Genomic DNA, 71595 nt, shown 5'->3' with positions numbered 1-71595 from the left:
CTTGTACATAGCATAGAATACTGAACTTTGAAGAGTTAAAAATCTCTTTGAGATCAAGAGAAGTGCCTCTTTAAAATTCCTTCTTCGTCTTCTAGTGCCTCGCAAAAATAAAAACATAATTCTCCTTATTCTCTTTTCAGCTATTCCTTATAGTTGCCAGGAGGTGGAAACATAGCTACACCAACCTACAAGAGAAGCATCATGTTGACGTGTAATTGTACAGCATGCTGCCTGCTGAAGAGTAGTGCTAAAAATATCTGCAGTCTGAATTGGCTCAGTGGAGCCCAAAACATAGGATCATACAATGCCCTTCCTGGATCCCCCCCACCTTTCCCTTCCCCCAGCTTGTGAGACATCTATACTGCTTGTTACTGCTTCTCAGCATCAAGGATGCCCTTTAAGCAGCTGGTTCTGTCAGATGTGACATACACGTTTATTTCAACAAGCATTCAAAATCAGGCTGCCTTTGATGGAAAGGCTCACAAAGCAGCAGCAATTGCAGTCCTTCAGAGCTGATAAACAATCAGATACCCAGCAAAGCGATGAGGAGATAAATGATTGCTTATTTATATAGAAGATACGTGTCTGCTTTGACATTCAAAAACATTATACACATGCCCAAGTATGAAAAACATGGCAGAGGTCAGAAGCACTCATCAGACAAGCTTTAATAACCACAGAAACAGATACAGATGTAACCATCTTTGCTTTGTCATTTGGTATCACACGTTAAGTCCTAAGAGAGAGCCCCTTATACAAAAGGCAAATTTACATAAACACTTGGAAAAGGGAAGAGGGACGCAACACTGTTAAAAGACTGTAGACAAAACAGCCTTCCAAAACATCCCACGTTAGGATAAAACATTGTGTCCGGTTGTGGTTTCTGATTGTAGAACAGTGAGTTTGACAATGACTTCATTTCTGCTTCCTGTGCATCCTGCCACTTAAGCTTATGCTGCTGAGAGTTGAATAAGGGCCACAAAGCTTTCTCAGAGCAAATTGAAGAGCACGGGTGATAGACTAGAAATACGTCAGAAGACCAGAAGTTAGTTGGGATCATTTCACCTTCCTGCCTGGGGAGTTTTAGCCCGCTAACCTCTATGGAATTATTACAATGGGAAAGGGGGAGTTATTAAATATATGGGTCATGCCAGAAATCCACCTGTGAGACTCATGATTTTATAAAATCAATCATAAACTCTATCTTCAGAAAAGATATAGATAGTCAGACAGACAGATAGATAATCTTCTTACCTTTGACATACACAATTATCCATGATATCATGACCACAGTCCGCATCTTCTCCAGCTCAGAATCCACCCTCAGAGCTTTGCTCTGTTCCAGGTAACCCTCTGTCCTCTCTGTGGTATTGACAATGCTCACACCTGATATAATGATGATCAACATGCAAATAAAAGTCTGCAGAACTGCATCTTTCCTTACCTAAAACTTAGTGGCAAAAAGGTGACTAAAGGTGTAATTTTTATTATATTTTTAGAAAAAATATGTTGGAGAAAACTTTAAGGCAGCAAAAGATGAATACAATCCCTATATCTTAACAAAGCTGGGAGAACAGCTTGGAAGAAATATGAGCTGTTTTTTTAGCCTGTCCCTGATCAGAACAGACCTATGAAGCTCCAGTAGCTCACCACCACCACAGCCACCAGATGAGAACCTCAGCTAGTTAGGCCAAATAGACATTGCCTTCTGCTGGAGGCTTGGAGCTGAAGTCACTTGGCACATACAATCAATTAAAACCTGTATAAAAATGATTGCACAGAGACACTGCCACTGTATGTTTCAGGTCTCCCAGTCTTGCTGCACAGTATTTTTTCTCTTCTAAGTAATGAAGCAAGAGAAAAACAATTCACTTCAATCAAGAACAAAACAATTCACAGTGGTGGCTGCTGCACCTCAGCCCTCACTCCCTCTAAGCACCAATCCTCCTGGAGGTCTACATACATTACAACGAATTCAAGAGGAGACAAGACTAGACTGTTTGCATACACAAAAGTCTCCATTTAAGAAAATACATAGATCTCCATTTTAGAGAAAATAATGTTTCCACCTGTGAATGTACCTATGGCTATAAACCCAGAACAGACACTAGGAGAACTGGGGCAGAACTGTATCTAACCTGAGACTAATATACATTTTTGCACTTTTTCCACCCAATTCCTTTCAGCTCTGGTAACAGAGCTCAGAGTAGAAATCCCATGGGAAACTATTCCCATTAGCTCAGAGAAATCCACAGCCAATCTAAAACAAATCCCCAACATTTTTCACATATCAATCTTGCATTTAACATGCATAGATGAAGAAAAAGAGGAGCATGAAACTTATTCCACATATCACAGTGTGACAGCAATCATTTTTAGTTTCACACCCTAGGAGGAGAGGATACACCTTCATGAACACAGTTTTTATCAGCAGAAATTTCACTTCGGAGACAATCATGTGATCTCCCAAATGCCTCTGCAAGAAAGCTCCTGGACACACAGAGCTTACCTGTTACATTCACTCTAATAAAGTGGCCCGCAGCAGTTAGGACAGCATTCTTTATTTTGGCCCTGCATTGACAGTGGCCACTGTCTGACTGGTTGACTCTCTGAATTTTCAGAACCAGAGAGGACGTGACTTTTGCCTCGGGGCCTGAGTTTTGTGAGAGGTGCAAGTTTTCCATCTCCTTTCCAAACGCAGTCTTGTTTTGCTTCTTCGCTTTTTTATACCAGTGAGCCTCTATTTGATTCTGTTGACGCCTGATGAGGCAATTCAAATTCAGGGTCTCTCCTTCTTCCAGGTATTTCATGGTAGATGGATAAATGATTTCCAGCATACTGTGTTCTGTGGTGGAAGAGAGCAGACATTAACTGAAGCGACCTTTGTGCCAGGCCAGTTCCCCCTCTCCTCACAAGACTCCTCCATTTGTTTATGCACTGTGAAATCAGGGGCTATCTTGTGCTCCAGATGTGCACAGAGCACTCAGGATAACAGGTACCACAATGAAACCAATTCTTTTTCTCTCATGTGAGAGGAAGAAAAATCTGTTTCCTATCACAGATCTTGCAAAGGCATCGTGCAAACAGAATATTCTCTATAAACTTTGCTGTTTTCATAAAAAATTGAAATTGAGACGAGTATCCTTTATTCAAAAAAAGAAAGCGAAAGCATCAGGGGAGAGGGATATTTGGGGGGGGGGGGGGCAGGGAAGGGAGTGTTTGTTTTTTTCTCTTCAACTTGAAAGTTCTTGCTTTCATCAAACATTGAACTATTCCATGGAAAGATAATATAAAAATACCAATTGGCTCAAAATACTGCTCTTTTGGGATCAGGTTTCACCTCCTAGCTCCCTGGGCAAAATTCAGCATGGAGAAAACAAAAGGCTGAAAAACATCATGCAGATCATGGCCGGCTGGAAGCTTATTGCAATAGATATTCTTTCTTTCCCATACCCCAGGCAGCATCTCTCAGCCATACCAAGTAACTCCTAAGCAGGATTAAAAAAAAACCACCAACAGCACACTTATCCTTGACAGGGCTCCTCCTTACCTAACATTGGCAGCCAGAGCTGCCATTTGGAACACCAAAACGGAGCTGCTGCCTCCAGCCATAGTAAGGAACTCTACCATCAGAGTCATCTTCTGCACTAAAAAAGGAAAGAGAAGGAAAAAACAAACCATAAGCAGTTATCCATGAGTTCTTCTCATGGTACAGAGGAGAGCTAGTATCCCTTAGATTGGTACTGCAAGCCTGCCCTAGCACTTACAGAGCAGTCAAAAGTGCACAGACCTTCCCCTGAAGGGACAAGCTTGTAAATGACAAAGTAACCCTCTGCATTTACATAAGACAGAGACATGAAAGCACATATCTCCTTTACAAACAAACAAACAAACAAACAAAACCCCAGCAAACAACAAGACAACAGACGCCACAAACCAGAACACCCACACACTTACTATCTGTAAACTCAAGTTGCAAGCAACGGGCTTATTGAGGCTCAGGGGGCACTAGCTAAAACAGCTGGAAGTTAGAACTCCGACCATGATCACATAATTATTGCTGCTGTCTACAGTGAACTGAACAATTGTCAACAAATTCCTAAAAGCTAGCAAAATTCCTTTGTAGTTGTTTCTTCTCCTCAAGAGGGCACCTGCATCAAATTATTTGTCTAGCACAGGCGACAGCCTGGCTCCCAGCAAACTGTCTCAGGACATTAAAATGAATGTACAGAACAGGCTACTGGCATCTCTTTTTCAATTATGAAAAAATAAAATCAATTATTTTTACTAACGTTACTGTATTTGTGCTCTGAGTTGGATAATTTTGATGTTGGCATCAGGAAAAAGTAAAGAAATTCTGAAAAAAAAAAAAAATGCTTACTACAACATCCTCCTCTTTCCGACTAGTGTTAAGAGGCAGGAGAGCTTCTTTCTTTACCTCAGAATATAGATTTTCTTTTTCCCTAAAAAAACAAAGCTGTCTTTTAGAAATGTCTCAAAGTGCCAGACCAGCAAGTGCAGCTTGTCATGCTGCTGGGAAGGAGGAAAATCTTTGGTTTGCTTGGCCTCCATTTTCCAAATAGGTAGGTGCCTTGAAAGATTCTGAGATTCAATAATTAACCAAAAATGAAAAGCTTTGGTTTTGCTTGCTTGGGGATTTCCCCCCCTGCTCATCTACCACCTTAGACCAAGACATGGAAAAAAGCCATGGCAGAACTTGTTCCACAATGTCCAGTGCTTGTAACCTGCGTATTTGTGTCATTTAAATCAGTTCTTTTGCGTATGCTCTGATTTTCTTGTTGGTAGGGGGGAGACAACAAAGTGATGGGAGTCAAATAGACAACCAAGCATTTATCTGCACTTTTCTCAACAGGCATCTTTGCTGAGTAACATGGGAATATACTGAGGGTGCAAAGGAACAACCCTGAGCACACCCACCATGTTACTTCATGTTCCCAGGGCTCAGTGTTGGGGCCAGTTCTCTTTAACATCTTTATCAATCATCTGAACGAGGGGATTGAGTGCACCCTCAGTAAGTTCGCAGACGACACCAAGTTGGGTGGGAGTGTCGACCTGCTGGAGGGTAGAAAGGCTTTGCAGAGGGATCTGGACAGGCTGGATCAATGGGCTGAGACAAACAGGATGAGGTCCAATAAGGCCAAGTGCCAGGTCCTGCCGTTGGTCTCACAACAACCCCATGCAGCGCTACAGGCTCAGGGAAGAGTGGCTGGAGAGCTGCCCAACAGAAAAGGACCTGGGGGTGTTGGTCGACTGTGGGCTGAACATGAGCCAGCAGTGTGCCCAGGTGGCCAAGAAGGCCAACAGCATCCTGGCCTGTATCAGGAACAGTGTGGTGAGTAGGACTCAAGAGGTGATCGTCCCACTGTGCTCGGCACTGGTGAGGCCCCACCTCAAGTACTCTGTCCAGTTTGGGGCCCCTTACCACAAAAAAAAGACATTGAAGTGCTGGAGCAGGTCCAGAGAAGGGCAATGAAGCTGGTGAGGGGTTTGGAGAATAAGTCTTAAGGAGAGGCTATGGGAGCTCGGGTTGTTTAACCTAGAGAAAAAGAGGCTGAGGGGAGACCTTATCGCTCTCTACCACTACCTGAAAGGAGGTTGTAGAGAGGCGGGGGTCGGTCTCTTCTCCCAAGTCACAGGCAATAGGACAAGAGGAAATGGCCTCAAGTTGCACCAGGGGAGGTTCAGATTGGATATTTGGAAAACTTTTTACACTGAAAGGGTTATTAGGCATTGGAATGGGCTGAGGCACCATCCCTGGAGATATTTAAAAGACAGGTAGACATAGTGCTTAGAGATATGGTTTAGTGATAGCTTTAGTCAGTGTTAGGTTGATGGTTGGACTCAATGATCTGAAAGGTCCCTTCCAACCTAGGCAATTCTATGATTGAAATAGGGCTTAAGAAAGAAAAAATCCTCTATTTCAACCATACAAAAAAAAAACCCGACAAGAAAACCCAAACAAAAAACCAAGTAGCAAAGTTCTACTTGCTGAGTAAATCTCAATAGGTGCCCATTTGTTTTAAGGCAAGTGAGAGCTCCTCAGATGTCTCAGTGTTAGTAAATCCATCAGATTCGATACAACAGTTAATAAATTTTCATTACAAGATTACAAGGCAAGGATGTATCCAGCCTAGAAAAAACATAGATCACAAGATCAGACAATATATTCTCCAGTGTCCTCATGTACCCTGTGTATTTCCTGCTTTAGGAACCTACCCCCGCGTGAAAAAAAAAAAAGATACTTTCAGCTCTTGCATGTGTTTATATTATATCAAAAGATAAAACCAGTGATAGATTTTAGGTATTGAAATCCTGATATTTTCATCCTACTTTTTTTAACTTAAAAAAAAAAAAAAAAAGGCAACATGAGATAAATACATACACCCTAAAAAATTTGTCCTGAAGCTTCTTTGGATTATGACCTTCATGATAGTGAAAGAAAAAATTTCAAATAAGGTAAATTCCAGGATTTGTCTTGGCAGTATACAAATCATATTTAGATAGGAAGAGAGAAAGTAAAGTTCAGTTTCACCTAAATCATCTGTTACAAATGAAAAAAGTATTTTCATGAGGAAAAACATATACAGGAGATAACCAAGTCAGATTAAGCAGTTCACAGCAAGTGATCTTTAACTAGAAAACACCATATTTCGTATTTGTAACAGAGGTTCCAAAAAAACATTTCAGAGGATGTGTCAAGTTTTCCTAGAACCAAATCCTGGCAGCTCCACCTCCAGCTTTCAGCTCTGTAAATGAGATGGTGGGAAAGCCTGGTCCTCAACAGATCTGTGAAGAAGGATGTATCCTCTAGGCGGTCTGGAACTGCTCTTTCACCACCTTAGACACAAGTGCACCAGGAACAGGCATGACACAGCTGTGCACCAGATGCTCTGGATTTCTAATAATCCTGCTTGTAATCTGTACTAGGTACTTGTCTTTGCCATGATGATATGGCAGGATTGCATTTTGGATGCCTTGGTCTACAACTCAGTGATGACCAAAAGGCGCCCTTTTACCCTCCCTCTTTACCTCGGCTTAAGACCTAGTTTGCTTTTGTAGAATACCACTTCATCATTATACATCTTATAGATTGGCTTCTATAAATGACAAATAGGCTGTCATTTCTACTTTCTTATATCTAGAATAAACAAAAACCAAACAAACAAAAACCCAAAACATCAAAAGCTAAGAGTTCTACGCTGAATGAAAACATAAGGCTTTTCTCCATAGTGATCATTATTTTTATTAATCATGCAGTGAAGCAACTTAGGACTAATTTTGAAGAGAACACAAAGAGCTTTTGTACCTCAAGATATATGTATTCTGTAACTGTAAAAAGAATAGGTCCAGGTACCAATTAGTGAAAAGATGCACCTTCTTTTTTTGTTTTTAGTAATCAAAATAATAAAAATAATAACCTCTATCAAACAACACAAAAGCAAGCAAACCTTGAAAAATCAACACCACACTGTTATCTAAGCTGATTAAATATGTAACTTCACAGTATTACAGTGAATCAACAGAGTAACATAGTCAAGTGATCAAACCCTTAAACTAATATAACGGATTATCACCACTCACAAAGTTAACCCTAGGAGAATTTAAGACAATGACAACATCCTTCAGTTTCAATTCCCTTACTTAATATAAATGCCTACCTGATTTAAGTGTCCATTAGCTACTTTTTCCTTACACCTTACTGTCACTAATTACAGTGGGTTGTTATTCCATCATCCTGTTCTTCAAAAGGATACAGTGGGCTCTAAAAAGCATGCTAGTGAAATCACATAGCAGCAGATTAAAATACAACCATTAACACAAGAGAATCTGGCTCAGTGACAACTTGTGGTTTAAGTTCAGGAAATCATTAAATGACTCTGTTGGGCATCTCTCATGTGCACAGACAAATGAAAAAATCCAAGAGACTGAACAGTACAAATTCCACCCCACACACCACAAAGGTGAAAGAAAAAGCAAAAGACAGTAGAATAAACTACTTCTGCTTAACTGCCTGAGATCTTGTCATTGGCTACACGGACTCAAATTCTGTGGAACTTACTGCCACACACACAATTTTCATTCAGGCTTATGCTGGCTTCCCCAGTGACATAAATCTTTAAAGTCTTCCTCCTCTGGATAACCCATCCAAGGAAACAGCTCAATATAACTTCAGCTTTGTTGGTGGATAGCAGAATTTTTCTTTTTCCTTCTCTGGTCTTTGCATCTTGAGAAGGCATGTGCCACTTGCTCCGACTCTGAACCCAGTTCAGCATTTCAGAATCTCTTTGGTTTTTTAGGCCCAGATATAGTCACGACATTCAGGATGGTCTTCCAGACAGGCAATAAACTAAGATGTAGGTGGGTGTTTCCTAGAAAGTTTTGGTGTTGTCTCCCAGCTGAAATCAGGGAGAGAAGCTCTGCTGTCACCAAAAGCGGTTTTACTCTTACAACCAAAACAATCTTATTTCCATGTATGCATTTTATGACAATTTATTCTCTCCTTAGTACGCAGGCATGTATTTCTGGTAGGATCCATGTTGGGATCCATGTCTGGCTTGTTTGGAGGGGATTTTAAATGAACAAATTATAAGCTCACAACTAACTTCTACACCATATTAAAATAATTCATTTTTATATTAGTTTTTGTTTCCTTACATTAAAGTAATCTTGGGTTCAAATAGTGTCTAGATTTATATTCCTCTCAAAGTTTCTAATAATGATTTTCAATACACAGAAAAAGGGCTGCGTTCTGCATTTCTGCAGTGCCAGGCAGAGCAGTAGCCATTTCCTTTTTGTGATAACAGATAACAAGCCTTTCAAAGCCACAGAGTGACAAGAACTAATAAAGAGGAGGCATTATCCACCCCCACGTTTCTATTAACAGTTTTATATAGCATCATATAAGCCTCATCAGAGCAGAACACAATAGTTCCCCCAACACAAAAGCAAATATACAGTGACTGAGAAGATGAAAACTTCTACAGGAAGTTTGTATTTCTCTTTGCCTTCAAGGCTACATTCAGACTTTCCATTATGATCACTGATCTCAGAAAGACAGGTAAATGAATGCTATTTCAATTTAAATCCTTCTTGTAGCAAGAGAGGATGCACCCAGTAAGAAATCTGAAGAAAAAGTGAGGCCCTTGGCATACAGAAGAGTCAAAATATTCTACTGGATTCTGTGAAGCAACATCACTTATATTTGTTAAGGCTAATGCACCTTACCCCTGCAGACCTCAGTACAGCCTGAGCTTAGGGTAAGGAAATGTCAGAATAGTAATCTTTACTGACAAAGCAAAATTAAATACTCAATAATATAGAGGTTAATACAGAAATTAGGGACACTTCCTGGGTAGATAACAGATTTGGGGGGTGGGACATAATACGGCACGAGATGGGACACAGGCAGCAGGAAGAAGAATGGAACATGGGAAGAGAAAGATTCACACTTGCTGCTGTCAAAGCCTTAGGCCTGGATACTTCCTGTCTCACGGAGCTGTATTTTTGAAGGAAGAGTATATGCTTTCCACAGTGATTGTATAAGCATCTCTTCTTCATGCTCCTTGAAGAAAATATTGAAGTAGACATAGCACTTCTTAATTATACATTTCAAAAACTTAAAGAAAAAGGAACACTGTCTACTGTCAGACTCAGAAATCCATCTCCAGAGAGCAAGAAATGCACATGCAACTGAGATCTAAGTAACATATTCTGTTTTTTCATAGATCAGAAAAAAAGAACAGTTTTATAAGGAATATACCCTAGAAAAAAAGAAAGCTCCATGTGCTGAGTGGAAAAAGCCAGACTAGTAGATTTACAACATTATGTTTTATGTCTCAGCATCTTGCACGTCCAAAGAATACTGAATGATACAGCAATTAAAAGGCAGAACTGAAGAAATATATGCCCAGAAAATTCCCAACAGAAGGAGCTGGAAAGAAAAGTCTTCCCACAGTGTGAGTGTGAGAGGGAAGACAAGAATTCCAAAGACGTTGCCATTTGAAAAGCATTAATCAAACCAGCATGAAATCAAACCAACTTCAGTTGCTGTTACCCAAACAGTCCTTCAGACAGGCCGATTGCTGTGCATGCATACAGCCATTTACTATGAACAAACAAATAGCTCCACTGAAAAGTCTATTTAGCTCACCTCATTCTTCGTTTTTAAGACCTTCATATTTTTGCTTCAACAGAAATTTCCAGGCATTAACACTGATTTCAGCCTGACATGACAGAAAAAGAAGCTGCACAGACACACCTCTCAGTAGAAAAATCTGCAGTTAAAAGCCCAAATTCATGACCAATACAGAATATCTGTTGAATAGCTAAAGAAGAAAGCATTGTTTATAGTTTATATTCTCCAGTAAAAAGGTCACTAGGGAAGACAATTCAATATTTAAAGCACGAAGAGCAAAGCCTGGGGGAAGATGTCTGCCACTATAATTCCTCACTGACAGGTCCAGGGGATAACAGAATACCTTTCTTTGCTGCAAACACAAGGACAGCAAATGATTTTTTTCTTTCCCTTGCCCATTTTGAAGGAAGACGTAAACCCAAAACGCTCAAAGGAGGGGTATTCTCCCCTTCCTCTGCAAGTCTGCAACCAGCAAGATTGCAATGTCATTCCTGTTTGCTTCCCCTTTTTTTTCCCTGACACTCTTTAAGGTATCAGGAGCATGTGGTCACTAGAAGAGAAAGAATTAATTAGCACTTGGCTGTGTGCAGGATGACTGATGAATATTCATTTGGTAGCTGAAACGGACTTTGCCTCATGATTAAGGAGGCCTTCAGTGAACCAAATATTCCTATTACCAAATCACATGGTGCTTTATATAATACTTGCCAAACTGGAGTGGAAAAACCGTTACTGGCAAAATAAGGGGCAAAGGGAAAGGGCTGTACTGATTTTGAACAGCTTAAATACAAGAACAAATAAAATATGCCTTTGCATTACTCTACTGAAGGAGACCTTAAAACAGTCCAAGGCTCTGATTCACAATCCCTGCCAGCGTAGCTGTGGAAGGAAAGACTTAGCTGAAGAGGCCGCTGCCCCCTCGGATGGGAACAGCAACTTCTTCAGGGAATGTATCTCTACCTGAGAGAGGTTGCAAATGACGGTCTTCAGCAATCGCACCTCACAGCCTTGCATATTAACATAAATTGACAGTGATGTTGCCTCTTGTTAATACACTGGGTTGCGGTGGCTTAGATCAGGCGTACCACCTTTCCAGAACTCAGCTGCAGGGGCATAATTTTCTGCAGGGAGTAGGGGACAGCTTTACAATTGTCCCAGCTGGAGTCAGCAGAGGACACGAATAAGCCTGCATTCTCCCAACACGCTGCATTTGAAAATGAATTTTTATGAACTAGTTTGTCGTGAATTCAAGAAAAGGATGGCACTGCAAGGACACTAGCGAGCTTGTGGTCAGCAAGCATACCGTAAGCAATATAGGTAAACAAGCACTATTTAGAAACCCTCATTATATCAGTTTTTAAGGGATGTACATGCTCCCAGGCCAGAAAGTTCAGCTGTGATTGGTATAGTCACCATCATCAAAATTTAAGAGAGGGAATATTTTTACAGCAAAATATCCACATAAACCTTTGTTCAACAGTACAATGCTGGCAGTGATACATATCATTTGAGCACTTTCTTTTCAGAACCAAATATATGAAATATATTCATTCAAATTTAGGGTTGGACTCCTTGCACAACTGTGTTAATAACAAAAGGCACCTTTTAGTCAACTGACCTTTCTAACTTCACAGTTGTGTTACAAACATTAAAGATCTGCCGCACCAATTTTCATTAACAGCTTCTACTCCTCCCATCCAGTGGAATGGCCATGAAAGAGGTTTCTTCACCATTTCTTAACACAACCTTGGTGAATTTAAAAAAGCAAAACAAAACTGCTTATTAAAAAAATAGAAGCAATCCAGAGACTAGCGACATCTTTTTTCCTCTCTCTCTTTTTAAAAAACAAACAAACAAACAAACAAACTCGGGAATAAATCTGCATAAACTCATCAGATGTGAATAAGTAAGATAAATAAGGGCCATCATCCTGGCAAATGGTACACACTGTCTTCATGTCTGTGTCCAAAACAGGGCTGGGAAGTGACCTGGGCCACATACTTCCTGGGAAAGAGTGAGACTTTAGCAAATACCACTTACTGAAACTACGCCCTGGCATGATACCAACTGCACCAGGTTTGGCTCCCTCGACTCTGTAGCACACTGGCAGCACTGTGAGACTCTGAAACAAGCCACACGTAACCCCCAGTTTCAGGCTACTAGAACACGTGCAGCACAGATCTCATCTTATTTCAGATGCTAAGTAGGAAAAATACCATTACCTTTACTGTCCCCATTGCCCATTTTCCAGCAGAGGACACATTCACCGTTCCTTGAAGTTAGGTGGCTCTTCAGGTTGTTATGTCTTCATGTATGGACAAGGATACTGAGGCACTTTCTGTTACTGCTATGTGCTCAAGTCAACTTCTTGGAAGGCTTTCCAGAGGATCAAAATAAGGTGCCTCAGACAGACAATATCAAAACATATCTAGAGTCAGTGCTATTATTCCAGGTGGCTTCCTGGAAGCATTAGAAAGTGAGAAGTTTTTGCTTTGGGGGAAGAAGGCTAGGACTTATCAAAACCTCTGAATTTACTAATGCCAGAGATCCTAGCAAGTACCAAATTTAAGAACACAGCTGCTTCTCTCAATTTACCAACATGCTGAGGAAACCGTATGATCACTTACAACTACTAGAAAATGCTTATTTCTGATAATTTTTTGGTAACACAGGTAAGTATCACAAAATTTCTTCTAGGCAAAAATGAGAAAAGCTTTGGCATAAGGAATGACTGAAAATATTTTGTAAATGTTAACCCACAGGAGAATGCAATGGGGACAGGAACAAAGGTCCTTATATGACTACATCCAGGGTATAGATGAAAAGGAACACACCTTGGAGAAAGCAGACCCTTCTCTGAATCTAGTCCTTGTGCTAACAGAACCACACCACGTAAGTCACTGTGGCCAACTCCTGCAATACAAGAGTACCGTGAATTCAGAGGTTTTCCCAGGTTTTAACACTTTTCCCAAAGTGTTAAAAGGTAAAATATCTCTTTGTGTGGTTGGTTTTTTTTTTAGTTAGGCTCCTTATTATTGTAGCTGTATGAATATGCTTGAGAACCCTCTTCCAAAAGGCTGAAGAACCAGAAGAGGAGATATTGCAAGGTGCCTTTACTCTGATCCATTCTTAAATAATTTTCGTTCTACTGGTGGAAGGATAGAAGAATTTTCATTTTTTTTGGCCACAGGGGCTTGCCAGCATTGGATACATTAGTACACCTTCCATACAATTTACACCTCAGCTCCACACATGCAAAGATCAGCTCTAAGAAATGCAGGGTCCTGTTCTTTAGCACACATGGAGATACATCCTCCATGCACCTTGTCATCAGCATCCCATTCAATCTCCTGTCATGGCCCTAGCCCTAACCACCAGCCTCAACTCAATGAACCTTCTCCTCAACCAGTCATACTTACTCATGTTTCATTATTCACCACACCACAAGCTTAAGTAGTCTGTTGACTGCTAGACCTTTCTCCCTCAAGTTTCTTTTCAAAGCCTTTTGAAACTGCTGCACAGCCTTATTCTTGAAAAATCTTATCTGGACCCAAAATGACCTCAAGTGACTATCACTGTGGCACCACAACTTAAAAAGTACATCTTGCTTCAAATGCTGTGTTGTTTCCTTGGATGCTGACCTGAGGTCCTTGTATGTGTTCCCATCTGCACTGTGCTTAGCTGCAAAACTGAGTCACTGTGATTCCCCTTCTCTGTGTCCCTCCTCATCCAGTCTTTGTCTTACTTGTCTGAAAGATTGCAAGCAGAGGACAGGGCAGGGTCTGACTTCTCTGGTGCTTACAACATTGGGGCTCACTTACTTAGGGTTTTAGATTGTACGTTATACAAAGAGGAACAACTCCTAGTCACAACAGGCTTGAAATCCACTTAAAGTAAGTGGATTACAGCAAGCTTTTATAACATCAATGACTGTTCTGATGCAGCACATTTAGGTTATGCTTATTTCTATTACCTTTCCTTTGAATTAAACAGTTGGAGCAGACAGCCAAGGAAAACATAGGTATTATTTCTAATAATCCAATTCCACAGCAAGTTAATGAGGGAAATAAGTAATTTTAAAGCTTTCTAAAATTGAATGAGATTTTTTAACAAGAACTTCACAGGGTCAATTCATTAAGTATCTTTGTATACTAAGACTCAGATTTGGAGGCTTCCCCTCACATTAGAAACATCATCAGTTCAGTTTGCGTCTATAAGCATATCCTGCAGTTGCTTATGGCCAGCGGATAAGATATGCCCTTGTGGTGGGTTGACCTCAACCAATACCGAAACACCCACCCTGACTCCTGCTCATTCCTCTCCTGCAGAATGGCAAAAAAACAGAAGGAAGGCAAGAAGATTCATGGATTGAGATAATGACAGTTGGACAGGTAAAGCAAAGATGGGCATGCAAGCAAAGCAAAAAGAGGAATTCATTCACTACTTCCCATTGGCAGGCACGATCTTCAGCTACTTCATGGAAAACAGCACCTCAACATGCACAATAGTCGCTTGGGAAGACCGCCATAACAACAAAATGTTGCCCTTCCTCCTCCTTTCACCAAGCTTTTAATGCTGAGCATGACATCAAATGGTATGGAATATCCCTTTGTTCAGTTCGGGTCAGCTGTCTTGGCTCTGTCGCCTCCCAGCCAGTTTGCCAGACCTCGCCATATTGATATCCCAGCCACCTTCCTCCCTCTCTTCCAGGGAGACTTTACTCACGTGCGTTGCTTGATTGTAGTGCATGTTTCACATGTGTGATGGCTTCAACAGTCAGGGCCACTCCTTAATCACAAGGCCATCTTTTAGTTGTCTCTCCCAGTTAGTCCTTATCTTGAATTCCTCAAGCTTTTTCATCCTATTTTCTCCCCCTGTCCTGTAGAGAAGGGGAGTAAGAACAGCTCAACAGGCATCTGGCTGCTGGCCAAGGTTAACCCATCACAATCCAAACCTGCTCCCTTTAAGACATTCCTTATAGCTAGACAAGGCTCTTGCCCAGAGCAAAGATCAAGCTTGCCTTGGATGACCTCCTTGACTGAGTTTTTGAGTGTAATTATCTACTGAAAATTCAAAATTCAAAGCTGCTGAGAAATTCACGTGATCAGCACTCCTGCAGGCAAGGACAAAGCATCTTATCAAGGTGTTGAACACATTCAGTGAAACTTGGTTAAATAAATCATCTTTTAAATCAACCTTTGCCCAATCAAAGTCCAGCCTTACTTATAGGTACAGCCAAAGGAGGGACAGCAAAAGAGAATTCCTGTGAAGGCTGCTCCACACAGACATACAGGTAAGAAATTCCTTTTTTGCTAATCCTTCTTCCCTTAGAAAAATAATTTTTAAAATCCAAAAATTCTGCATGTAAAGTTTTCAGGGATTAAAGGAGTAGTATGCAGTGCACTGGAACCTTCCTTCCACTTTGAAATACAAATAAGTAATCTTTCCCACAAAAGCCTACCAATTCTTCAGCTTTGTGTACCATTGGTTTTGAATGTTAACTTCAGGAATTAGCACAGATTCCCACCATTTGTCAAGAAAAACTGCTTTGAGTTGTAGTTGTGAACAATACAGTCTGATGTGTTCCAAACAATGCCCAAATAATAAGGCAGTCCATCCCTATACGGAGCCAGTCCCAGTGCAACTACATGGAGACTCAAAAAAGCACAAGGCACCTGACCAAGGAGAAAAGTGAATCGTGGTCTGCAGGCTTCCCATCCCTGCACGCTGAGATTCCCCATATTATCCAGCTTCAGTGACATCTGTGACCCACCCCCACAACACATCCATACTGTTCTATATGTTGCCCAACTAACCTCAACAATGCACTTTCAGCTTGAAGAACAAACAGTCTGTAGCACGGGTAGCCACAGAAGTGGTTCTGCTACCATGGAAGGCTGCTACCATGGAAAGATTTCACTGCCAGCTACTTCTAAAAAAAGGGAAAGAAGAAAAAGGCCAGTTCCCACATACATTAGTCACACAGGTGATATAAACAGAAGAAAAACCACAGAGTTGCAAAGAAACCTTCAGATGCAAAGGGATGAATTTTCTCAGTATTTATTAGGTTGTGATTAATGGCTAATCTCTTCAATACAGCTTTGGCCTTTTGACAGACTTCTGTCAGTAGAGAGAGGCAGAAAAAAAAATCCTTCCAGTGAAATACAATTTGCTAATTACCTGGACTTTTCAATTGGAGGAAGCCGTCTTCATTCGTCTTGTTCCTTTTTCATCATGGATCTTCGGCAGCAGCATTTCCCTAGATAACTATCTTTGGAGTTGTTCCCTGGTCACAACTACTGGTTACTTCCAGTACGTAGTATTCCTGCTAATGATATACATTACCCAAATCAGAGTTTCATTTCATCATAACAGCATAGAAGACTTTAGGTTGAAAGGGACTTCTGGAGGTTGCCCAGTCCAATGTCCCGTACAAAACAGAGCCAACTTAGATCAGGTTGCTCAGGGCCCCATCTAGGTAAGTATCTTCAAGGACAAAGATTCTACAGCATCTCTGGGCACCTGTTCTAGTATTCGACAGCCCCCAAGATGAAAAACTGTCCTTATGGCTGTCTAATTGGAATTTCCCTTGCTGCAGCCTGTGTCTGTTGCCTCTCATCCTACCACTGTTAACTTCCAAGAAGAGTTTGTTCTCTATACAATCCAGTTAGGCAGTTGAAGACATCAATAAGATCTTCCTCTTACTTTCTCTTCCCAAGACTGAACAAACCCAGCTCCCTCAGCCTCCTTAAACATTATGTGTTCCAAAACCTAAATCACCTCAGTGGACTAGCTCCAGTACGTCAATTACTTGGGGAGCTCAAAACTGGAGACAATACTTGCATGTGATCTCACAAGCGCCAAAGACAGAGGAACAATACCTTCCATTGACCTGCTGGCTACATTCTGATACCATCCAGTCTACAGTTGACCTTCTTCACTGCAAAGCTACATCAATGACTCACATTGAACTTGGGCACTTGAGTGCTGCCCAGTAGCGCTGCCTTCTGGCCAGCCAGAAGTCAGCCTGTATTGTTCTGCAGGGTCTAGATACAATTTTTTTTTTTTCCACTTTACTTTGTTGAACTTCATGAGGTTCCTGCACTCATCAACAATAACACTGCAGTTATGATGCCATTTCCCGAAACTTAATTTTGTCTAGCTAAAATAACTAAGAACAGGAAAGCCTGGTTAGAATAATGAGGTTCCTCCTTGATCCCACCTGCTCGTCCATCTGCACAGGTTGCCCAAAGAAGCTGTAGACTCTGCATCCTTGGAGATATTCAAAAGGCTGAGAGATCTGGGCCTGTTCAGCCTAGAGAAGCAAAGGCTCAGGGAAAACTTAGCAATGTATAAAAATATCTGAATGAAGGGTACAAAGAAGATGGAGGCAGGCTATTTTCAGCAGTGCCCAGTGACAGGATGAGAGAATATGGGGACAAACTGGAACACAGGAAGCTCTGTCTGAATGTAAGGACACTTTTTTATTATGAGAGTGACTGAGCACTGCCACAGGGTGCCCAGAGATGTAATGGAGCCTCCCTTCTTGGAGACATTCAAAAGCTGTCTGGATTTGGTCCTGGGAAACTGGCCCTCAGTGGCCCTGCTTGAGCATAGGGGATGAACGAGATGACCTCCAGAGGTCCCTTCCAACCTTGACCATTCTGCAATTCTGTGAAGTCCCATTTTGTCAGATAACTTTCCTATAGCGTTCCACTATTTTTGTGCTGCCATTATTTTTCCTCTGTAAGACTTAATTCTGGTATTAAATCCTCAACTCAATTTTCAATATGTTATCACAGGCAGACAACTTCTCTCTTCCAGTTCTGCATCTCGCTTAACTTCATTTGAGATAGGGAGACAAGAAAAGCAAGGAGGGCAAGAGAAAAGGGATTGGTTTCTTCTCCCCAGCATTGTTATCTAGCTTCAACTTTGCACTGCTGGGTTCCCAGGGAAACGAAACCCCAAGAATTCTGAAGCAAACTGTCTCAATATGTATTTAGAGGGAACATATCCAGGTAAGCTTACTGGTTTTACTTACACTTATCTTTTCCATCCTGTCTGGTAGAGATGACTTCTATTCTTCAGCCCCGAGAATGCAAAGTGACTAAAAAGCCTCAAAACAGCTACGGATTCTACCTGCGTGTTGAGAAAGACACAGCAGGGCACCTCATCCGGAACGTGGAAAAGAACAGTCCAGCTGAAAAGGCTGGCTTGAAGGATGGAGACAGAGTCCTCAGGGTTAATGGTGTGTTTGTAGACAAGGAGGAACATGCACAGGTACATCTGGGGAGGTACTCTTTATCAGGGAATGTAGTGATAGGACGAGGGATAATGGTTTTAAATTGAAAGAGGGTAGGTTTAGATTACATACTAGAAAGAAATTCTTTACTGTGATGGTGGTGAGACACTGGAACAGGTTGCCCAGAGAAGCTGTGGGTGCCCCATCCCTGGAAGTGTTCAAGACCAGGCTGGATGGGGCTTTGATCAACCTGATCTAGTGGGAGGTGTTGCTGCCCATGGCAGGGGGGTTGGAACTCAATGATCTTGAAGGTCCCTTCCAACTCTAACCATTCTATGATTCTATCTCTGTTTAGTCTGGGGTCCATACCACTCCCTCATACCCAGAGCCACTGCCACTATGTGAAGCTTTCTCTTCCAGTCTTTATGGCATCTTCAGCAAGGAAATCCAACATCTAAGTCAACTTCTCTGAGTATCTCCCTGCATCATTCATTACCCACCATGGGCATGAAATGTCTTCAAGCTGCCTCCATAGTGCATAAGCAGAAGAATAAGACAACAAAACCAGTAGACAGTGAAACCCTTCCTGGGAAGAGCTTTTAGGTCAATCACTCTAGCACCTGCTTGCCATTTCACCTTGTCCACTACAGGTGGTGGAGATTGTCAAAAACAGCGGGAATTCTGTTGTACTTCTTGTTCTGGATGATGCATCCTATGAAAAGGCAGAAAAGGAGGGAGTGAACTTGGAAGAGCTGGGTCAAAAGGTGTCAACAGGACAGCAGCACGAGCAGCAGTCACCACAACCCATGGCTAATGGAGCAATCACCGCAGTTCCACAACCTCGGCTCTGCTACCTAGTGAAGGAGGAGAAAGGCTATGGCTTCTCTCTGAAAACCACAGAAGGTGAGAGCCTGGGGAGAAGGGATGGTATATAGGTATATATGGCAGCAGGGACAGAGGCAACCACAGTTAACATGTGGGGGCCAGTGGGGACACAAACTGCTAACAGAAAGAAAGTGAGAAGCAGCAAGACGAGTTCAGGTTCATCTCTAGTCCATTTCTGTACAGCATGTGCAGTACACAGTTTTCTGAAGATTGCATTTCTTACGGGGCGGAGAAAAGACTGGGGGGGGGGGGAGAGAGATAAAAAGAATAAGTGATTTTCTACTTGTTATTTAAGCCCGCTCACCAAAACCAAATTTGCAGTCGCTGCTCAAATACCAGATATACACCCAAGATGCTACACTAAGTCCTGTTCCATTCCTCACCTCCGGAATCAGCATTAAAGGTTCTAGATAGCTTTAATAAACTTTTCCTGATTTGTAAGTTATTTTATTAAGAAAGCAAGGGATTTGAAACCTCTTCTACATAAGGTCAGTCAACAGAATGTGCAAGTTTTCTGGAAAGCATCACCTCTAAAGAGAGTATTTTGGAATGCAATATAAGTGAAAGACCAAACATGGAAGCTTTCCAAACACAGGAAATTATGAAATGTATAAAACAACAATAAAAGCAGCTCCTCACTTCAGATTGGGAGGGGAAGGAGGCAGGAATCAAATCCCTTTCAGCTATCTTAATCAGCCCCCTTGGAACTCTTGGTAGAGAAATAAAAGATTGTTTGAGCTGTGAAGAGTGAACAAACACCTCCCTCCCCCACAGAAGTGATTTTTCCAGGACGGAGTAAGAGACAGAATCTATGTGGAAGGTTTGTGGTACCACTGTAAGCTGCACGTAAGCAGAGACTAAGAGTCTCTAAGGACATCAGTGCTGAGTTTCCTTAACCATTAAATTCAGGCATATTTCAGTGACTTACCCTGTGTAATGAGTTTTCATTTATTTTAGGACATAAGGGGTTGTTCATAGTAGAGCTTTCATCAGAAGGAGCAGCTGCAAAGGCTGGTGTCCAAAATAATGATCGCCTGATTGAAATCAATGGAAAAAATGTGGAAAGTGACACACATGAGGAAGTGGTGGAAAAGGTATTTGTTTGTATCCTGATTCATCTCCTCTTCTGGCCCACTTTCACAGCAACCTATCAGGGTTACTGAGGAGGCAGGTCTGGCTGATTTGAATGCTTCCCAGTAAAACTTGGAAGCGACCGTTCGTGTATCATCTGCTTTGTACCCCCCTGCTTTGGCTCTGTTGTCAAGCAGCCTCTTGAACTGACTCTGAATGAGTACTGCCATCAAGACAGTCCAAAGAATTTTAAATAACATAAGTATACTGCTGCCAGAAACCCTATTAAATAAGTCATGCTCTGTTCCTAGAAGTCCTGGAAATACTCCTAATGGTAAGAGGGCAAGTCATCAAATGTGGTTTTCAGGGCAGGAAGAGGGGGAACTCTCTGATGATACAGCTAGCACGGAACAGGGAAAATTCATGATTTTAGACAGTAGTTCCTTTCCTGTTAAGTCCAAAACTAATGAAAATTACTGTGCAAGTAATTTCCCTACTTGGCCTCAGCTGCAAAGAACATTGCTAATGAGGCTTCCAGCTTTTCACCATTGGCACTGCTAAAATGCAGCTGGAGCTGAAGAGATTTCAGAGAGCCATGAGGCAGTACATACTCTGGCATCCCAGCACCACAATTCAGTGCACACTACTAACTATGGAACCGTGCAACACCTGTGTTTTGTTGAGCTGCTATAACATCAGCAGCGGAGTGACATTAGTTAAGTTGAGTAAAGAGGGCCCCCATTTGACTAGAAAGGAAAAAGAGAAGGATGGACTCGTAGAGGTTGAACAGACACCCCCCAAAAAAACCCCAAAACCTCCGAATCAGTAATACAGGAAGACAGAAGATGATCGAAAGTGACAGAAACTTTGTCACTGTAATCTAAAATAGTGGCATAGATTGCACGGTATGTCTATATCATAGAGTTCCACATCTAGATAAGCCAAGCGCTATCTGCTGAGGCTCACAGATTCTACTGGCACTGTATGCCACCCTCGCAGCCCTCTACAGCTAATTCCCTAGAGGTCAGGAACACAGTGTGAAATACAGAAAATTTCCTCATATATATGCCGGGTCTTACATGCCCAAGATCTTGTCATGGTCCAAATTTCTGACTGGAGGAAAAAAAATAAATAAATCAACTTGTAGTAGCATGGCCTACACCTATGGCTCATTCACCACCAGTACCCACACACTGCTATGTATCAGTACACCAGTTACCAAAGTATCTACAATTCCCTCATGTTGTTGAAGGGGTGACATCTGAGATTGTACATGTACTATCACAGGTAAAGAAGTCTGAAAATCATGTTATGTTTCTACTTTCAAATGAAGAAACGGACCACTATTACAGAAGTCGGGAGATGATCCTGAGCAAAGACAGCGCCAGCCTAAGATTGCTTCCCCTCAAACCTCGACTTATTGAGATCCAGAAAGGAAAAAACGGTTATGGCTTTTATCTACGGATGGAACAAAATACTGGTGGTAAGAACCAAGTTAACACACAGACCATGACATTCACTATACAGTTTCTTCCTGTACAAGGTTTGCAGACCTCATTCTCTTTGGCTTCTTACTGGTCATCTAGGAGAAGTCCTCTCTATAGACGTGTTGCAAACAGAGCTACATCAGGGAAATGGTCTCAACCCAAAGCGCGATTCTGACAATTAGCCTTTGCCATGCATTTTAACGTCTTTAAACTTACGAAGCATATGCCTTCACATCAATCTCTTTTCCCTTCTGATCTTAGATCATGTAATCAAGGATGTTGATTCTGGGAGCCCAGCAGCCACGGCAGGTCTCAAAGACAATGACATCTTAGTAGCTGTGAATGGCGAGCAAGTGGATGGTCTGGATCATGAAAGCGTGGTGGGAAAAATTAAGCAGTCTGAGGCAAAAACTACACTCTTGGTAGTGGATAAGGAGACTGATGCCATGTATAAACTGGTAAGAAAATGCAAACTACTGCTAAGAATTGATAATTTATCATTGTGAAGAGAAACGTATAGCAATGAAACAGCCAGTCTGTTCTGACAGATACTTCTTCAACTTGCAGGAAATGTCTAAGATACACCCATATTTCAGCAACTCCCCTTGCATTTGTACAGCAAGTCACTAAACAACCAAATTTTTGGCCTCTTCCAGATTTTTATAGATGCTATTGGAATAATTCTAAATTTAAACACACCTCAAGAGAGGTGAAAAGTTTAAGACAGCAAATTCAGATCTACGTGGCTGTGTAACCATTTATGAACAAAATGAGTAACAAAATTCCCTTTTCACAGATCAATACCATAGTTTTCCACTCAGCCAGACATTAACAGCAATAAGTTCTTCATTGCAGCTCAAGTCCGAGTCATTAAAAAGGTTTCAAACAGAACATGTTGAGCATGAAAGCCTAATACAGATTTCACAACAGAAGTTTTTATGTTAACAAAAGTTTTATTTGTCACTTCTTTCAGGCTCAGATTTCTCCCTTCTCATACTACTACAAAGCACAAGATCCAACTCCAGCTAAAATGGATGAAAGAGTGGAGTTGCACACTGAGCAGAAAGTGAACCACAAGCCAAGAATCTGCAAGATGGTGAAAGGGCCTCATGGCTTTGGCTTCAGTTTGAACATGATCAAGAACAAGCCTGGACTGTTCATCAATGAGGTACTAACGTAGAATAAGGAAAAGCTCGGGTAGTCTGTCAGACAGCCTCCTCCCTTCTGTCCTGCAAATATATTAAAGAAAAACAACAAAAGACAAGTCTCCTCTCCAGAGTTCTCAGATAAGAGCTGTAATTGTTGAAGTCAGACTGACATCGTAGGAACAAGATAAAAAATAAGCACCAGAAAACATTCCTCCATTCTGCTAGATGTCTAGAGGGAAAGGGAATCCAGCTTTTGCATCATTTCTGCTTTTATGCATGAGGCTGGTATACTAAAGTTAGTATTTTAAATAGATTTTTTTGACTGTAGAACATCCTAAACGTAAGGTAGACACTTTCACCCTGCTCTAAGCCCCCTTCTCTGAATTTCACAGCTGGCAAAAGTTAAATGTCTACTGTCTCAAATTATGTCTGTGTCTTTAGCTTCCTTGAGAGGAGGGGTTCCACTAATTATGAAGGAATCTGTGAAAGGTAGTAAAGTTAACTTTAAACCCACTGAACAGGGACCTGCAAAGAAAATTGGTTTTCCTCATCTTCACGATTCTACCATGCCATATTTCTATAATGAAAGTCTACCAAAACCAAGATGCATCTTAAATCTCAAACTGATGGGTTCCTTGTTTATTATGTCTAAGCCTATTGCCTCTCTCAATTCATTTCTGCCCCACAAACCTCCCCGTCCCCATGCTTATTTTGCCATCTTGTAAGGACAGCAGTAGCACAATGGTCTAACTAACCATCAGTTGTTACTGCATCTTTCCAAGTTTTATGGTAATATCAGAGTTTGAACTTGCCTTTGCAGGTACAAAACCACGGGCCAGCTGACACAGCAGGCGTAGAAAATAACGACTTTTTGGTGGAAGTGAATGGGGTGAATGTGACCAATGAATCCTACAACAAAGTGGTGGCAAGAATCCAAAATACTGGTGACAGACTAACACTACTGGTGTGCAGCAAAGATGCCTACAAATACTTCCAGGGCCAGAACATTCCCATCACAGCCTCTATGGCAGATCCAGTCCACGACACTTCTGAACCTGCTGCTTATAAAGAAAACCATCTGTCAGAGGCAGAGAGAAACTCACCTGAACCAAGGGAAAGGGTGAGTAATAATGCACTAAGTAGATGTCGAGGGATCATCTAAGGGATAGGACAATAACTTTTTCCAGCTAGTATGTATTCCTGAGCCTGGACTTTTACTACAAGTCAATGTTATTAAAAGGGAAGCTGTGGTATGATTATCATAAGCAACTCTTCCTTTCCCCACACATAATACAGGTGAGTATCTTTAATGCCAGATTAAATCACAGAAAGGACGCACATACAAGAGACTTTATGGAACAAGATAATTCAAATACAGTACTCCTTAATGAAGATGGGAAACAGGCAATACAATCCTGAAAGTACAGGGGAAAAAAGTGCTTAAATACACCAAAAAGCATAAACCACTTTCAGGGAAATCAGGTGAAATATTTCAAAACAGATCATTAGCTTGTCCAAAATCATTCAGTGTTTAGCTACAAATATTGTTAATAGCTACAAATACATGGTTTAGTGATGTTTTTTTTTATCAGAGTTAGGTTGATGGTTGGACTAGATGATCTTAAAGGTCCCTTCCAACCTAGACAATTCCATGATTATATGATTTTGTAGAAGGAAGAGTGACTGACAGGTTAGCATGACATTTTCTAGGAAATGTGCTGATTTGAAAATAATTTACTCACTTCATGCCATTAGAAAGAATCTGAAGCACGAGCAAAGTCAGAAAAGCAGGAAGGTATTTCTTCTTGAAACGGTCATTTTGAAACCTCTGTGTGGTCATCCTTAAGTATTTAAATGTTTCTTTTCTGATCATGCAAAAGAGGCAGACAAGGAAGAATAAGACCAGTACAGCCTCCTATTCATTTTTCACTAGCCTTGTCTGTAAATGTCCAGCTGCAAGGTTTTTCAAGTTTCTTAGTCACCAAGCTGCATTGTGCAGATCTGAAGTTAGCACCGCTTTTGTGTGCAAATTCACCAGGTACGGGAATTAAACAAGAAGAAACATTGGACAAATTTCTCTCTGCACGTACCTAACCAAAAAGCGCTCGAACAACAAAAATCACATTTGTTGGCTCATTCAAACAAGTACATGATTAGTGCAGATGAAAATAGGAGTCCTTCAGAACACTGCACACTATCAAGCATGTTTACAAACTAAAAATAATCAGAATCTATTTGTTACTCCTCTGCAGGCAAGCTCATCCTCCTCTTCACAATCAGCTGCCTCTACAAGAGCAGACAGTGACAACAACGATGACACAAAGTTGTAAGGAGACAAACTACGCCAAGAACAAAACCAATAAAACCTTCCAGATCCTCTTTCTTCAATCATTCTTTGCTACTACACCTCCCAGAACTTGACTGTTCCTATGAGTGCCATACCTGTAAAGGACTGCAATCTCTTGCTGAAATGCAGCTGCCTGAAATAAACACTTCAGTGTAACTTGCATTCATCTAACACACTGCAATTGCACTTCACTGGCTTTCTGCCTTGTAAATCGGGCAGTTAGTCCCTTACTTCCGTAAAGGCTTAAATAACTAGAAGTATATAATTAAGTATACTGCAGCAGAAGGCAGAAACATTTTATAGATTTGTAAAGCGTCTTAGCCTTTTAAGGTTAAGCTCTTAATAAAGAGCAACTGACTTCTCCCCTTCTCCCAGGAGAGGCAGTTCTCCCCCTAATCCAAGTCCATCCACTCAATCTCTGTGGTGACTCTTCTACGCCATGCTTACAGCAGTACAGCTGCTGTGAAATGGCATAAACCAACATACTCTGTGCATTACGCTCCTTTCTCCTGCTAACACTGCAGAAATTTCTTTCAAACATTAAGCTAACTTCGTAATTTATAACTCAAGATGTTGAAGCACTATTCCCTCTTCTCTGCAGACAGCTGTGGATCATGGTAGTTAAAACAGCATACATAATTCAGTCATGAAGGCTTGTCTAACTCCAAGTCAACATCACATTGTCTTGAATGTGGCATAAATGGCTGTGTAATATTGCTGCTGTATACTCTGCCTCCTTGCTGTACGCTGAAGACAACACAGAAATAAATTGTTTAGAGTGCTGTTCCCCCCCACCTCCTCCCCGCCCCAGGTCTTACTCTCGCCACCTATGATTTATGTTCCAGAACAATTTTACAACAAAGCAAGCCTAGGACAGTGGCTATGGGAAGCTACAATTTTAAGTCACATGAATAAAATTTACTTTTGTGCCTTAAATTACATGAAGAAGGGGAAATGGGCTACTGCAGAAGAATACACAGGTTGTGGGGAACACCACATTTACAGCATATATGGTAAACAAGGCATAGCTGTGGTCTTTGACTTCACACTGAACTCTAGCAAAGAGGAATCAAAAACCTCAGTCCATTTATGCAGGGAGAGAAAACAAAGTTGAGATTCAGCAACAAAAAGCTAATCTCCAGCTCTGAGGGACTATCAGTACTAGTGATACACACTAGCATACATTACATACAGAAATGGAGTGAAATTCTCTCCAATTCACTTCTGCCCGGCAGCAAATCCTAGCCACTTTCTAGCTCACTTCCAGCCAAAACTTTGGGGCTGACAAAAAACAACTGTGATGCTTGCATGTGATATTACAAAAACTTGTTTAATTCCACAAACTCAAAATATTCAACCAGAATTGCCGTCCTCTGAATCCCAATTACGAGTTGATTTTCAAAAGAAAAATCATATTTCTTTGGTGCCTTCTCTGAAGATGTTCTTCTAACAGTAATAGGTCTTACCTCGGACAGCCTACTGTGCAAGTTCCAACGTCCCTAGATATTGGTGTACCAAGGAGTGCTCTTATTCCTTGGCACTGAACTATCTCACATACAATACATGCATTCCCTTTCCTTGAAGCTGTGGCACCTTAACAAAATGAGCCACAGAGCTTAATGATGACATGTGTGGAAGTTCAAAGAGCCAGTTACGCTGCTGGAACACACAGAATAGTCTTGGCTCTCTCTCTTCAAGTTTTGCAGTCCACAGGAGTTGCAGCAGTGCAGTTGAAAGGACAGAGAGCAGTGCATGACTGCAGTCCTTAAAGGGCCATGTGCTTTTCTGGGGCTTGTTTATGTGCTAAATAGAGAAAGAGGATACTGGATAGTGCACTAACTAGGAATATCACATCAAACCAACGATGATAAAAGTTGAACTGGAGCTCTCCTAGGACTTCTGTAATAATAGTACGATATTCTAGAGGCATACTCATCCGGATCAGCAGCACTGATGACACAAAATACATACCCTGTAAATTAAAAAAAAAGAGAAGGTAGTTATTGTATCACAATTAGCTACGTGGCTAACATGGGTCAGCATACAAAGATTTCATTATGTGTATATGCATAAACACACAAATAAGTATGTATGGATAAATGTACATTTGTGTGCTGATGGTTCCACATACTCACCATTATCTGTGCTAAAAGCAGAACAATAACATTGGAGGACTTGCTGCTGGAAATGGCATAGAAGAACTAGGAAAAAAAAAAAAAAGTACTGGGAATAAGCAGTCAGGTAAGTCTGATGTGCCTTAGGGCTGCATGAAAGATACGTAACATTCAATATATTTTCATTTAAAAAAACCCATACTTTCTGGAGGGATGCCTGTACCCTACTTTCAGAAACTTGCAGTCTTAGTATTAAAGATGAATATCCCTAAGCCAGTGGTGCCATGTGGTAAAAGACATATAACGATATATATTAAAGTTTAAGCTTAGGTACCAAAAGCCAGGTCAAGACAATGAGTCACATGTCTCGAGTTAATGCCTTTCCAGTAGCTCAAATTAAGCAATCTAAATTCTTTTAATCACCATCTCATCAACCTTACTAATAGTAAGCCCTGGCTACAGCATCCCTTTGAACCCTTGCTTACATTTAAAATCTCATTTAACATCTACCTCTCTTCCCAACCCTCGTAAAAATAGAGACCGAGTGGAGAAATATACTGCAGAAGGTATTTTTCCTCACTTCCTTCCTCTGCAAGTATTTATACTCATGTATTTAAAACATAAATGTGCATTGAAAGGTTATACAGTATTTGTCCCATCCAAAGTTAAAGATCTGATAACAGCTTTCTGGGTACAAAATCACTTAAGAGTTCTGGCTCTTACCTTTGTAAGTGTGATTAACAATCCTCTTATAGAGGTAACAATGATTATTCCAACAAGAATAAAGGAAATGTGCTGAGACCAGAATTTCACCTGTATCAACAAGAAGAACAAAGTTAAATCTCTAACCCTAACCCCATTTACTCCATATTGTATAGCTGCCACTTCTTCAGTGTCTTTGTATTTCTTAATTGTACAGATATCCATTGTAGACAGGTTGCTATAACAGACATTTTCACAAATATATTAGCAATTGCTTATTCCAAACACACGAGAAAAACAGATTTAGCTTACATCAATCACAAAGAACCCTGTATTCACAGGGATATATTTAAAAAGTGTAAACGACAGAACACCTGTGTTCACGAGCAAACATTATCACTCTGTAGTTAAATGAATTAATCTAAGCAAGTTGACTAATGTGTTCCCATTTTCCCAAAACAAACAAGCAAATCACTGCCTCTCTGGCAAGACCACATTACCATTCCAGCACAAAATCAGTGTGAAAGCAAAGTTCACGGTGCATTTTCCTGTTCTCCTCAATAAGTTAGAAGACACAATCTCAGGGCCCTATCACTCTCTCCCTACCAGCAGAATGATTTTGTTTAGATAAGATAGAAACTGCTGAAAAGGCTGTAAGAATTAATAAAGTCTCACATCAAACTGGATGCCCAGATAATTTACAGTGATCTCAATTCCTCGTGTGACTGGATCAGTCTTCCCCACACGGTCAAATACAATATTGATGGTTGCCTGCAAGAAAGAGACAGATTTGCATTCAAACAAGAAAACAAAAGCATACCTCACTGTACCCATGCATGACTCTTACTTTGTACCACCAAGGAAAGGGGTAGGGGATGGTCGAATTGTCTAAGAAAGTGCAAAATGCACACCTGTAAGAATTGCTTGTCTAATGCTCTATACAAACAGACAGCTTTATTTCAACCAAGAGCAAGTTTCTTTCGGAACTTCCAGAAACAGGATTTTAAGGAAACTGGAGCATTACTTGATGAACTGCATGTATAGCATAATCAATGTAGGGTGTGACATTTGCATATGTCTGCATAAAACATTAAAACATTTACATACCATGAAGATTTTCCAGACACAATAGATGGAGAAAAAGTAACCCAAAAAATTAAAGTATTTTCCCTGGAAAGTTTTGGAGTACTCTATTCTCTCCTGGAAATACAAAAGGAGGGAGGGGGAACAAAACACACAAAAAAATATATCATTTCCACAACACAAAATTTTAATGAAGCACCCATAGCAGCAAACACAGCTTTATCCTTCTACACCTCGTAATTCAATTGTTTCTGAAATCAAAAGTTTTAATTCAGAAGTTTCCGAATGGCTTTAGGGACACAGTGCATACCCCAGTACGTATCTGAACTGAAAGGAAACTGCCATCTAGATTCCAAATTAAAAAAAAACAGATCCTCACTCCACCACATCACAACATTTCAACATTTACCTGCTAATCAGCTTTCAGTTTTTTGCAACATACATCATCTATCAAACTACCCTGGCTTCCCAACACCCATCTGGGCAGTTACTTTGCTATGTACCTTTGTTGCATGCAAGTCAGCAGTTTCCAGAAAAAGCTGCCTACTCAGCTCTTCTAGGGCATCCACTTCTTGTTGGATAAGGGACAGATCTGGCAAACCAGCACAGTCAAGGCTAGAATACGTCACAAATTCTTAAGCAAAACCAAAGCATTCCCCACCTTCAGCCCAAGGGCCACATCTAATGGTTTGATCCAGAACAGTTTTTTGATTAAGTCTTAATGCTCCTTGTTAATACTGCACCCAAAGAAATCTAAAGGATAGATATTTTGCGCACTACTCCATTTTAAGAAGGTCGGCAGTAGACAGTATTTAGGCAGTCACGCAACAAGCTTTTTATTCCTCTGCCTGGGGAACATATCGCAGAACAGAACCAGAGGTCTCTAAGACTGCTGCTCCACTTTGATCACTGTCCTTTGTCCCTGAAGTGCATCTCACTCTCACATCATCTTCATAAACAAAACTGCTGAGTAACTGCTCCAAGAGATTAGTGATTATTATGAAGAGTCTTGTCAAATAGCCAAATCCTGATTTTGCTATTCCCACAGCTAGTGGGAAAGAAGAAGAAGAGTCCTCAGCCTTAAATATGCAAACTGCACACTTAAGTGGTCTGGCAAAAAAACACTGGTAGGCAACTGTAAGTTAGAAAAATACAGACCCTTGTAATTCCAAACAGATTCCTTTTACCCCTTTCACATGGGCAGAACAACTTCTATTTACCTGTTCCTATCCACCTTTTTGTCACACTGCTATAGTAGCAGTGGCCAGCCAGTATCATGAGAACAATTTATTTTGTCAACAAGTTGCTTCCTGCCCTTCTTTTTCTCACGGCTTTCCAACACGGCCAGAAAGCCAACCATAGGCGAGGTAAAATGTTCCTCCAACCAGTTGTTTTGCTTAAGTACATCACAGGTTCTCCATCCCCGAGAAGAACATTTCAAGTTATGAGAAAAATACGCATGCAAGTCAGTCATATGAGCAGCGGATACATCAGAATAAAAAGTTGCCTCCCGCATCAGTGATGTGATGGGGAAGACATCTGCAATGTGACACCATAAGTGTGCACATCTGTCCTGCAATCTGCTGTACACCTCAGCTATGGTGATGCAACAGCGCATTTATAGGGCAGGGCAGCAGCATACAACTCCTGACTGTGTCACAGTAAAACTATGTATCCAACCCCCGGGCAAAAGGTCAGACAGTAGAGTGACAGAAAGCAAAATTCCCAAGAGACATTAAGCCTTTTGCTCAGACTGCTGAAACGTGTTGAAACGCAAATGCTTTGTAACTGGCCCAACTAACACTCTTCCTTTCAAAACAGAAGACAGCTGGAGTCACCTCCCGAGGCAGGTGCCATCATGCAGATGAAGGATACTTTCACTGCCTGAAACAGATGTCGTAACACTTTTTATCATTCCCCAGAAGCCAGTGGGTTTGTTATGCACTTCTCCTCTCTGGAACATTGTCCTATGAGCCACTGCTATCCTGAAAGAACAGAAAATACAAGTCCTGAAGAATAAAGTATTTTTATAAAAAATTCAAAACAAAAAACAACAAGAAAACCACCCAAAAAACAGTTCCTTAGAAGACACTGTTAAACTAAATTCACTGCAAACAGATGCCCCCTCTTTTTTTTTCCCCATAAGCACCAATTTTCCTTCATAACATTATCTTGATTAGCTCTGGAGTAGAGCCCAGACCTAATCAAGCGAGATTCAATGAGACACTTCCCAAGATTTCCTTTCAGGATCCTGTTTCAATCCTTAAAGGGATTTAAACCCAATTAAAAATAAAAATTCAAATGCTTTTCTCAGTCATATGATTAGTCGCTTTCCTCTCCTCAAACACATGACTGCGCTATCTCAATTTCAGTAATCGGAAGACTTCTCATGCTCCTCTCTCCCCTTGAACACCTCTTCTTTATCACTGCACATCCGCCTCCTCCACAGAACTGTGGGCGCTGGATGGTACGCAGCAGCACTCCCTGATATGCTGTCACTCACTACTAGGCTGCATGACAAGCTGTTATGAAGCAGAAACACATAAATCCATTACTGGACTGAACCACTGGATGCTTCAGGCGATCTGAACATGACTCCTAAAGCTAATTCCAACACTACAGCAGCAGCTGAATATTGTCCCTCACACCCCCATGTGCAGTGCAGCATAATCCCCACGAGCAGTACTGGCTTCTGGCCTCATTCCCTCACATTTCTCCCCACTGAAATTTGTGAGCCAGTTATCCGCTCCTAAGCTGAAAACTATTCATAGTATTGTCAAGGTGATTCATGATTCAACAGTGTTTAGGCCCTTTCCTGTAGCTGCAGCCAGTATTACTACATTTGGCACACAGCCCTCTTCAAGGTTGTTGATAAGCAATGTAATAAAAAAATTAAGAAAAAAAAAAAAAATCACTCCTCCTTCACATCCAGCAAAAGAAACACCTTTGGGGCACCCCACATAACACATAAAAGTACATATGGCAACAGACTACAAATAACAGATCTTAGAACAATTCAATTCATCCTGATAGCTGCCAAATACAAGAATTGCATTTTTAATCCTTGCTTTTTTCCCAGTACCCGATTCACACATTCCATCCCAAATGATCCACAGCATTGCAGCAAAAATGCAACTGTGTCAAGGCGAAGAACAAGGCTGAAAGTATACAAAGGCAAATCTTTTCTTTGAGAGGTGACAGGGATCTCTGTACCCACACAGCCATCAGGAGTTCTGGAGACCTCAAAGAAAGAATCCACAGGCAAAAACCACCCACTTTGCCTGTGTAGATATGTGATATATCTACGCCAGACAGGCTGATTTGACTCTAACATGAAGCAAAATGAAGCAACGGTGTCACAGAATCTAAGCATTTCAAACCTGAGGCTTAGTCATGTCATACCTGAAAGGACAAGCATAAAGAACTTGCCAACCTCAGAGGAAGGAGAGAACAATAATTCCTGTGTATCAGGAAAAACAGCTTCCAACAACTATCTCCTACTGACAAGGAAGCCAGCATGAATAAGGGTTGGTGTGAGAAGAAATGTCAAGATCAGCAAAGAAAACAAAAAAACTTTACGTTCCATTGCCTTATAATCCTTGAGTTATCAGCAGTACTGAAAAGGTGAAAGTAACTGACAATTAATAGAAGTACAGTGTTTACCCTACACTGTAAAATACTGCTATTCCCCCTTGTTCTGCCAAATTATTTGGATTGCATTTGAACTGATACAAATCTAACTTTTTAAGCTTTGCTTCATATGGGCAAATAGTCCAATTATGCAAGCCGATGTTCCCTGTCAAAGCAAAAAGAGAACAAGTCTACAGAACTCAAGATTCTGCTATTTCTTGCAGATTTCTGAGACTACGCAGTTCTGGGGTTTTTTTTTTGTTTGGTTGGTTGTTTTTTTTTTAAACACAAATACATGAACTTCAGTATAATTCCCCAAAAATTAACACACTTCAAGTGCCTCTTAATAATGGTTAGAAAGTTGCTAAATTCAGAATTTCCTGGCCACAGGAAGGCAAGAAAGTGTCAGTTAAAAGTCCCAGACATCCTTGCTTTTACCCCATCATCACTCTCCCTGGACCAGAGGTCCAAAAACACTGTACAAAACAAAAAAGCACAGTCATAAGCAGCTTTATACAATATCTTTTAACTCCAAAGCCAGTATTTTAGTATGCCCCTAATCAATTAAATCCGAGCAATTAAATTCTCTCACTACTTGCAGTCTCGCACATGACCACAAATACTGAGTTAACATTTGTTCACCACTTAACATTTTCACTTTCACAGGCTAACACTGATCAGCAGATATGCACGCTGGTGACATTCAGCAAGGTTCAACTATCAAAAAGGTCCCCTGTCATACATGAAAAGTTCCATTGAAACACTAGTGCATCAAAAGTAAAGTTTGAGGGACTGCTGTGAGAATTCAGTGTCAGACAGTCAAACCTCTGAAGTGACTATGGTAACAGTAAGGCATGTAATATGTAATTTTTAACATCACACAAAAATCATTTATGTGTAAATGTAATTACATTGTTTCTGAAGTAGCTTTTTCGCTTGAGGTACATGGAATAAGCTAAACCAACAAAAGCTGAGTTCTGATGGCAAGCTTGTGCACTACACTACATTCACATTAGCAATGTTTTGCAATTCTGCAAAACTGAACTAATGTAAACCTTGTCATTTGCAAGGATATAGCTGTGTCCACACCAGCTCACTAGCCTGCTTCAGCTTTGACCAGGAACCACCAGATCCACAGAGCAGGAGAGCGCTCAATGCGTATGAACCAACTGCAGTACTGAAACTGCCAGCGAGAGGGCCAGCTGCGGTGGCTTACTCATCAGGAGAGAAAGGTGGCCACCTTACAGGCTAGTCAAGCTGCCCTCAGAGAGTTACAATTTGTCTTGGAAGCCTAATCAGTGTTGCTGCAGTAAGAAAGGGTGCTATTTAGTGCACATCTGGGGAAAAAAAATACCGAAGTTGTGTATCAGGTGCGAACGAAACACCACACAGCTCAACCCAATTCAGCAACCTGTTTCACCAGAACACACAGCCCTGACAGGACTAATAATTTTAGTAATTTCAAAACTCATACCATACTGACTGAAAACCCTTGAAATAAATCATTTCATGCTCCTGCTGCCTTCTCACCTTTTTTTCTTGCTAACAATCATGTCCATAGTCTGAAGGAGTCGTCGCTCCAAAGCCAGAATATCCGCATCTGTCACATTCCTGCAAAATGAAGACACCCGATTAGGCCAGCTATACCATTTCAGAGGAAATATGCACACACCCATGAAATAAAGGAGAAGCCTGTACAAGGAGAATATGCTTCAGCAATGGAAACAGTTCTAGCATGCAGACATGGCAATAGCTAGACTCAGAAAAAAAGTTATGAAAAAACTTGAATCGATGTCACAGGAAAAGCAGAAGAAAAATCTCAAAAAGGCGGACACAATATTTCACAAGGCTGCAGTTACCTGAGGAAGTAGGACATGTAAGTGTACGGACAGTTGACAGCCCCAAATCCTGACAGCAAAGCCATGAGTGTCACCCCAATCACACCTACACGGCTGATGAGCTGTTCTATAGACAGGATTCCTGAGAGAGGCAAAACACAGCATTAGCAACCTTGCTCTCTTCACTCTGCTCCACACTTGGTGCTTTCACAACATAACACACATACAGAGCTGCTTAATGAATCCAACTGCCTTCCCAGTGCAATGACCACGGTAATATAAAATACAGTCAGGGACTAGGAAAACAAAGAGGTAAAAAGTCTCCCTCAGAAAGTATGTTACCATGCTTAGAAACAGGGATGGGAAACTCCAGCTATGAAGAAGCTTAAGACAGATCTGGAGAGGACCGACAGTCAATATTTTGGTTCTAAATTAACAAAACATTAGTGATTGCACTTTGCTGAGGTGGGAACACAGATCATCCACCAGACACTATAAAGGAGGCATCTTCGGCAAAGCCACTTCTGCAATAACCAGGCGTAGAGTTAACAAACCAGTTAGTCCTTGCAAACTGGCCCAAAAATGTCTGAACCATAGAGAGGAGGCCTATCCTGGCAGTTGTCATTAGAAGTGAGCCCTCCAGACCAGACACAATTTGTGCTTGTAGGACAGTTGAGTTACGACAGCATAAGAAGCTTATGCTGCTCCTGACTGTTCAATAGTCATGTTGGGGACACACAAACATTGTTAAGGTGAGCACCAACAAGGCGTTCCACCTGAACACCAGGTGGACCCTAAAACATATACTCACATAATACAGCACGAACATCAACCCTGTGCTGTAACCAACACCAAGCCCTGAAGTTGCATTCATTCTTCTCAGCCGTTAAACACAGACCTCAACCTGTCTTCTCAGGATACAGTGCCATGTGCTACTAAACATCACTCACTTTTTCGGGAGCTAGTTATAGAGCAGCTGCCACACACAGCACATTTGGAGCTTACATGATTGCAAAGCTGAGATGGCCAAGCGCCAAGCCACATTTCATGCTTCAGAGAAGGGGAATAAATGATGAAAACACGGCAAAAAGACTTAACAAAGGGAGACTGAGACACCCAGTCATGTGCAGCTGCACAGAGATTTACACGAGTTACAGAATGTGCTACAATACACTGGCCTTTTGCCCCATACACTGTCAGACAGTAGCAGTTAAAACAGAGGTGGCTTCAAAATGACATGACATTCCACTAGTTAAAGCAATGCCTCCCCATAACACTCAGAGCAATCCTGGAATCCTAGTATGTAGTTGAGTAAAACATAACCTTCCTTCTACTACTAGCTCCTAAACTCAGGTCTATTAAACAAGCTACAGACCAACCAGGGCTCCTGACTCTGTACCGTGATTGATGGTGCATTTCTCAGGTGCAGCATCATCCATCCATCATTGCAGCTGCCATCACCACCCCCAGGCAAGGCAACCCCCGGCACAGGATGCCACTGCAGGTACTTGAAAGGGTCCCACTAATCAGCACAGTTCCCCAGCTGCAGTGCAGCACCATACATTCAGGTGAGCAGGATGGGGCACATCGAGAAAGACACAACAGGTAATGTACTGCAGTGTGAGGGGCTCTTTAAGTGTAGCCTCCCATCACATCTGCTCCACAACAGGATCCTACCTGTCTGAATTGGGCCATCACCACCACACGACAAAGCCCTGTAGAAGCCTTCTCGGTACTGCCGCAGGCACACCACCACAAGTACATGCAGGACAGCAGCACCCCAGCCATACGGAAGGGAAAAAAAAACTAGAATCCTTTGCTCTAACATTATGTCTAGAGCTGGTAGGATAAGGCACTGTACAATTCTTAAGTATGGAGGTATGGTCCTGTAATGCATAAGTTAAAGAAAGAAAACACCCCACTACCCCATTGAAGATTCTGGAAATCTGCAATTGTTATGCAGCTTCACAGAACCTTCTCAGCGATCTGAAAAGGATTACCTAAACCCCATGGCTAAGTTCCCATTGGGTTATTATATTCTGCCAACTCCAGCACCTTCTGCAACTCAAAGCGGATACGTGTTTTTCTTGGCAATGAAACACTGGGCAGAGGGATCTGCACTAAATACTAGCCCTTGTATTTCAGTGGCAAATGACACAATTAAAAAACATAGATACACACTTTCTCCTAGAAAAGTTTTAGGATCACAGGTGAAAAGGTGAATAGACCCTACAGCATTTGGTATCCTTCAATTTTTCCTCTTACAAAGAGTACAGAGTAAAGTAGCCTTCTAGAGAACAGAAAGATTAAACTGACGCAAGATTCAGTACAGTGAGGCACATGCTAACAATCTCTGTTGGACAGAAACTAGCCTAAGTGCACACAGTATCTTCACACTATAAATACTCTTGGTTCTACGACTGCAATGCAGAGACACCCAAGCTAATTCTGCACATAAATAGCTCTGGCGTTCAGCAGAATGTACCAACTCACTTTCCAGTACCACACAACTGTGCTGCCTCTGGGCTCAGGCAGTGTACAAAGCTGTACCAATGCCAGCACGCGCTGCCAGACGTGTTGCTGGCTACAGTCTATATAGCTCTGGTGTTTAGGCCCCCTGCCATGTTTTGTCAACTGGACGGCCACCTATCTTAAGCCAATCTGATTTCAGTCACAAGAAACAATAATCGGACTGAAGGATTGGTTGTCAATTCTCTTCTTACATAAGTTAGTTTTAGTCTCCACAAGAAAAGAAACCAGTTAATAAAAATTGTGATCAACTTTTTGTGAAGATGAAGGAAAGTCCTCAAAAAGCACACTGTGTTCTTACATACAGTAGGTTCAGTTAGGACTCATTCACTTCCCTGAAGTTTTCCTGTGGTATTGGAAGAAAATTAATGCAAATAATTCAAGGTATATCCACCTATTTCTCTGGGTCTGACAACCTTCACATTGCAGATTTCAAAGTACTGCAGACCCTCAGTTGCAAGAACTACTTTCTACAGTCCCAACTGTAGAGCTGAGATAACATAATGATAGCTCCAAGTTAAAAGTGAGATAACAAAGCCTATTTTCAGGAGGGAAGGAAGGAGCAAGAATATGAAACTCACCATGTTTTGGGCTGAGGATAGGAAACGGATCCCCCAGCTTCCAGAAGAAATACATGAACGTCAACCACAAAACACATGCAAAAAGAAGTTTCTGTCTGTGCACTAATGGAGAGAAAAAAAAACACAACAGTATTTTAAAGTTCTTTCTTTAGGGCTCTTTCAAGCTTGCAAAATTGCTACATTAATCCAAAGGCTACTTTGAGCATAGATGCCCAAAACAGGTGTCAACTAAGAGAACTTCAGCTAGCCATATGTACCCCTCCACTTCTTACAGAACCAGCTATTTGAGACACCACCGTTTGCAAGAGTTAATGCAGCGACACTGCACTTTGGCTTTTCACCCATGGACATATGAAGAGGGCTGCACTATGAACAGGGTATCATTTAGCTACATCTTTCTGGGAAGGAGGGAGCTATGGGGACAGTGACCAACACATCTCTCTCTCAGAAAAGTTGTTTCTCATTTGCATGCATAGTCTCAAGTTAGCAGCCCCATCGCCATAAACCAAGTACTCACATAATCTGATATTGCTCACAACAAAGTAACCAATGTAGAAGGGTACCATGAAGACTAGGATGAGCAGAATGACACACAGGTTCAGCTTCCAGTGAAAATACCGAGAGCTAAAATAAAGCCAAAATACTGATTAGCATGCTATCATAATACAACAAGTTTCTCAAAGACAATTGCATGCGGGTGCGATCCTTTCAACTACATCAAACATTGGATAATATTGGCCTAGCATATAGAATATTCTGGATTTTGTTTGTTGTTTGTGCTGGAGGGAGGTTGGTTGGTCTGTTGTTTTGTTTTTTAATGCAGAGCTCAAGAATGTGTATTTCAAAATTAACAACTATCCAGGAAAACACACTGGGTTATTTTATCAAACACTGTATTTTCTACAGTGACTAATGCCAGTTGTAGCATGATTCATTTCATTTACTGCTTCTCTAGTTGAACAGTAAATCCAAACTAAGTGTAAGCAGTAATTAATTTTGTAATGAGTGGCAGAGTCAAAAAAGGGCTAATTCAAATTGAGAATATTTAAAATATTTAACGTTCATAATTCAACATGTTTCACTTCAAAGCAAGTTGTCTCATGTGCAAGAAACTGCAATGCAAGAATTTAAAAATACACATGTATACGAAAATGATCAATACTTGTCTGACCAAAGGAGATTAGTCAAACGCAGATGAGATTGACCTTGGCTGAACTGACTTTTCACTTAGTTTGAATAAAAAATTATGTCCTGTTCCCAATATTATCTCAGATTCTCTTATGCCTGGTGGAAGCGAAATTATGAGGACCCTTGTCACTTTTTCCTACCTAATTCAGAGACAAAAATTTTCATCTATATTGATGTCCAGCCCTTTATCGAAGCTTATAAAAGCATTCTCCTCAGTGATGTCCCTGGCTGCAAGCTCTACCGATTAATGACACGCAGTCAGAACTTACATTACCTCTTATCAGATTTATATTTCTTGCCTTTCAATTCCTTTGACTGCTCTTTTATACTAGTGTGATGAGAGAAAATATACAGGAAACCTAGCTAGCTTCTACATGTTACTGTTCTATCTTCTCTTTCCTACTGACTTCTGAAGTAGACATTTAACATCCCCTTTATGTAGAAGTCTTCACCCTATGTCAAGGGAGGACGCGCCTTTGATTCACAAATACTGTATTATTACAGAAGTAGTTTTCACTCCATAATTAGCTTCACATCTTATTCGCTGCTCTGACCACCACAGAAAAACTACTGCTTATAGTTTCTATAGCTTAACATCTGAAAAGTGCTCTTCAACATGATCTGACGCTTCACAACACTCCCATAAAAGAAACCACTTCTTTTAACTTCACAAATGGAAAAAGTCAAAGACTAAAGCCTTGCCCTAAGGACCTAGACCACACTAATAGCAACTGCATGAAAAATGGGGAGCTTATGACTTCTAGTCTCATGTTCTGACAAATAAACAAATCCTGCTGCTCAAACATCTTTGCTGAGCTGTTGAGAATTTTCTCAATTTCCCCAATCTAAGGCTAATCCATTCATTTAGGAGCTGGACTGAAGCTGATGAACACAAGGCAGGCTAGTCCTTTAGTAAGCTCCCACACTCACCTGCTGTTCAGGACGCCCAAAATCTCAAAGATGATGAGTTCAAACATGGTACAAGAGAAGGCAAAAGTCACAGAGAAGATCACCTGGACCACATACTGTCGCACCTGCAATAGAGAAAACAAGCCAGAGACATCAGGCATTTCCATTCCTAGAATGGCACCCAGATATCTCCCCAGGTAACAAAAAACAAATCACAAGGTACAGTGGCATGCAACTGGGTCTCTTGCTTCGAGGCACCTTGCCCTTTACCTAAACAGGAAGGAACCTACAGCCCGTTAGAAAGCAGAGGGCAAACTCATAAGTTCTTTAGTGTTACAGTGATTTCAGCTATCGGCACATTTAACAGAGATGCCTTACACAGAAGGGATGTCAAGCATGCAGTGCCCTATGTCAACTTGACTAATGATGGACCCTTGCTAACACAGCTCTTGGATCTTAACCTTAGATTTAAAAATAAGATCCATATCAGAAAAACTATTTGAATTTGGCTCACGCTTAAGGCATCTCTGACCTAGACTATGTTCTCTCATATCCCTCTAGGGATAAGAGAATGCAATCGTTTTATCCCATCCAATCCTCACGAACAATTCAGCCACAATGAACATACCTCACTGAGTTTAAAGTTAACCACCGAATTTGATTTTGTCACAAAAAGTTTACACTTACATAAGGCAGACTTACTCGAGAAAAAGGCAAAAGAGTTTCCCATTACCCCTGCTCCTCCTCCATTTTTTTTCATTTAACAGTAGCCAATACGGAAACTTTCACTGGCCCTAGAACCACCCATTTTCTCAAACATCTAGGAGTCTTTCAAACAGAAGCAAAAGAAATTAAAAAGAAAGTAACTGTAGAGACAATTAAAAATAAGATAAGAGGGCTTAAAAGAGGAAGAAGGACAAATGCAGTTTCAAAAATATTTCTGTAATTTTTAAGATACAGAACTGTAATGAAAGGCTCCTACTTACCTCATAATCCTTGAAGAGCTTACGCATGAAGAATAGCCACCCAAATCCAAAGAACAGCACCTGCAGAAGAGATGAAGCAATTAACGTCTGTAACCAGCAACTTGCAAAATACAAACCTACTTCATTACTTACCGTAGATGAAAGAAATGGAAGGAAAAGAGCTGGGCCAAAGTACCCAAGATCCAGAAAAGATTAAAAGTTTCCACAGTACCATGGAGAGAATAATATTTCAAATATTCAAGTGTAGCAGACACAGGCTATGACCTTACAAAAGATCCAGTCAAGACAGCCCATTTCTGTATTCCCAAGTTCTCAGAATTCCTCAGTTCCTGACCTTCCTCAATCCTTGGCACTGTTGTTTCTTGTTTCACTCTTCTATTCTACAGAATTAAAGCTTGTAAATTTTACAGGAAACACAGTAATGGAGGTAAAGTAAACTTTGATGTCCTGAATGTCCACAACATATACATCTTCTAGGGATATCTGCTGTTTATTTAAGACTAGAAGTACATTTGATTTTTAGGGCAAGGTCTTAACACTAGATTTGGTTACACACTGACACAACATGGAAGAAAGGTGTTAAAAGCATCTTTAAGGTAGAGAAAAGGCAGTGCTGAATGCCTCACACCACAATCCAGAGTTGCAGAAAGCCACATTGAAAAGGTAGGTAAAGCAGGACAAGCAAACAGTACTTTGCATTTCAATGGCTCTCAGAGCACTTTACAAAATTTAGTTAAGTTTCAACAGATACCTGAGGAGATGGACTTAATATCACAGCTATTTTGCAGATGAGTTAAATGAAATAAATACAAATTAAGCAACGTCGTTAAAACTGTAATTACCTATCTTCAGCCAAAAAAAAGGTGACTGGGTTGTCAGGTCTTCCATGGGTAGCCCTGTCTATTCTGCAGAAGACTGAAAATCAGTGTAATGACTTAAAAGAATCCAAGCAAAATGAGAATTCAGAAGATGCTAAATATTTTTTATAAGGGCAGTTTTGACCAAAGCAAGGAGAAAAATCAATATATGTCAGAAAGCATAGGACAAAGACAGTATTTCTTCTCAAGAGCACATGGAAAAGGCCAAAACATTCTGGGCTCCTGTGGAGACAAGAAACTTTCAAAGACAAAAATGCAGGATTCATTGTGGACAATTCCACTGTGCACCAGCAGCAACTGGATCTCAGGAGTGACAGCAGTAACAGAAGAATGTGATTTACAGACAAATGATCTCTAGAGGTCCCTTCCAACTCTGAGAATTCTGTGATTCCGTGAATACCTGGAAAGCTGGGCAAGGAAGATCAAATATATTTGCCTTGAAAGAAGCACTGAAATAGGAATGAGGTCTAGTGATCAGTAACAGCTGGCAAAAGTTGTTTGAGGAGGACTTTAAAGTAATTGATAGCAAAAAGAACAAGGTAAGATACTCCACAAGCCTCCTACCTACAGGTCATAAGTCAAAGAAGTATGATAAGAAAGTGATATTTACAGAAAGTAATTCCACATTTAACAATGTAAAAGAGGAAAAAGGTAGAGACAAATGCTTCAAAAATGAAACAAGTAAATAAAGTAAAAGAAAGGAGATAATCAAGTACAATAGTAACAGAGGAAGTTATATATAAAGATTAGATTTCCCTTGTGTTAGGGACTGTACCAAAGCATAGAAACACATTATCTTAAGAATTCACACTCTAAGACACCACAAGTGAATGTGATACATGAAGTCAGAAAATTCTTGAGCATTTGACAATTACATGCAGCAATTTAAATATATATCTTGATACTTCTGAAGATGATGGGAAGATGCAAAGCTGACATCAAAAATGAAAGAAAAGCAATTTGGTAAGTTAGATCTTAGAATGCAAAGCAACTGATAGCAAAAATCAAAGCATTATCAAGTAGGAGGACATTGTGCCTCTAATGGCCAAAAGCTGTCCTTAAAACTGTCAAGAAAGGTAGGAGTTGTGCATGAAAGTCTATATAAGACAACCAACTGCTATTGAGAGGAGAAAGGTCCTCTTTCTTCAGATCATCCCTCCTCATTACAGAACACAAATTTCATACTAGCTCTGAAGCTTATCAAATCCCTCTGTGATCCCGTTAAACTTATTTAAACCAAATACTGGAAAAAGCACAAATAAGAGAGTACAACTGTGCAGCAAAGAAGAAGTGAAGAAGGAGCAGAGCTTTCTCCTGGCAGAAGCAAACAGTTGGACCACTTCAGTTGCCAGAGAGGTAGACAGGAGGAAAGGATAGATGCTTACTGAGAGAGTGGGGTAGCAAGGGGGAGAAGACAGTCAAAGAGAACACAATGGCAAGATAAATTAGCAGCAAAGGAAGCTAATGAAGAAGTAGAGGGTATTTATGTATGTTGAGACCACAAACATTTATGTATGTTAAGACCACTTTGTAATGATAAAGATGGGATGACATGAAATGTTTTAAAGGGTTTCTAGGCGACTTCAGCTGGTGTACAACAAAGACTAGTTGAAAGATGACTTTGATGGCAGCAGAAAGAAAAAGCTGAAGGAAGTGCTGAATCACAGATGGATCAAGGGAGATGGAGGCTTTTTATTGGTGTCCTTTTAACTGCCTCAAAGAAGATCATTAAAAATCTTCCAAAGTTGTAAACAAGCAAGCTCCTCAGTAGCAAACCAGGGGTAGAAGATATAAATGACTAGCCTTCTTGAAGAATATCAAAAACAAAGTAACTATTATACAGAGAATAGCAAGATGAACTTTCCCGTCTGTCCCAACAAATAAAATTTAAATGTATGAAAGTGATGCACTACTACAAGAAAAGTATCATTCCCCACAACCTGATTTACTGAACCTCTTTACGCATTATATTCTGACTTGACAACTGCAGGAGGGCAACGGTCACTGTGACACGTAAGAGGAAGTGGTCCAAAGATGCGTACACCTTATCTTCCCCTGCGATAGGAGCTCAGGCGACAGAAAAGGGGCGAGGGGCCACAACGAGACAAGCTTTGCAGCCCAACACCCCTCCACGTACAGCCAAGAGCCGGGGGGTTGGTTTCGCTTTTTTCACCTTTGCTGCTAAGCAGCGGGTGGGGAAAGGCAGCCGGGCGCGGGGCCGTTCCCTCCGCTCAGCAGGCGAGGCCGAGGGGGCCCGGGCAGCGGGGGCGAGGGCGGAAGGCGGCGGCAATGCCAATACCGTTGTACCACGTACTGCCATGTCCCCCTCCAGCCGCCGCCACCCCCGCCCCGGGGCTCCGCGCGCACCGGGAGGCTGCGCATGCGCACCCCCGCAGGCACCGCCCCCCGCGCAATCCCAACGGACGCTTCCTGAGGGGCGGCGAGCGGGCCAGGCCGCGGCGGCGACACCCACCTCGCCCGGGAAGCGGGGGAAGAGGGGGAGAGGGAGAAGAGGCACCGCGCCCCGCAAGCAGCGGGGGTACCTGGGAGGTGACCATGATGCTGGAGTCGATGAGGAAGCTCATGGCGGCCACCGGCGTCGCCGCTACCTGCCCTGCTTCCGGCCCCGCGCTCGCCCCGGTGGATACAGCGCGCAGGCGCGCGAGCGCCTGCCTCAGCCGGGGCGGGGGTGCGGCCGATAGGGGGCGAGTCCAGGGGCGGGGTAATAAGCTCCGCCCCGCGGGGGGGGGAGGGGCGAGGAGCGGTGTGCGCTTGCCGCCCAGCACCATCGCGGGGGGAAACAGGAGTGGGTCCCGTGGCTGGGGTCTGCCCTCAGCCCGCTGAGCGGCATCTCTGGAGGAAACCTGGCCCCTTTGTCCCGGCCAGGGCGGGGGGGTGCCCCTCCGTGTGCAGGGGGAAGCCGAGGGAGGGGGACCTGCTGCCGGCCGGGGGAGGGGGGTGGTGGCCGTGGGGAAGGAGGTGCAAGCACCGTTCTGCCGTTTTAGCACCGTTTTGACTCCGCTGCAAGAGTCGCGACGGCTCCGGGCCCATCTCCCCACCTAAGGGGAGATCGATCTCCCACCTGGGCCCCTTGGCATCCTGCCTCTGCACCGAGAGCCGGGCGGGGGCTGGGGGTGCCGTTCAAGCCTTGCGATTATAATGTACCGGGGGATGGGGCCAGAAGGGAAGTAAAAGTTCAAACAGGGAATTTCCTGATGCTTATCGGTGTGAGTGAGAGCCAGTCCTTCGTGTTACAGTCACGTCCCCGCTTGAACTTAATGGCGTCTGTCTCTTCTTCGGTTGGTTTTTCTTTTTCGCCTCTTAAAAACACTCCTGACTTTTGCCACTCAAAACTCTCTATATTTGGAATAATAAATCATATGGGAAGAGAAAGAAAGAATCAAACAGGGTTACTTGGGAGTTTAACAAAGCACAGAGCCCCTGCTGATTGTAAATCGGGAACTTTTATTCATTACAACTCATTTCACTAGGCAAACAAATCTACGTTTGGTTGTGCCGAGTTACTGAATCAGTCCCACAGTCTCTTTCATTGTTTGGCTTTCTGTCTTGCTGTCAGTCGTCTTGGTTTGAAATTTGTCTCCTTGTCTACAGCATTGCAAAGAGAAAACAATATTCAGCTTTCACAGGGAAATGAACTGAGGGAGCAGATTATCGTATCTGATCTGAGCCTTTTTTTTTTTCTTTTTCACAGCTTCTGGTATTGCTGCCAATTAATGCAGCGCTGAGATCTGAGCTCCCCTGTTCTTCCTTTCTGTATCTGCTACTTAGAAACTTATCTTTCCTAAAGTGATGAGATTCCTGAGTTTGGAGGGATTTGTAGTTGTTTTCCTCTGTATAGGTAGGCTGTGGGGCAGGGTTAGTTCTTGGTTGTTTTTTAAAGATGTAAGTTAACAGGAAATCCTTTAAAAAATGAATTATACAAAGCCGAATTCTGTTCTTGTTTACACCTTGGCAATTCCGCTTACTCCAACACAAGGTTAAAAAACAAGGCAGAGTTTGGTCATAGGTCTTTAAACTTTCTTCTTTACATGTGTTTATAAATAGGCTTGAAACATACCTCTGCTTAGCTGTAAATTACTGATCCCTGAGCCTTGGGAGAAACACACAGGGAAGAAGATAATCCCTACTGGCAAAACTCAGATACGCCTCCCAGCCCCAGGACTTCTCCTTCAGAGAAGACAAAATGTGTAAAAACAAAATTGGAAATTTATTCCATGTTGCTCCTCCTGAGATAGCCACTGGTGTGGGGAGAAGGATCCATGGCCCTCCATGAGTACAAAGGCAACTTCTCAGTTGTGAGAGGCTGGTAGTTTCATTAAGTAGAATATAGATGGAGGTGGCCAGAGAGGAGAGGCAGCACACAAGGAAGAAGGGCTGGTCAGTACATTGACAGGTTTCCGCTCAGTTCCATATTTTATTCTTCCACATACTAAAGTGTAAATGTAGCTCTTTTATGTTCAGTTTATAGAGAGAACTAAAGTCAAGTTTTTCAAGTAGAGCAGAAAGGTGGAGCATATTTAATTAAAGCAGTTCGTTGGCCGAGAGTATATTTAGAAATAGCACAGGTTTCTGGAAGGTGCTAGGGGCATTTTCATGACAAATAGGCTTAGCTGGCAGCCAGCCATCCATTTTCTTTTCTCGACAGAGGTTTTCATAAACAGGAGCTCTGAAGCTGGGAGTAATCCAACATTATTCCAATTTCTGAATTTCTTTTGAATTTATCTGTGGTTGAGTTCAGATGATGATGTTCACTGGCAATAGGTTAATTCCTTTATGGCGTTGTCTATGACTTTTGTTTGAACTAACATATATGTATTAAGAACTTTACCTGAACTTTTTTGTCCCACTAATTCTTCATATACTTAAGTAGAAGGATTGGGGGAAAAAAATCTTTGCCTATGCTAGTTCTGGTTCTCGATTCTACCAGGTAAATAGAGGAACCAGTGCAAAAATGTTCAATTAAATTATTTTAAAGTTTCTGACCTTCTTAAAATCCAGAAATACCAGATTTGGTAACAGGCTGGGTTTCATTTATGTGTCAGGTTGGTGTGCCATATCCTTACAATGAAGTACTCAGCTGATTAGCTTGCAGGCTTCTATGCTTCATCCTTTGCCTGCAGCCTGCCCATCAGCTGGTGTCCTGTGCTGCCACCTGGGATTCCCTGCTGCCCTCCTGCACAGCCTCTGCCCTGGAACTGCCTGTAATCCAGGATTTTTTGGTATGCTCATTTGTAACTGGATTTCCTTATCCCAATCATCCTCCAACTGTCCCCTGAGCTTCAGGGAAATGCCATAGGAAGCAACTTTTTTGTTTAATGTTTCACCACAAATTCTTTGCTGTATTGACTTAAATGTTTTTCAGTAGGCTACTCCATGACTTTTCCAAGCAATATATTCTTTCCCCCAATAAATGGCTTGTTTTGCTTTTACCGTGCCAGGCTGGATCTAGCAAGGCAAAAGCCAACAGTCTTTGTTGTGTTTTTTTCAAAATGTTCTGTCAGTATCTTTGTAATCACCATTTCTATTCAGTTCTGCTTCATCCCAGATCAGCAAGCTTTAAAATACACCAGTTTTTGTTGACAGAATGTTAAAATGCAGTCCTCTGCACTTTCAGATGGCTTTAAAGGCACACTTGACACTGAAATTAAAGGGAGCTGAAAGACCTAAGCCCCTTATATTTCCATCATTTTCTCTGTTGACAAGCACACTCTTTTCTTTTTTTTTTTTTTTTTTTATTTTATTTTAATGCTCTTTCCAAACCAGTTATACAACACATGGTTCTCGCCTCAAGCAGCTTTCTAGCTACCAAACATCAGTTGACTGTGTTTGTGCATCGGCCTGTGCTATGGTCCACGGTTAGTTGGTGTTGCCTGCTGGGACAGTCTAAGCAAACTCTACCAGAACACCCCAGAGAAGCAGGAGGTACCCCACACCCATTGTTCCACCACACAGTGGCTGCACTGAGCTTTCAGCCTCCCACGGGATGGATAGTTCAGGCTGGAAGGGACCAGCTGGTCCAAACTTAAGCTCAACACAGGGCCAACATCAGACCAGGGTGCTCAATGCTTTTCCCAGTCAGGCTTCATCCTCCAAGGATGGAGATCCCACCATGTTTCTGGGCACCTGCTTTAGTGTTGAACCACTCTCCATTTGAAAAATTTTTTTTCCTTGTCAGAATTTTTTATTCAAAATTTTCCTTGCTGCTCCTTGTGATCTTTGCCTGTGATCTTTTGCTGTGCACCTCTGTTGAGAGCCTGGCTCCATCTTCCTTGTAACTCCCCATTAGGCACTCAAAGACAGCAGTTAGACCTCCCCACCCTCTTAGCCCCCTCCTCTCTGAGATGAACAAAGCTTCAATGTCTCTTTGTATATCAAGCTGCTGAGAGAAAAACTCAAATTGTTGGCAGAGACATGAGTCTTGCCTGTTCTGCTGAAATAGATACCTGCCAAGCTAGTTGCAAGGAAAGGATTGTGTGCCAGGCTACATGTTGGCAAGTCAACACACATTTATTTGCCATGGTTACTAGTCAACTGTATAAGAACATTTGGTGTTGGCAAAAAGCCTTTCCTGAGCCATGTTAAAAGGTATAGCACACACAGAGCCTAAGAAATGGTAGGGTCATCCTGTTGGGAAAAAAAATCATTCCAATACTTAGAGAAGTTCACTGATTTTGGTTCATTTATCCAACCCTGACCCTCAGGAAATCTGGCACCATGTACTGTTTTATCACGACTGCCTCGGGCTTGTAGGAAGGCTTTAGTCTGGTTCTCATGGATGTTCCTGCCTTTACTGAACAAAACCGTGCCTAGGCTAGGATTACTTTCAGTTGTCAGCCTGAAAAGCCATTTTCTATACAAAACAGCAAACTGCCACTTTTTTCAGTGTTGTGTGACAGCCGCTCTTTAAATGTAAAACTGCACAGTCAGTGAGTTACTGAGCAGCAGGAGAAACTGGACTTTCCTCCCTCAGTAAGTAGATTTCATGCCCACGCAGACCTAGAGAGCAGAGATCCGCCCCCCGGTACGGGAGGAGGAATCTGTGCCTCATTGTGTTTCAAGACTAAGAGATCATTGGTATCTATCTCACTTAGAGGAAAGAGTCAGTATAATATGATAATTTGTGAGTTTGCATTCATGAAGGGTGGATTTTCTTCTGTGTGCCATAAGCAATTGTAAACTCTTCCATGGAGACTCTGGAAAATTTACTTGGAGTTTGCACTGAGTAATTTATAACAGAAGCCCAACAATATTTTGCACTATGCCACACTCCCCCACATGCCTTGCAAAGACCTTAAAATTGTTTGATCTCCACCAACCTTCGCCCTCCTCTAGGAACTGTCTTATGTAATCCCAAATACAGCCCCGGAATGGATGCTGAGGATGGAGAAGAAAGGTCCATGTAACCACACTGTCACCACTTCTTCATATGGCCAGGCCAAGGCTAATGGGGGAGAAAGGGGTGAGGGATCAATGGAGTCTTTTTTACTCATGGTAAGTCCACATCTGTGTTGACGTTGTCAATGGAATGCAGCGTTCACATTTTCAAATTACCGCCCTTCTGGTCAAGGAGTCATATATTAAGCAAGTTAGCAGTTCTGCCAGGAAATAACAAGGATACCATGCATTTCAGTAGTGCTTTTCATCAGATCATTCCTACTTACTTTACAAACAGGATTAAGGAAGCCTCACAACATCCCTGTGAGGTAGGTGGGAATTCTTACACTCATTTTACAGGTGGAGAAAACAGGCACTGAGAGGTAAAGTGATTATCACAGCAAGTCAGCAGCAGAGTTGGAAATAAATCTAAGATTATTATCCTAGGTCTACTGCTCTAGACACTAGAGAACACCAACTCCCACATGCTATTGTAAGCTAAGACACTACCTCTAATTGTCCAGTGACTTCCCCCTTTCCAAGATAATTTTCCCTGTTCTTTACATATATATCTATGTTTTGCTTAATTATTTTTTTAGTAGAATCATACACTGATACACAGCTCTGAGGCTGTTATGCAACTTCACTAGGAATTTCTTGAATAAATTATTACATTTGTCTCATTGAGAGGGAATAAAATGCATTTATATGCTATCACATCCAGAAATAGCAATAATCCTTTGCTCGTCTTGTAGGGCCTTCCATCCAAGGACCTCCCATTCTATTACTAGCACAATGTATCAAGCCTCACATCGTCTTTGTGAGGTAGGAAATTATTCCCAATTGTACAAGAAGGAAGAATGACTTGCTGACAGTCCCACAGTGATTTCATTGCAGAGATGAGGCTGAACGTCAGAAGATCGGACTGTTAGTTCCCTGCTCAGTTTGCTGAGAAAGTCTGTCTTGATGCCGTGGCTCGTAGTTGGTGGCTACAGGTTCGCTAGCAGTCTGGCAGAGTACTTGGAAAAAAAAAAAAAAATCAACAAGCAGTTGACTGGATGCAGAAGGAAAACACTGGCTTGTTTCATTGTGCTGTTGTGACCCAGAGGAAGAAAGAATGACAGTGTCCATTGAGTACCTTGCATATAGTGCATTATACTGAGGCACTCCAGTGAAATAGAACGACATACTCAACATCTGATGATATTGTGAACCATATACCTCTGATGAATAAGCACTCATCTTAAGCAGTCCAGTGATCTAATGAAGGTATGCACGTCAGAGGTCAGGAACAAGGATGGTTATTAAAATACCTGGTGTGTAACAGGACTTGTCAAGTAAGTAGAGGTTAACAAGGGTGGGGGTGATTCATCTAGTCCAGTACATTGGTATCTGGAAGGGTCAGATGCTGAAGAAGGTAGAAGATACCTCATACTGAACCATTACAGGATTTTGGTTTTTACCTACAGAAAAGTGTGTTTCCAGCCCCCTTCAACAAGCGGGCTGGTTTATGCTTCGAACCATTAAAACTCTATCTTTCTGTGAAGAAAATAAAAAGTACTAGATCCCATCTAGTCTAAGTGCTGGGTTTTTTTGAACAGCACTTTGCTGTTCAATGAACAGCATTTTGCTGTTCATCTAAATCTTTGCCCTTTCTTGAATTCTAGTGTCTTGAATTGGGCACAGTAGACTCTTCCCGCTGAAAAACATTTATCTTTTCTCAGTTGCCTTTCATTTTGTTAACTGTTCTCCTGTTTCTGAATTAAGAGATTGGATACATAGTAGCCTCCAGATTCTCTCTCTGCATGTTCCTTTACGTGTGTTGCTTTGTCATATTCCTTCCCAAAACTGGGGTAACTTCCAGTCTTCCTTCACAAGGAAGGACAACCAAACAGCCTTTGTCCAGGGAGCAAAGATTTTGTCCTCAGGCTGGAAACCTTGGGAAAATACAGAGGCCCAAGGGGAGCAAAAGGATTAATAGTATATTTTAAAATATATATATGTGGCACCGCTATGGTGCTGAAGAATCCCAATGCACCCTACAAACCTTCTACATATGTACAGTCTTACTTCACTCAGCAGTGAAGTCTAGCCAACTTTGCGCTCATATAGGGCAGCTGCAGAACGAGGCAGGGAAACTCCACCAAAGAGGTTGGATCAGCGAGTGACAGACCTGACCGTACTGGTGGCTGCTGGGGCTGGGACACAGGGAAGCAGGACAGGGGACTTGACCCCAAGCCCACCCAGAGCTCTCTCAGCCACCCATTTGACTTCAATGGGCTGGGAGTCAGCCCTGCTACAATGGGAGACCGCAGAGGGTCTTTTCTAGCTAACGGCAGGATGAGAGTTTTATGCATTATGCCAAAGACCATTTTTTCCCTGACCTGGATTAGAGCCTGCCCTGGGAACAATGGGATGGGCTTCAGCCCAGCAGAAAGAATTTGCTGAGCTGGCAGGGTCTGAGGTTTGCAGAGCAGAACAGATGAGAGTGCATACCTGCACTTTTCTGGCATGAGGCTCAGTTTTGGGGGGACATAGCTGTTAACCTGAAGCTTTTGAATGCATTGCTGCACTGTCCCAGCCAGAAGATACTGCTGTAGTCCTAAAATTAGAAATCCACAGACATTTACACGTTTGCAAGTGCATGCTTTTCTGCCTTTTGTAACAAAAAAAAAAAAAAAAAAAAATATTTTTGCTGAGGCTCTGAGAGTTCTGTACAGACCTGTTGGCACAAAAAGTCTAAGTCATCTTTTGAAAGGCAGTGTTTTACTTGAGACTTTGGCATTTAATAGGGAAGTAGACCCCTGGATGGCTCCCATCTATCAAATTAAAAACAAAGGATGTCAAAAGATTATTATCACATCAGAGTTTTCAAACCTGAACAACCAGTTTTGTATTTAGAGGTTTAAATAGTCACATAGTTACCCAGCCCCCTGGTTTAGGTTCACAGGTGCCTTTGGGACTCTGTACCTGAGATTTGCTGAGTGCCTGTAAGTCCGGGAACTCCAGGAACTGAGCACATGTCAGGATTGTGCCATGAAGGCATATACTTGGTTTCATACTCTGGGGGCTGTAGCTGTTTCCTCCTTTCACAGAAGCCTTCCCACACTTGCTTTGCTAAATTGAGTTTCAGATCTTTAAGTCACAAGAATACAAGTAAAAAATACCACTTGAATTTATTCTTTCCAGTGCTCTGAAATAGGCTTAGGGCTGGATGACCCTCTTGGGAACAAATAATCCATCTGTGGGCATCTGCTAAATCCTAGTAGAGAGCTACTGTTAACCTTGCCCACTGCCAATGTCACTTGAAAAGCAGAAATATTTTTGGCAAAGGGAAAATATTTTTACCTAAGTCATATTTGCATTCAAAGAGAAACTGGGGACATTTTGGCCTTTATTTCCTGAAAAGACAAGGGAAATGGTGCTTACTATTTTAGTGTGGTGATGCTAAGCACAGAATTCACTTTGTGAATTAAATAACTGCAATTCCATGCCAACAGCAAAGGGGACATCTGCTCAGCATGCCATAGGAGGAAATAGAAAAAGAAATACTGAATACAGTTGTTGATCAGTCTTCCCCCTTGCTGGCTGAAGGGACAGATCTTCCCTACCTTCCTAGAGAAATGTGGAACACAAAGCTTCCAGTAAATATGCTCACAGTGGTGACATTTGGGTTTCACTGCCATGTTAGGTTTTAAAATACATCAGTTTGTGTATAGTGTAGATATTACTGTAAGGAGGGATCTGGCATGTGGAAACAGGGAAAATGTTCCTTTTCAAATGGGCATACAGGGCAAATAAGGCACGGTTACCATGCTAGTACCTTTCTAGTTGAGAATATCAAGAGAAAATAATATTCAAATGGCCATTTTAGCACTTTTCTTAAAAATATCTTTTGATTCTTTCTCCATCTCTCCTTTTCTCTTCAACTTTTTCCTTTTCATGTGCTGCCCATATCCTGCACCTTCATACAGTCAAATCATCTGACCTGGCCCGGCTGCTGGCTTTACTTAGCCTGCTGAGGGGTCTCATATCAGTGGCGAGTTCAGCAGGTGCTGAAGGGCCTTCCACTTCATCACTCACCACCTCCTCTACTTTCTTCACCCCTGGCTCTTCCCGAGGTCCCAGCTGCTCCTCTTCTTGTTCCTCCTCCTCCTCTGCTCTTACCTTCTCCTCTTCCGGTTCCTTCACTTGTGCATACGATGGTAACCTCTCATCGAATGCCCTGGAAAGATCTTCCAATGGTCCCATCCCAATCTTCTCCTCAAACTCATTGAAGGCTGATGGAAGGGGACTGGGCTCAACCCCTACTTCCGTGAGAGGGAAATAGTGGGACACTGGCTTCTCTTCTTCCAGCAGCTTGTAGCCTTTGGCCTTCGGGATGGAGGGGACTGTGATGGCGTGGAGGGGCTTCTCTGGGATCTCCCCAATCTGTTCCTCCGCTGGTCTTCTCAGAGCCTTCCGGATTCTTTTCAAGATCAAGTGACTGATCTCCACCAGGTTGAGGAAGAGGGACACAGAAGCCACCACCAGCATGAACATAATAAAGATGGTCTTCTCCGTGGGCCTGGAGACAAAACAGTCCACAAGATTGGGACAGGGCCACCGCCCACAGCGGTAAAGGGGGAGAATTCGGAAGCCATACAGGAAATACTGACCTACTATGAATCCCACCTCAAAGAGGGTTTTGAAAATGATGTGGAAGATGTAGGTTCTCAGGAGGGTACCCTCCAGGCGAAACTTCTTGGTCCCATCAGGGTTGTTGCCTTTGTTTTGATTTGGAGCCAGGGGCAGCTTCTCTTCATCCACCTCAGCTTGCTGTCGCTTCTCAGCTTCCTCTCTCTCTCTCCTCTTCTCCTCCATGCGGACATGATGCACCGCATGCCCAAAGTACATTAGCGAAGGCGTGGATACAAAAATGATCTGCAGGACCCAGAGCCGGATGTGGGAGATGGGGAAGGCCTCATCGTAGCAGACATTCTCGCAACCAGGTTGCTGGGTGTTGCACACAAAGTCTGACTGTTCGTCTCCCCACACTAGTTCGGCAGCTGTTCCCAGGATCAAGATGCGGAAAATGAAGAGCACTGTGAGCCAAACTCTCCCGATGACAGTGGATTGCTCGTTCACCTGCTCTAAAATGTTCCCCAAGAAACTCCAGTCACCCATTTCTTACTGTCTAAGGAAAGAAAAAAGAAAGAGAATGACCACAAATTATGCTAAATTTAAAAGATTTCAGGTTTTCCCGCTGATGCCTGTTGTTACTTTTAGCTAGTAGTTCCCTAATATGCTTTGAGAACAGAAAGAAGGTTGCTTGCTTGCTTGCTTATTTGCCTGATCACAATGATTTATTAGCAGAAGAGGGGCTGGGAAGCCAGAGCAAACTGCTTGCTAAATTCTTTCTTCCCTGGCTCTAAATGGGCAGTTAGTTTTCAGCTGAGGAGGATATTTAACTCTTTTTCCAGGTAAGAGTCTTCTGTGGTGCCTTGTAGGCTTCATTGCATGAGCCTGCTTAGATTTCATACACGTACAAACACTCGCCAGCAGTACGGTAGAACAGATTTATCAGCATGCAGCTGTAGCAGTTAGAAAAGAGAGTGAAGGTTTCAAGCACCCAAGCTCTTCTGCAGCAGAACCACACACAGGTCAAAGAGATCTTGAACTGGTGCCCATCTTGCACCTATACAAACCTGAATTCTCTATAGGTTGCACATATTAATTCTACATTAGAAATCACTCTGTTAGGTATGAATAGCAATAACAACATCATTACTATATTAGTAATGTTGTATAAACTTAATAACTACCATATATACTAGTTTTGCTATATAGTAGAAATTACATACAATATCATTATTCAAGGTTATTTGGGTTATTCCTTGTATCCTCTTCTGAAGTCAGTTGCCACACTGACATTGGAACCAAGGTGGAGAGAAACACAAAGGTCTATAATTGGTGCCTAAAATACTGTTTTCTCTCTCTAAAATGTCTCAGGCTAACACAGAGCTGGAAGCCACCTACAGGTATCCTATTGCCAATTTCAAGTAATGCAAGTCAAACGTTACATGTGTTGTTATTTTTTAATGACAAGAAAATATTCCTAAACCAGGATTTCATCCTGTGTATCCTAAACTTCCCACTATATAATTTTAGGCAAGGAAAAATCTATGAATGAGGGAAATAAAGAGAAAACTTGTTTGGGATGGGCTGATTTAACGCATCACAGCAGTCTGAAGTCTCTGAGGAATGCAGAATATTACAGTGATCCAGAAAGATCAACTTATAGACCACGACAAATGAAACAGGGAACATTATTCATAAAATATCTGTTCACAGGCATCTAGAAGTTCATCTCTTAGATACTACCTCCATCTATAGTTTCCTAAATGCAGACACACATACCAAAGTGATGGGAAAAAGAAGGCACAGTCAACAGCATGGAAATCTGAGTATCTAAACTTCCCTCCTTCAGATACCATCAGGATATATTTGTAATGCCATATGTTATGGCACACCAACGCATACCAGTCTGTTTCAACTACTGTGTGTACGTATTCACACATAGACAAACACACAAAATATTGAGAGTTCTATGGCTCTGGGGAATTTCACAAATTTTTAACGTTAAAAAAAAAAAAAAAAAAATCTTTCTGATGTCATTTTTCTAAAACAAGATGGACTCATTTTCCTTGCCTTCAAACCTTGTAAAATTTCAACCCCAGACACCCGTGTTAGAAAACAAAGAGCAGAACGCAGTCCTTCAGCTTGCACAAACACCTTGCATGCGTAAGCGGCAAACATATAATTTAATCACCAAAGAAAATTGCTACTTTCTCAGTCATTAAAGTTGTGTAAAAGAGTGTGTTAATGTCAGCACTTACATTAACAAGTCTAGCAGAAGATTATGCTGTTTACATACATTATCTAAACTGATTTAAACATTCTCTTTCTGGAAATTCACAGAGCAAAGTACACCCAATAGTTACCAATCATGTGCAACTCTGTAAAAAACACAACTACACACAATATAAACTTCATTGTCCCCCCGGCACCACAGATAACTCCATCCCTTTCTTTCTTTGTGAGTCATGCTGATATCCACAGCTACCATTTGAATGTTTCCACTGCAGCACACAAGAGCAACATTCTAGATGTGATAAACCTTATCATACGGAAAACTCACTGTACAAGAGAAGGAAAAATGTTTCCTGTCTAACCCCATCAAATGTCTCGCTTGCAGCCTGCTACATTTGGCTAAGCTCTTCCTGGAATCACTTCCGAACTAGTCACGTTTTCCAAAAATCTGTCATGAGCATCCTCTCTATGTTCTGCAAGTGAAGTGGTTTGAGGTCACTCATTCAGTTCAACTGCAAGAAACAATTTTGGGTGGACTGAAGATGAGTGGTACAACCAGTTCAAATGTCTAGGATCCCACCTGTAAGCAGTCAGCCCCTGAAGTCTCAAAAAAGGTGCAAGCCATTAATTTAGGCTGTCACCTTGTCCCTTAAATTCCCTGTCATGAGGAAAGACTGCCTAAGCCCACTCAGAGCCAACAGACTCGTGTTCTTAACTCGCATGGGCTTGTTGCAAACCCCCACCCTGCGTTTCCAGACGTTACAACCTGAGCACGCTACCAGCGAAAAAGACTGTATAGGTTAAGGACGTTGAGCAAGCAACTTGCCGCTGTGAAAGGCTCCACCGAAGAAAAGTGTCCCCCTCCTCTCTTGGCACTGTGCAGGAAAGAGTGAACTTTTGTCTCTCTTCTTCCCTACCCTAAAAGTCCCAATCTTGTCGCACGACTGAGCAGATATGACTGAATTGGCTCTGATGGTGGGTTTTAGTTGCCCTGCAATATTTAAGCTCCGAGCCAGACGGCTTTATGAAGTGAGTGACAGTTAGTGACGTGGAGAACAATAGGGAGAAAAAAAAATAGAGAAAGAGAGGCAGAGACACAGAGAGGAGAATCCACTGAACATGAAAAAGCAGAGGGGGGAGAGGAACAGGCAAAGGCAGTGAAAACCTAATACATGCATAAATGGGAGTTTGCACAGTTAAGCAGGGACCAAAACATCTCTGCAACTTTGACATGGTTCAGCACAGCTCTGTGTGTGTCCCCACGCACTGGTCTTTAGGTGTTGTGGTGTGACAGGTGAAAAGTGAGGGCCAACATCTCTGATGGTGGCAGAACTAATTGAATTAATTTGTTACCCTACACCCAGCTCTGACAGCCAAGTCATACTGCTGATTTCCAGCACAGGCAGTCCTGAGGTACTGGGTCTGTATCTGGCATTGCCAGATACTTTGGACTACTCTTTAACATCTTTTACCTGGAAAAAGAAGCAGTATGGGAAAATGAGATCTTCAGTCAATATTAATCAGAGCTGAAAAATACCAATTTTACAACCTTGCCTTTCAGTGTCTTAGTTTTGCTTAGTTTTTTCTCCAAGTGCATCTTGCACATGCACACACATCAAAAATGTCTAAAACAAACTGTTTTGTTAAGGAGTGTAGCTGAATTCCAGCAGCCCAGCAAAGAGGAACATTACCCCAGGGGCACTCGCCTACCCCCAGCCATCTGCAAAAATGCTGGAGAGCCTGCAGAGGAGAAAAATTGCAGGCTCAGTAATGCATCCACAAGTACAACTAACTGCCCTGTGAGTTTTGATCATAAGCCAAAGGATATAACTTTATTCTGAGGTGTTATTTTTTGTAATCTTTCTGTATGAATTGCTCAGAATGTGCTCTTGGTGCTCAGCTCTGAAGAAAAAGAGGATTACTGGAAGCAAGATCTGCTAAGCAATGATACAGATACCAGGCTCATAAAGTGATGAAGCAGCAAGTAGCTCTCCTCTCTCTTTGTGCAGACTCAACACTGAATTTAATTCCCGAGAATGGCATTGGGAGATGCTCTGTTTCTAGAAAAGCTGTCATTTGAATGAGATATTATAGTATGAGGGCCACAAAATTTTGTGTCTTCAAACCAATGATTTCAGGCCTCTATTCAGTGGTCCTGGGCATTTGTGCCCATGTAAGTTTAGAGCCTCATTTCAGCAAATGTCCTCCCAAACACCTTTTAAGCTGAGTTGCATCACCCCAAAAGTCCAAAGCACAACTGGAGGCAGAGATGATGGTTTTCAAACTCGACTTCAAGAAACCTAAAGGATAAGTGAGAGATGGGAGAGAAACACATTTTGCAAGAGAGACCAGTTCAGAGACACCAAAGAAAAATCAATCTCTATGCATGCAGTTGGAAGGAAGGTCATATTCTGAATACCTTAATAAATCACTCTCTTAATAGAGAAGTTGTAGAGGTCTATATGTGACATTTTTCAGCCTGTGCTACGTAAAGCATGGGAATAGTCTTCCTGGAGAGAGGACACACAGAGGAGAAGACATAAGTCCCAAGAACATGAAGTGAACAAGAAAAGGCACAGTTTGATGAACAAGAGGAATAGCCCGCTAGTAAGGAAGAATAAGGAATATCTTTGTTGCTTTGTTTTGCGATATGCTACTGAGATAAACTAGGATTAAAACATGAGTGTCACCCTCATCCCCTCTCTGGGAAGCAGTAAGAGAGGGAATACTAAATGGTATCACTAGCAGCTAACACCTTCAAAGAGCTCCTGCAAGCTGGTGCATCAGAGGCCAGATGGTTCAGATGTTAAACTGCCCATCCCTTTTCAGACTGAAGCTGTCTTTTCAGAAAACTCAGCTCTGGCTGAATGTGCATATCCCTTTCTGGGCCTTATCTCTCTAATGTAACAAGCCAAAACCCAAACCTGGTATGTAACTACATGGCTGTAGCCCATCTTTAAATTACATCCAGCTACTGTCAGAGCCATTTCCCATTAACCTTCTATCTGCCATTTGCAAACACTATCCAAATATCAAACACTGTCTGCCAAGTTGCAGACAGCTTGCAAGATACAGAAATTATATTCAAGTCACTGATCATTTGGTATACGTTACCTTCTTCTGAATGATCAGAGTGACTTTCTTTGCTATCAGTAGGGTGCAGAGCCTTTAACATGGGGCACAATGAATTTGCTGGACATTTCTGGTTCGGGGAAAACCACAGTCTCTTCAATGGGATGCCTTTTAAAAAGGCACCACTCAGCTCTGGGACAGATTCTCCATCTCACTGCAGCCTCCTACCCCTGAAAAAAATGGCCACAGAAAATGCCTTAAATTAAGATGGCCAATGAGGAATTCCTCTTGTAGTGGGGCTACACAGGGAAGTGGTTGTTTGAAATGGGTATGAAGAGGAGAGGGCAGAACAGGAGACCAAAAAGAGGACTTGATTCTCTCAGGCACCAGGGTAACGCTGGAAGTCAGGGCTGCCTTTGTAATATGAAAGCAATGGCTGTGAAAGAAGGGAGTAGAGACCATAAACCCAAAGGTTTATAAGACTAGACCTCACACGCAGCATGCAACATTTGCTGAATCTGCAAAAGAACTGCAACACTGACAGTGCCAGACTGATAATGGCCAATACTTCCAACCTGTGTATCTGGCCCAGCATTTATGCTCTCATTAGGCAGCGTGTAGAAGTACTGAGTACTTCCATCTCCAAAAAACAGCGGTAGAAATAATACCAGCTAATGAGAGTAACACTGTTACTCACAGTGACTTTTTCTTGCCTTCAAAGAACCGTGGACGACATCTGCACTTTAAAAATGTTAGTTTATTTGGAAATAAGTTTGCTTCATTGCTGACTTCTCATCCTTTAGCTGCTTTGAGGCTGGTGACTGAGCTCCCAGCTCTGGCACCACTGAAAATGTGAAGTCTCCACTGCAACTCAGCCTTTTGCTCAGAGACTACGAGGTCACTTGGGGAATGTGGGATTTTTCATTCCAAACGGATTTCCAACACAGACATGATGTCAGGACAAGGCAGGGCCATGCTATTGAACAGCTCTGTTCATGCATGATAGCAGATTGTGCAATTATATAGCACACAACCCTGGATAATGATACCTCTCCCTCAAACAAAGTTATCTTCTCCTGATCTGCTTAGCTGGAAAGTGGCACGTTTCCTGTTCTTCTGCTGAACACACAAACCTTTTGCTCGTGGCTGAAGCTGAACACTAGATATATTCAGCCTCCCTACAAGAAGCTGGGAGCTTTACCCAACACTCTTGTTTGCTAGACACTACCCAACTTAGCAGACACCTGCTTTCTATTAACATATCTTTGTCCATCCTAGAGCCAAAGCAGTCTATCGGTCTGATCACTAGGACCAGAATCTCCCAGATTTCATCTTCTCTCTGCCACCTACTGGTCTCAGAAATCATTTAAATGCAGCCAGCCCTGGGCACATCTTTAGTCACAACTTGCCATGTCACTGCAAGACTGGTAAATGTCACTGTCCACATTTTAAGGGCATAGCTCTGAGATTTTTCCAGGACTCTCTTCAGAGCCCTCCAGGCACTGGGGAATATAAATTGCTGGGGAATATATTTTGCTAGGGAGCTGCAAACAAACCATAAAGAAAAGAGAGGAAGAAAGATATAAAGCATCAAGAAGGAGAAAAATTGGGGAAGTATGTAAGTAACTGGAAGGCTTGGGCAAGAGCACAGGAGAGGAGGTAAAGGTACAATTGGATTGTGCTGAGCCTCGAGGATAAATACTTATGGGAAATGTGTTTTTAATTTAAGGGATGGAACAAAACTAGACAATGAATAAAGATAAGCAGGGCAAAAGTGGAATGTCTTTCAATATCTATTTAACTTAAATGCAGTCCTTCTCTGAAAATTACTGTTATAAGAAGACCTGGGGAATTACAGGCCAGTCAGCCTAGCCGTGATACCTAGAGAGATACTGGAACCAATTATGAAACAATCAATTTATAAGTAGCTAAAGGACAATAAGGTGATAAGAGACAACCAGCAGGGAATTTTGAAGAACAAATCCTGTCAAACCAGGCTAATTTCCTTCTTTGACTAAGAGACCTGATAGATGAGGAGGAAACAGTAGATATAAAATGCCTTGACTTTAGTGAGCATTTAGAAAATATCTAGATCACAGGCTCCCAGAGCAGCAAGCAAAGTCACCGTGCAGAGGCTACACAGGCTGAAGTGCCATAATCAAGGGTAATTATCAGGGCTTCACTTTTCCAGCTGGGAGGATCATATCCCTGAAGTTCTGCCTCTAGGGCTGCTCAGTATTTCCTTGCATGTTTTGGACAACAGACTAGAGGGCAAAACCAAAAGGATGACAGCTGGGCTGGGGGGGCAGCAGTCCCTCCTGAAGGCAGGGGGGCTGGGGCGATCAGAATTTGAGAGGAACGTGAGACACCGGGGAGGTGGGCTGCCCTCTGCAGAGGTGACTGCAGCAAGATACAATTCTGGAAAAGTGACTGCACCGACACCAAATGCGCTGGTCCAAAGTAGATCGTAACCGTTTCAGCAGCAGTGCAGCAAAGGAAGAGCTCAGGTGGGACCAAGTATGAGTCTGTAAAGTGAGATTCCCGCAGAAAAAGACAAATCTCATTCTGAGATGCTTTAAGGGGAGTTTTGTGTATAAGGCAAAGGAAGCAATTATTTTGTGCATTTACTTGATACTGCTGAGCTCTCAGCAGGAACAGTGTGTCCGGTTCCAGGCACTACACTTTACAGGAGATGTAGACAAATTGGAGAAAGTCCAAAAAAGAATAACAAAATGATAAGAGATGCAAAAAAACATGACTTATAAGGAATGGATAAAATAACTGAGTTTGTTTTCTCTAGGAAAAGAACAACAGGAGGGGAGGCATGATAACAGTCTTCCAGCACATAAACATTTGTTATAATGGGTGGAGAGACTAAGCAGTTGTCCTCTACGTTCACCAGAAGTAGAAGGAGGAATAATCAGCTTAATTTGCAATAAAAATGATATAGCTAAACATTAGAAAAACACTTTGCAACAGTAAGAATAGCAAAGCACTGCAGCACACTGCTTGGGGAGGCTATAGAATCACAGGAGGTTTTTATGAAGAGGTAAACAAACATCTGTTAAGGATGATCTTACCTCATAAGCAGGAAAACAATGGAGGGGAGTGAGAGGCTTTCTGAGGTCTTTGGCCCTCCCTAAAAATGTGAAGCCAAAGACCTAGAGAATATCTCAGAGAAATATTTTCTGGAAAAAAAAAAAAAAAAAAAAAAAAAAGATTTGTCTTGTCACAAACCCTGAAAAGTCCGCCTGGACATCCCAGGTTGTCTACACTATCCAGTACAATGCCGAGCTGGGGAGATACCAGCTCAGGTTTGGGAGCAGGTTGGCTGTGTCAGCAAAGCATCCCACTTGAGCTAATTATCTCCTCTGGAGTGGGGCTAATTAGCTGGGGTAGCATGAAGCACAGTGGTGCTTTGCTGCTTCCCATGCTGGTGCTAGCTCACCCCAAGCTACCAGAGGTATCTCCACACAACCCTGCAAGGAGGGCTGTCCTCAGGGAAGCATCAGGACCTTCACTGCTTTGTTCTTTGGCTTCAGTGATGGCTCTGAAAGTGCCACGAATTTAAAGGTGTTTGCTCACCACAACCACATTTCAACCAATTTGTTCTCTTACTGTAGTAACTGTAAGATTAAATGCCATAGCTTATTCATCAGTGTTTCATCTGGACATTGATGCCAAACATGAAACATGAAAAACAGGGTGTGAGCAACCTATGGTGCTTTCAGTAACAACCTCTTTTTCTTGCTCAGTTCATCAGCTTATTCAGAAATGCTGGTTTTATCTGAGGGCAGGAGGAATAAGATTCCCCCCAACCTTGTCCCAGTACAATTGCTGCAGTAGCATCAGCAAAGCAGACCTAGGCAGCAGCCTCTACCAAGCGGGCTCTCCTGCAGCCTAAACCACTAGCGGGCGGTATCTTCTCATTCATGCACTGTAGAGCACCGGGGGAGGCTGAGGGATGCTATGAATGAGAAAGGAGAAGGCACAGTGTGCCCGGTACGCTGTATCTAAAACCTTGCCTTTCTCTTTCCTCAATTCTCAAACTTTTTCTGCAAGATACAAAACTAAAGAAAAGCAAACACAGGAAAGCTGTGGTGATGCAGTAATACATATCGTGAATGTGATTTTCAATAGTACTTTCACAATGGTTAAATAGACGGAGTTAAACCAACATGAAGGTCACTTTTATGTCATTGATGTTACCTATAGATTCAGTGTAAACTTTGTTGACGAAGCGCTCTTTTTGCTGATATAATCTGTGTTTTCGTTTGAATCTGCATCCCTTATCCAGCAAATATTTCCCATGTACACCAGCTGACCTCCATGATTCTTCCTTTAACAACAGCACAGTTAATAACAAAAACTTCACTAAACTTACAAAGAACATGTAAGGCAAAGTAGATGAACTCGCACATGTCAAGGGTAGGTGCTATGGTACTGCAGCAGCAGCACAAACAGGGTTAGGAAGAGAAGAATACTCTTTTAGACACATGATTTCGTGGATCAGCATGATTTCACGTAAAACCTGACCAGGCTATTCCTAGAAACACAGGCCTTTACAACATTGTCCTGGTTAGAAATTCCAGCACAGATGCTATTTCTGAAGAGGTGCACTGGGAAAGGGCCCAGAGCTTGTAGGCAAGGGGTAGCACATGCACTATGGAGTCATCATATACAAAATGCCTTTCCTAGATCTCCATATACCCTTCTCTTACCTGTCCCTTTCTCTGCCTCCTGCCTAGAACCTACCAGCTGATCAGACATGGAGGTGAAGCACATCAGCTGGAAGACATAGAATCATAGAATTGTCTAGGTTGGAAGGGACCTTTAAGATCATCTAGCCCAACCATCAACCTAACTCTGCTAAAAAAAAAAAAAACAAACAAAACATCACTAAACCATGTCACTAAGCACTATGTCAACCCATCTTTTGAACACCTCCAGGGATGGTGCCTCAACCACTTCCCTGGGCAGCCCATTCCAGTGCTTAATAACCTTTTCAGTGTAAAAATTTTTCCTAATATCCAATCTGAACCTCCCCTGGCGCAACTTGAGGCCATTTCCTCTTGTCCTGTCACCTGTGACTTGAGAGAAGAGACCGACCCCTGCCTGTCTACAACCTCCTTTCAGGCAGAGAACGATAAGGTCTCCCTTCAGCCTCCTTTTCTCTAGGCTGAACAACCCCAGCTCTCTCAGCCTCTCCTCATAAGACTTGTGCTCCAGACCCCTCACCACCTTCTATCATTGAGAAGATCCGAGAATACAGGCATCACTCAGAAGATCTGAGAATACAGGCAAGTTGCATACTTAGGTGGTCCGTGAACTCAGGTTTCTCTCTGCACAGATTCTAGATTATGGCTCTTCCACCACTATTGAGATACTCCAGACAGAAATGGATTAACTGCCATAGGGAGCTGTGAGGTATCAGACCAGTTAGGGAACATGTTGCTTACAGCCAATCTGGACTATGTAAAGTGGATCCAGGGAAAACAGTGACAAGCACCTGATAATACTTCTGGTAATAATTAATTGCTCCAGGCCTGCCAGCAAAAGAGGGGCTAATAGTATCTCCCAGCCTCTTGTGGGGATCTCCACGTGTTTCTTTTACCAAGACTTTTTGTACAATCTCTTAACATCCTCAGGAACAAGGACCTGGAAAGGACAAAGCTTCAAAAAGACCTGAACAAGTGCATATGTCTGGAAACATCCCGAGTTACCTCCCTGTCCATGAGGTCTGTTGCCTTCCAGTTTCTGCTGGGGGCTCATTCCATACTCTCTTGTCCCTTCTTCTGGGCTCTTCTAACACCACCAAAGCTTGCCTTGCTGAGTGGTAGGCTCAGAGCTCTCAGGAGTGTTGTCACCACCCACTCTCCACCTTTATCTCCCTGCCTTCATTTCCACACCATGGAATGATGCGATGGAGGTGCACTGTGCATACAAGGTGTGGAGGTGGCCCAGGAGAGCTCAGAAGGAGGACAAGGGTGTGATGTGGGTGGCAAAACAGGCCATTATCTCTATTCTCCCAGTCCCAAGAGATGCGCGTACCTGCCGTGCACTTTGGCTGACCTCAGCTTCCCATTTCCCACAGCAGAGCATGTTCCCAGCCTCTCTGGGGAGGACATCCGTGGGGACAGTTCCTGTTTCCCTGCCCTTTCAGTCATTTGCCTTCCTGAGCCTGATATGATTGTTTCTTTGGGCACAGTGTAAAGATGCCAGCAAGGAACGGAAGCCTCTCATGCCTCAGCAATTTATTAAGAAGAAAAGGAGGTTATTGAACTTGGAAGCTGTTGAGCCACTCGTTCTCTTTTCCTGATCAAGAAGATAACCCACCCATAGATAAATCACCCATCCAGAGGTCTTCAGCATTCCCTGAGACAACCTCAAACTAATGAACAGCCGGCTGTGGGGAGGCAGGGATTATCTGCCAGAAAACATAGGTGGTAGGGCTGAAGGGCTTCCAGTTTGGAAAGACCTGTTTTGTTGGGTTTTTTTCTTCATTATATCCAGAAAGCTTCAATCCCTTGAAGTCCTGTTACTGCTCAGTGAATATGATATTCTTAACAGCAACATGGTTTAAAGCATTATCAGGATCCTCACAGGAGAAGCATTAAGACTTTGTAGGTCTCCTGTTCTGTGTCAGACCTGGCAAAACTTTCAGCAGCTACTTCTATGGCAAGTTCCACATTGGCACAGCAACTGTCGATTACTCTTCCACATGTCCTGCACTACGAAGCCGCATTCGCTTCTTATTGATAGATATCATCATAACAAACGCAGCTATTAGTACAGATAGTTCCTCAGCAAAATGCAGACATGCATTTTAATGGCCTGTGTCTCTCCAGTCCCTGAAGCTCCGAAGTGAGACCATGAACTCTAATCTCCTGTTGGCCCACCCTGCTTTGGCGCAGGGTGCAGCAGGTTTGGTGGGTTTCTAATCCCTCTGCTGTGTATCAGCTCCACCGACCAGTGCTGGGTGTATCCAGCTGCAGCCCTGGCTCGTCCTTTCAAAAGCGTGCCCTCCTTTACAGAAGTACAATATAGAAGTCAATTCCATTCTAGTACGTCCTTTTTAGCTGTATACAATTGTGGCATCCCTTTCCATTTTACATTCATCAAGGCTTTGCCTGCCCAGGGGACTACAGCTATAAGACATTTGAAAAGATGCAGAGATGGTTTGTACAACTGAATGTTAAAATCAATGGCTGCAGCCCTAAGTCAGACTGAGTGGGCAGAAGTGGGGTTAAAAAAAAAAAAAAAAAAAAAAAAAAAAAGAAATGTATTACCTGCTTGCTTGTTTGTGATTTTGAATCAAATTTTCCTAATTAACAATATTCAATATTTGTGAGTCAGTGTTCTAGTAACTGGAGTGATGGTTTGGGTCTGGAACAGATAACCGAGCAGCACTGGAATATGGGTGCACTGGTTATTCAAGCACTAACCAAAATAAAAATAAACATAAGTTATTGCTTAATTCAACACATGCTGATGTTGCTGACTTGAAAACAGCGTTGGGGATTTTTAAATGTTCTAAACAGCTTCCTCATTTTGCAAATCTTAAATCCAAAATGAACAAAACCTGTATTTCACCTCATCTGAATGGGTAAAGTGATGGTAGAAATGAGAAGCTGGTAGCAGGTTTACTGATCCCCAGTTAACTACACTCTTACATGAAAGCAGAAGAAGGTCCAAAGTGGTAATGCAATGCTTTGAAAGATATGATGCTTTTAAAGGTCCTGTTTCCCAGTCCTGAGTAGAATTTTGGGCTAAATCAACACAAAGAAAGGATTTAAATAAGAAAATATAAATAATCGTTGCGAACTGCTTAAAATTTTTTGACTAGGCACCAAAAATACACAACTCCCCAGTAAAGAAACAATAGCGTAATTGAAAAAACACAACCAGATTTAAAATGGAAATGGGGGTGGCTTTAAGTAAGTAAAACACATATAACAAATAGTAAGAGAGGAGAAGCTGAATATAAATTAGAAGATAGAAATTATTAAAAAATTAGGATGGAAATGAAAGGGGAAAAAAAGACTGACAAAGCTATTTTTTTAAAAAAGTAAATTAAGAACAAAATTAGTCCTAATCATGGTATTGATCTGTTATCAGATGGAAATGTTAGATTATTCAATAATAATGCAGACAAGAAAAAATGAAATCAATAAATACTTCTATGCTACTGCTGGGAAAAAAGAAAGCAGATGATGAAGACATTGTTGATGACATGTCTATTCTTGTTGTATCTCAGAAGAATTAAATACCACCTACTAAAATCAGGCATTTTAAATCAGCAGGACTGCATGCCTCGCACTGAAATTATTTTTTTTTTTTTTTTTTTTTTTAAGCTGTACAGGATGTCTCTACACTATATATGCTGATTTTCTGTACGTCTTGGTGCAATGGGTAAGTGCTGGAGGAGAAGAAGAAAACCCATAGTCTGGCAGTTTGTAAAGACCAGGTAGAAGGGCCTAATTATTTTATAATTATGCCGTAACTGTAATTATTCACAGGTAACTACAGACCTGTGATAGAACCTCAGTCCTGAACTAAATAATGAAGTGGCTAACACAGAAAACAAAAGGAGGGGAATATAACTAGAGGCAATCAACATTGGTTTATAGAAAATTCACCCCACTGAACTGTGTTAATACTTTTCTCTGAGGAAATTGGACATACTGTTGTTAAATATAACGAAGCTGATACAATACACTTAAGATCCTGGAAAGCAATTTTCCCTCTATCACACGGCAATTTGATTAATGAACTAGCTTGACATAAAAATAAGATAGCGGTCATTAAACAGACTATAAATGACCTATCAGACTGGTCCCAAAATACAAGTGAGAACTAGAAGTGATTGTTTTGTTTATAGCATGTTTGTACCAAGATCCTGGAGGGTGTTTGGCGGCATGATATTTTTAGTCAATAACCTAGAAGAAAACTTCAAACGTTCTGCAGATGTCACTACGTCCAGGAGAGGGACAAATCATGAAAAAGGGGACTGCTGATATAGATCAGCTGTAGCTCTGCTATGGAGAACTTCATCCAGGGAAACAGTGACTCTGCAGAGGACTCTGAGCTCAGGGTGGTTGAGGAGCTGCGTATGAGCTCGCAGTGCAACACTGTGCTTGATAGGGCTAATGTGATCTTTGGATATACACGTAGAGGCAAGGTGTGTATGTATCTCACCTCAGTCCCGCCTTTATTCTCCAATTTTTATGACAGTCCTCTGCTGTCAAATTCTCCCCACTATATCTTCTATATGACCCCTAACTCAGCAAGTTAGAAAAAGAGTGCTTATTTTCTGATTCAAAAGTCAGCTTGCTTTAATGACTACCTGCCAGCTTGAATGAAGAAGGTACCTTCCAGGACTGTCTTCTCACCTTGTACTGATCACGTGAGCTCTTAGATCTACACATGTGCTGCTAATACGAAATTTTAAAGGTTTAAATCTGCTCTTGTCCAGCTCCCCAAAATAACTTATGATCTGTGAAGTAGCCCAGAAAGCAGTGTCACAACTTATGATCTGTGAAGTAGCCCAGAAAGCAGTGTCACGAGTGGTGACATACAGCATCATCCTGGGGATTCTCGCTCACACTTTTCAAAAGCTGGTCTGATCCGTGAGCAATGTCTCCTCTCTCAGTCCTGGAAAGATAGCGCCCATCTTTGCTATCCATATAAGGGAAGCAGTCTGAAGGGGACAGGCAAGACCATGTGAGAAGTAAACGGGAAGCGAGGAAACTAGAATTACTGCAAAGCAGAATGAGAATAGCAAAGAACATTCAGCAGAAAAGAAAGCAATAAACAGGCGGCCAGAGCACAACCCACATGTGCTAAAAGACAGCTCACAGACAATTTGAATGTAGATCTTGCCTCCTTCAAGCTTAATACAGACCATGCCCCGCAAAGCGCCTAGGTGCATTCGTATCAAAGGCTGTCATGCATCAGCACCTGAGATGTCTACAGCAGACTCATATATGTCCAGCATGAGGGTGCCAGCAACCTCCTGTTTATTACTGTACTCTTTCAGCTCTACTTATGAGAGTACAAATGCCAGTCCTGGCGAGCTATCAGTGAACCTACAAAGACTTATGAACAACCAGTCACCAATCACATACTCCCAACAGACCTCCAAAAAATACAGAGACTCCTGCAAATTCTCTTGGATGCCATTTGCTGTATACACTGTCATGCCTGTCAAAAGCCATGCGACTGTACTACAAGTAGATTTTAATTTAGCTGGAAATTGAGACTTGCATTAACGGGTCTCCCTGACTGCAAAGCCCTAAATAATTATTAGCCCTTTCAAAGTCACTGATGAATCTCGGATGTCAAAGGTTGGAACCACTTCATTTCCTGCAAACTATTCCAGTGCTGTTACACTCTTTGAATGTATTGCCTATCCTGCCAAAGCATGGAAAACTTGAAACTGTCCTAGAAAACATCTATCTTGGGAAAAGCAAAGGAATTAAGGAAAGGGTATTAATTTCTGACCTTTTCAAGAAAGGATGCCTGGGCAAGAAGACAAGCAAGGTGCAATAAAACTCTTATTCACTGAACAACAGAACAAAATAAATAACATAGGATTTCTTCTAGTGCAGGGAGGAGAGCAGGCTCAGGCAAGGACTTCTAGAGGCAGCATTTAATCTAGCTTGTGTCCCTTAAAGAGAAGATAAAGCTTCCATAGACTGCCATAGAAAGAGATTTGTGAAAATGCCAAGTGCTTCTGATGATCCAGGCCTAACTCTCCCTTTTAGGCAAGATATTTAACAGTGGCAAAAGCAAAAATGGATGGAATCAAACCACACATCCCTGACCGGTGGAAACCCCTGCCACAGAGTCAGTCTGAGCCCCAAAGGGCTACGTTTATCCAAGAGTACTCATGGTTTCTGTAACTCTGTGTGTTACAGAAAGGGGAATGGACTTCTTGGGAAGGGTTTCTATCTGAGCAGCAAAGTTTTCATGCAGCAGGGACCAAGCATTCCTTTTGACTCATTAACTCAGCTGTTTTGCACAGCAATAAACCCTAGATAAGGAAAGAGCCAAGAGCAGCGCAGATTGCCAGAGGGGTGGGGTAGAGCAGAGGTCCCTGCTTCAGTTCCTGACAAAACCCTTCACTTGTACTCTCCATGACTAGTTATCTTCCTCAGTGGCACAGGTCATCCGTGAGCAGAGGCAGTCCGGGTACCACTGGAAACAAAGCCAGGGAATAGGGCCATGGCATGTTTCTGGCAAAACCATCAAAGCCAAAAGCTATAAGGACTGGAGAAATTCTCCTGGGGCTTGACTGTGTGAGCACCGCCATCCCGACTGTGAGCTGGCTTGCAGTGATAACATTGTGTGCTGAGGTTGGCATGCAATCCAGGTAAAGTCACAAGAGGAAAAGCTTCCCACCCCGCACAGCCTCAGTGGTCACATCCACAGCTCCTCGCCACGCTCCACCCAGCCAGCCCTCCTGTGCCTGCCTGGCTTTCTTCCACTGTGTTGGGGTAGGGCTGGCTCACAAGTGGCCATTGTGTTTCCTAGGAAGTACTGTTACAGCAAGTACCTGCTCGTAGCAGCTGTGCACAAGGTCTCAGAGCCTCCGCTGGCATGGATTAATATTCCCAACCTCCATCTACACCAGCGCTTCATCTTTCCAGGAGTTCCCGACTGTTCTCAGAAGTTTCTAGTGGTACATAGCACCACCGACTCTTCCACGTGCACACTCTTGACCTCTGCCAAAGTTTAGGTCTGTTGGGAATAAGGTAAGAAATGAAGCAAAACCCTGCCATCATGGGAATATGGTTTCTCCACAAAAAAAAAAAAAAAAAGCCTGGGGCCGGGTGGGGAGGGAAATAACTCATTCTTGTTTGGTTCAGAAGTATAGGAGAATAAGGTTCTCCTATAAACCTGTTCAAGGTTTAAAGTTTTAAATGTATGACAAAGCCATAGACTATGGTGTGCAAAGGAACACCCAGAGGAGAATTAAAGCAACTGATAAATAACAATTAAGACCTCTTATCACTGAGCACCTCACTAGACACTAATGAAGCCTCATTTACTATCAGATATCACTGCTGCATAATCCAATAAAAAGATGAACCAAACACACCGGGTTCAGGTGAGGGGCCTGCATCTAGTCCATGCCTTCTTCTCCCAGCAAAGATGGTACCTGATTGCTACCGCTGGGGACTCTGATTTCTCCCACCCTGTACAACCAGACAGCCAGACCAATAGGTGGTGGCAGGGTGGGAGTGGTAGCAGCTCCTCTTCAGGATGTTGGTGTTCACCTCCACCATCCTCAGTGGTCTTTCAGTGGTGGAGTGTGGCTGCCAATATCATGGAGTGGGAACACAGTAGATGGTTACATGGGAAACAGGAATGAAGGGGGAGCAATGCTACTTACTGAAGCAATAGCACTTGAAACTTAAAGAGGGAGAGTGATGTGGTTTGGCTGTTTGTGGGCTGTTCTCACAGGGCAGGTGAAAAGGAGTAAAGGATTGGGTTGAGA

General features: G+C 42.1%; 3 protein-coding genes across 4 annotated transcripts; 1 reads left to right on the top strand and 2 right to left on the bottom strand.

Annotated features, from left to right (window-relative positions):
* Window positions 1-18226: 18226 nt before the first annotated feature.
* On the top strand, window positions 18227-25319 carry PDZK1 (PDZ domain containing 1). Its single transcript, XM_074154969.1, has 8 exons — window positions 18227-18436; window positions 19049-19301; window positions 20241-20377; window positions 21642-21837; window positions 22103-22299; window positions 22815-23009; window positions 23810-24109; window positions 25242-25319. Exons 1-8 carry the CDS (start codon window positions 18227-18229, stop codon window positions 25317-25319), a joined length of 1566 nt encoding a protein of 521 aa, XP_074011070.1.
* Window positions 25320-26218: 899 nt separating this feature from the next.
* GPR89B (G protein-coupled receptor 89B) lies at window positions 26219-44416 on the bottom strand. Its single transcript, XM_074148206.1, has 14 exons — window positions 44318-44416; window positions 40897-40956; window positions 39932-40035; window positions 38331-38437; window positions 37814-37915; window positions 34725-34845; window positions 34396-34476; window positions 31111-31220; window positions 29739-29827; window positions 29260-29352; window positions 28828-28923; window positions 28174-28263; window positions 27472-27537; window positions 26219-27308 (listed from the first exon to the last, which is right to left on the bottom strand). The coding sequence occupies exons 1-14, from the start codon at window positions 44357-44359 to the stop codon at window positions 27102-27104; spliced, it is 1368 nt and encodes a 455-aa protein (XP_074004307.1). The 5' UTR covers window positions 44360-44416; the 3' UTR covers window positions 26219-27101.
* Window positions 44417-51710: 7294 nt separating this feature from the next.
* On the bottom strand, window positions 51711-54335 carry GJA8 (gap junction protein alpha 8). Of its 2 annotated transcripts, none has more exons than XM_074158397.1 (2): window positions 53158-54335; window positions 51711-51771 (listed from the first exon to the last, which is right to left on the bottom strand). In XM_074158397.1, exons 1-2 carry the CDS (start codon window positions 54333-54335, stop codon window positions 51711-51713), a joined length of 1239 nt encoding a protein of 412 aa, XP_074014498.1. The 2 variants fall into 2 exon arrangements, with proteins under 2 accessions (XP_074014498.1, XP_074014507.1); XM_074158406.1 differs by lacking the exon at window positions 51711-51771 and having other exon boundaries at window positions 53136-53303; window positions 53361-54335.
* Between the last annotated feature and the right edge of the window lie 17260 nt (window positions 54336-71595).

Source organism: Numenius arquata, chromosome 1, assembly GCF_964106895.1.
Source record: "Numenius arquata chromosome 1, bNumArq3.hap1.1, whole genome shotgun sequence".
Lineage (NCBI taxonomy): Eukaryota > Metazoa > Chordata > Aves > Charadriiformes > Scolopacidae > Numenius > Numenius arquata.
This window is presented reverse-complemented; position numbering and strand designations above follow the sequence as displayed.

What these genes read in the sequence shown, in the direction of transcription:
- PDZK1 (XM_074154969.1), top strand. Translation starts at nt 18,227, where the DNA reads ATGACTTCTATTCTTCAGCCCCGAGAATGCAAAGTGACTAAAAAGCCT. An exon ending in CTCTCTGAAAACCACAGAAG is followed by an intron (nt 19,302 to 20,240) that starts GTGAGAGCCTGG and finishes CATTTATTTTAG; the next exon opens with GACATAAGGGGTTGTTCATA. An exon ending in CACCTGAACCAAGGGAAAGG is followed by an intron (nt 24,110 to 25,241) that starts GTGAGTAATAAT and finishes ACTCCTCTGCAG; the next exon opens with GCAAGCTCATCCTCCTCTTC.
- GPR89B (XM_074148206.1), bottom strand. Translation starts at nt 44,359, where the DNA reads ATGAGCTTCCTCATCGACTCCAGCATCATGGTCACCTCCCAG. An exon ending in AGCTCTTCAAGGATTATGAG is followed by an intron (nt 40,036 to 40,896) that starts GTAAGTAGGAGC and finishes TCTCTATTGCAG; the next exon opens with GTGCGACAGTATGTGGTCCA. An exon ending in CTGACTTGCATGCAACAAAG is followed by an intron (nt 29,353 to 29,738) that starts GTACATAGCAAA and finishes TTGTATTTCCAG; the next exon opens with GAGAGAATAGAGTACTCCAA.
- GJA8 (XM_074158397.1), bottom strand. Translation starts at nt 54,335, where the DNA reads ATGGGTGACTGGAGTTTCTTGGGGAACATTTTAGAGCAGGTGAACGAG. An exon ending in AAAGCCAGCAGCCGGGCCAG is followed by an intron (nt 51,772 to 53,157) that starts GTCAGATGATTT and finishes TTCTAATTTTAG; the next exon opens with GACTACAGCAGTATCTTCTG.